Consider the following 72,089-nt stretch of genomic DNA (forward strand, 5'->3'; position numbering starts at 1 on the left):
TGATTAACCATATCATTGAAGTACTCTTTATGTACAGTTACTACTACTCGTATATTGACTCATAAGTCTTTGTATGTGTATTTTTATTAGTGCACAGGCATTTAAGACCATATCGCTGGAGACTGGAACTTGGTACGGCGCTAAACCTGACTATGTACAGAATATTAATAATAATAATAATAAATCTTTATTGTGTTCACAATTTAAGCAAATTGTATACAATCGTCAATATACATGTATTAAAATGAATTAAACTAATTAAAATAAATCAATTCAAATGCAAGTCAATTCAGTCATTAAAACGTTTTCAGGTATGCTGATTACAATTTAGAACAGAACTAAAGGACTAGCCAATTTATTTCAATTAACTTCAAATTTAATCCCAGCGGCTCATCATAAACTCTTCAACAGAGTAGAACACCCTCGACACCAATAGGTTTCTCAATCGAGCTTTGAATTTTTTAGGATCATTTAAATGTTTTATCTCATCAGGGAGCTTATTTATGAACCTTACGCCAACCTCGGATGGTAGACGTTCGAACATGGCGGTTCTGTGCTGTTGAATACGGAAATTGTCCCGGCCTCTAGTCCCGTATTGGTGAACGTCCCTGCCTTGGACCAACTCACACTTGAATCGGCAGTACAGAGCAACCTCAAGGATATAGAGACAGGGCAAAGTCAGTAATTCAAGCTCCCTAAAGGAATTTTTACATGAATCTCTGAATTTCAATTTTGAAATTAGTCGGACCGCTTTCTTTTGAATTCTAAATACTCTTTCAAATTTGTATTTAGAACAGCTGCCCCACAGTCTCAGCCCATCGTTTATAATAATTAGGTAATCACACATTATGGAACGAGTAAATATTCAAGATTACTGTCAAATTCTATCCCTGGGTTTTCGGTACGTGACAGGAGGTCGCCATTATCCCATCTGACGAATATAAAGATTTTCCAGTATGTCACTCATCAAATCCTCATATATTAAAAATTTTAAATTTCGTGTTTTTCAACTGTTACCCTGAAACAAACATTGCTTATTTAAACTCTAAACATTGTTTGGTTATTGTTTATGTAAATTAAAACAAAACATATGTGTTAAGGATTTATAGTAGTAATTAGTATACAGTTAGGTGAAGAAACAAAATGTAATTTGTACAGTAAAATATCCCTCTCGAAAACAATATGTTTAAAAGCTGGCTTAGAGTAAATATTACGGTATAACATTATTATATTTGAAGTATAACATTGTTTCATAGGTTTCATTTGTTTTTAGTAAACGTGTGCATTTGTGATAGAGGTTTAAATATTTTCAAATATTATATTTGGAAACAGTGTATTACTATATATTTTAAGGTTTCTCAAACTGACCAAAGCATGTGCTTCGTATATCAGGCTCTAAACTATTTACAAAATAAACTCAGCCATGTATAATGCTTTACAACGTAATATTTACGCCACCAGCTGGGTAGTAACGGGCTATTGTTCTGTTTCCAAGCGGTTATCGACATTTGTTGTTCTAAGAGATGATTATCAGGTGACAACAATGTCATTGTGATTATAAATCAATCTTCCGCTAGTCCCTGACGTGTCCATAGTAACAGTTATTATGTAATGATTTAGTCTAAGGCCCGCTATTTGTTAATTTAATTACTTTATGTTTATCTAATAAATTTGACAATTGTAAATTGATGTTTCTTTATTAAACAAAGAGAAATATACCTGATGGTAACATTTGAAAACTAAATTGATATTCAATATATTTCATAAACTATGTTTACATATTTAGTTTGTAATACTTCATAAATAATGTGCTACAGGAAAGGGTGTTTGTTTGTAACGTGTAAACAAATGTTAACAAGCCCACATTTGTTCGTTTTCTTGAAAAATGTTTTAAAAATTAAGGGAATTTTTATAAATAAATGTTAATCTATTCATTTTGACAAAGTTAAGAGTGTTTATATGTACGCTTTGTAGAATAATATCGTAAATCTTGAAAAAAATTATATATTTTACTCGTCATATCTGACATTTTTACCTCTCATATGAAAAAAGTAACGTTATAAAATAGTATCATGTGTTGTTTGTAAACAAACAAACATATGTGAGACCAGTGTATTTTCATATCCAGCCTTCATGTTTGTTTTTATGTTGATACGATTAACATTGTTATGGTGTTACAAAGTTCATGGTGTGACAGTGGCATCATTGATACCTTGGAACACCAGACACCATACTTTTCTGATTATTAAAGGTTGTTTTAAGGGTATAAGACTGAAATCGATTGTCCGTGTTATATTCGTTCAGGGACCATATTCGTGCGTGCGCGCGGGTGTGTGTGTGTGTGTGTGTGTGTGTGTGTGTGTGTGTGTGTGTGTGTGTGTTGGAATATTTACGTTGTTACGAATAAACAGAAATATTAAAAAGAATCTTCGTTATTCGATTTATTTTATTTAAAAGCTCCCACTCTACATAACTTTGCACGGTATGTATTAACATAATGTTTAAAATATTTTTTTATTAGACAATTTAATGTGTAATTGTAACATAGCAGTAGAACTATCCGTAATAAATAAGAATGAGTTTTATTAATGTTCATGTCTATCTGGGATTTGGATTGTATTGTAGTAATTTTGCTTTTGCTGATCACTCAAAAGGATGTTTGTTGACATACGAAAGTGAAATGAGCTCTTAAAATTTTCTACAATTTCAGTAAAGACTCAGACACAACATGTGGCATGGCCTAATCCTACCTTGTAAATTAAAAGGATAAAAGATATTCTCTGAAGTAATTCATAGTTTATACGCACATTAATTTAAATAATCTAAATGGGCTTTTACTGCTATTTAACCATCCACTTATATACTAACTTACATCTCCTTTGTCGCGTTAATTGGTCCGATTATGTAGTGAAAACTACCTTCCTTACTATCTTAAATAAGATGAAAAACCACTCCGTTTCGTTCTCAATACCATTGTTTCATTCAACTCAAATTTTGCGTGATAGTTTGGTATTAAACTTTAATTTCTGTTCTAAAAATTAACCCATATAGAGCCTTTATTTTTTTCACTAGTCACTAAAGAGTGCTTGCATTGTAGAATATAGCAAGGTTCCTCCCTCATGTCCCCAGGACTGACAACACGCTCTGATGCCTCGGATGATGCTCTCCAGACCACAAAGCCGGTAACGTCGGAAGGAAGTTTCACAAACGATTGTCATTATTTACAGTGATGTAGAGTTCGATGGCAAGCTGCTTGGTGATCTTGCTAGGGTTTTATTCTCTGCCTTCATTACTTACTTTTGTAGGTACAGTTGATGTATAAATAAAATTAGAACGCACATTTTTAACAGTGCCAATCAGTTTGTTCAAATTCATTGTAGTACATTTTCTTATATTAGCTTACACTTTCCACTAATATAAAAAAATTGAGTTTATTTACGTAATTCAAAACTATCAATGAGCAAAATCTGTAAAGAGTTAATATTAATTTAATTTATTGTTATGTGTTGTACTTTTCCAATAAATAAAGTAAAGTAATTATAAAATACTACCATGTATTGCTGTTATCAAATTATTAAAATACTTTGTATTAAATTATTTGCCTTGTACCATAAACACCTGTATGATTTCAAGGCGACATTATTTTGAATATTTCCAGCATTCAATCAATTTGAGGAACCGTGATGAAATCAACCATTGACAGAGATTATATGTACGCTCTGTTAATATGCCTGACTGGGTTTATCCTGGATTCCATAAATTATCATTAAATGAATCAATCACACCATACAAGTACATTTTTAAGCTTTCATTTGAAATCTGAGGGTTGGTTTTATATAAAACAAAGTATATAACAAATTTTACTTTTATTTATTTATATATTGTAGTTATATATGTATTGTATATATTGTTTATTCTTTGTATTGCATTTTTTTAATTCATTTCTATCCGTCAGCATGATATCTCACAAACGAACTTATCTATAAACATTAAACGCGATGTTTCATGTATTTAGTAAGGCGGAGTTTAACGAATCACTTTATGGGTTCTGGTAGCATGCTAGCAAATATTTTTACATTAATCCTATGGGTAACTGTGATGGCAACATAAAAATAAACAGTACAAATAAATATGTAAACAGTCTGAATAGAATCATATAATATTTTAACAAGTGATATGTTAACACGCGTAAATTATTAGAACTGTAAAAATGAAAAATAATATAGTAAAAGTAAAAATTAATAGTTTTGACAAGATTTTATTTCAGCGCAATCTTGCGGTGTAGTACACATCCTACCTCCCCGAAACTGTTACTATTCAAATTCTGCCATGAAACCTAACTCAATGAAAAAAATTTAAAAGAATTATCTGTTAAATTAATTACCCCGATAAATATCATATTCAGTTTGACTTATAAAATTTCACTTCTATATAAACAAAAACATTCTATTATGACCAACTATGGAATTTGGTTGAAGGCCATTGAAGCCTCTTATTCAGTCTATATCTTTTTAGCCAGGTGATGGTATCAATAAACATTCATAACATATGCAATACAGTTTCATAACATATTAATGATTTCGTTTTAATTATTGATAGGTTTAATAGCAATTGTGCTTAATTGCATTTTGTAGTACACTACTGCACAAAGTTTTGTATGTTTTGCTTAATAAAATCAGAAAACTTCAATCCTTACGGTATTCGTACAATATTTATAGTAACATAGATGGTTTTAGTTCTCTTATTTTCATTTTTGTCGTGCAGACAAGTCATCCACCGAATATTCTAACCAATATCCAAGAGAGACTTCACTTGTGCTCAGGCAACAAATAAAAATATGATCTTAATTCATTAATCCTGGCAAACTGAATCCTGGCAATAAATAAAATTTCGAAATTTTTTCTACGATTCAATATGTTGAAAGTGTATTATCTAAACGAATGCACGGTTAAGGTTCCCCAGAGAGAACCCACCCACACAGCTTCATGCATTCCTGAATACTAGGGGTTTTCAATCAACTTATACCCTGAACTGATTTTAAATTTATCTATAGTATAAACCAAATTTTAACTTGTTTGATAGTTTAATAAATTTACATTTACTTTTCTAGCCAAAACAAAAAAGATTAAAAGATCAATTCTTTTTTCATTAGTAAGTTTAATGTTATGGGAACCTAAATATCAACACCACTTTACATGTATCAAGAGAAACAACTACGAACAAATAAATAATTTTTTTAAGTATCTCAGGTATTACTGGAACTGACATTCATATTGGAAGATATCCATCCCTCCGGAGAGACTTTGGAATGGTTGAAAGTCCATGGGCAACCTGGAGAATGTGTGACAAAACTGCGGCAATCGGCCTTTCGAAGAACAGGACCAGCTCGATACTGATAACGTTATTTTCATACAACCGTATGGATTACTGAGCACATTTATTTCATAAATTCCAATCTTAGGTGAATATAAGTCTATAATTAATTTTACATTTCCATTAGTGACCTTTTTTAGTGAGTCTGTTATTTCGACTTTGTCAGTAATCGTCTTTGGAAATGTATGTAGCAAACTGTAACTTGATCAACTATATAAGTGTTGGTTTATCAAAACTAATATCTTATATTTTGATAATTTTACAAAATATTACATTGACCTTAGGAGTTCTAAAGCTTGCTGAATGAATCCACACGAACCGCCTTCCGGCACCATCTGGCACACTTATTCTCTCTGTAACGTACTCTCGTACTTACTTAGTACAGAAGCAGTATTTGTATGCAGTTTAGCAGAGTTCGTCAGCCAATGTAAACTAATAAAACTTAAAATATGGCGTTCATTCAAATTCTGGTAAAAATTTATCGCGGGAATTTCACCACATATAGATAAATTAATACTTAGATTTTCACTCAGTTTCAATAAACAACATTTATTCTTACTTTTCTTTCGATAACTCTTGATATTTCGAGATGATGGCCATTTATAGTGATAGAGATATACAAAGGAACCGTTAATGGTAAATATATTTAAAATTCCAACTTTTTCAAAGACATTTATATGTTTATAATAGTTTATGTCTTGTATGTCTTGTAAGGTTTCAAGATTATGAAATTTCTAAATTTTTGAAAGTTTTAAAACTAGATTTAAAATATGTATGCGCGCATTATGGAACGTGGTAATCTTGAGTTTACTGTAGTCATGTTGAATTTCTGATCGAGACCTTGGTATTTGATAGAAGTCCGATATAACCCGGACCATTCTAAAATCATTTTCATGTGTGTCACTCACAAAATTCTTAAATATTGAAAAATTTAAAATTCGAGTTTTACTTAAAGTGTCACTCAAACAAAACTGTTGATTACTTATACTATTTTTGTTAGAAAAGTGTACCGTAAGTGGGAAAAATATCCATCAAAATATGAATTATAAATTTGTACATTTAGTCAAACATTAAGGTGTTAATCGTCAGAAACAAGTTATCACATGTGTTAGTTTAATGACATTAATATTGTATAGCTTTTAATATTTAAAATACATCTTGTTCATTAAAAGACTATTCAATTATGAAAGATATACCGGTATAGGTAAAACTGTTGGTAAGATGAGTTTGGAAGGTATATCTTAAAGTTAGCAGCATTGCCATGATATCTTTATCATATAAAGGAGTGGATAGAACTGTATCCAAAAGTGGTTATCATTTCTTGATTGATAAAGTTCTTCTGAATTCTTAGTTGGTTTCCACCAGATACCTTAAAAATGAATTGAGCTATAGACACACTGTTGTATGTCACCTCATTTACATGTAGGGAATATCGTGTTTAATTAATGGCGCATGTTCCTATTGTCCCTTCTTGGGAATTTGATGACAGTAAACGAACTTGGAATTTAGACTTTCCTCGGAATATCTAAGAAATTGATTGAGCTATATATTTGAAATTTCGTATTCTCTATTATAATTTATAATTTCACGGCATACGTGTAGTTAGACCAAATATATGTAGTATACTTCATGTTTACTAAATTTACTGTTATTGTTACTAAAAATAATCTATAAAATAATTATTTTTTTCTTATAAACATGAAGAAAATGTCAGACATGGTTACCAGCGAAACTTGTACGACCATGTAAAATTTGATAAAAATTGGTACTTACATTGGGTACAACTTGAATGGTGACAACTACTTTTTTAACAGTATGAATCAAAGCGGACATTTCCGCTAAAATTATGATCTAGTCCTTGAAACTCTTTATTCAGTACTATTTAAGGAATAAATATCTAAAAATTATTGCGCACTTATGTAACGTTTTAATAATTTAGTAGTAGCCCTACTGTTCAAGCAAATATTAGTCCTTGATTAGTTCCAACCTTACCCTGAATGCAAATAAGGTTCAAGTATAACAGTAATGAAAAGGATCGTTGATTAATTATCAATTTATCTCATCACTTTTTATGGATTGTCTGAACAATGACGTTTATCATGTTATTTCATGCAATGCTCATTTAATAAATCCATAGTGTGTGAGAACGCTATGCTAAATTTTTGTTTAAAACCAGGGAAGATACACTTGAGTCTTAATAATTTAGCTCCCATTATTTATTACTAAAGAAAACACTGAATACAATGGAGTTTGATATGTTGAGACCGTCTCTCTCAAATATTTAAAATAAACAAAACTAGTATTTTATGCTTTTGGCACAAGGGCTATATTTACGATCCTGGAATTATATCAAGAGTGATTTGCTACATTGAAGTACAAATACGTTATTGTATGCAAGTTTTATTAGAAATCTTATTTAAAATATACGTTTTCTTTTTCTATAATACTGAACACATCCTAATAATATTTTTTATTTTATTTTAAATTAAACGTTTGACTAAACACGTGTCTATATATCATAAAATGAGCACAATAAACTTCTTGAGCATTGTGAAAAGACGAATAAATCAACCTTGTTGCGGACAGGGAACCGAATGGTCCGGTATTCCTTTTATTTCTCTCGGTTTAGTGCCCACCTGGCGCGTATCTGTGACTTTGTCTCAGTTTTCACTTTCTAAGAAGTATTATCAATTTAGAGCTTATGCTGGAATTTACAGTAATATATAAAAATCGAATTTGTAAATTAATAATGTCAAGTTTATATATTAATAATTAAAAAGAAATTCAAAAACTTCTATGTTTGCTGGTACGAGTATTTAGTTAATTACTTCCCTTTTATTTAGATTAATTTATTTTCTTGTTATTGAACCAATTTGACATCTATAAAATAAATTTGATAATGTTTGTTTTGTTCTGAAAGAGGTGTAATCAGATTTTGTATTTTTTAAGTTGATTCTCTTGAAACAGGAAACTTAGTAAACTGTTTTTCATAGTAGTAATCTATCCTAATTTAATATTAGTTTCAATTGAAAACATCTTAAAGTTATCGTTCTACGTTATATGAATTGAAAATGAATAAAATTATGTTTTAAATAACATTTAAATTAACAATTTTTTATGAAACATTGTTTTAAAAACTACTTACTATATAAAAATAACGCAATTCCTTTAGTTATACTTCATATGTGATTTTAAAAAACTCATTGTACTATGTCAGTCATTTTTCGATGAGGCATGTTTTGGAATGGTTGATAGTTAAATTATATTTTAAACTTTACATTTCAACTTGACTTTATAGGAAAACTCTTACCGATTACTTTTTGTATTGATTCTCTTTCTTACTATGCTGAGGACGGGCAAAAAATGCTTAAGAGGAGATCGTTCCATCCATTTTTCAATATATGTTAATAAAAAGAATATGCTATAAGCATGCAGCAAACAGGAGCTATAAGTTTATTTATTTTATTTTTCTAATAATAATTTTCATAGGACTACACATCCACATTTCCCAGTAGGTATTACGGTTCTTGTGTCTAGTGCGGTGATGACACCCAGATAACTTCATTTTTACATGCAAGTTGTGTTTTATTGTATGTATATGACAAATATAGCTGTCATACAATCTTATATTATCGGTTACTTAAGGCTACTTGTATTAAAGAGCTGATGAAATTTAGATTGTAACAACTGATTAAATTAACCAGGTTTTGACAAATCCGAGTACACGTTTTATCTAGTCAAGTTAGTAAATATTGTTCAGTATTTAATTATAACAATGAAAGAATTATTTCGTCTCAGAAGTCGTATTCATCGTGAAAGATCCCAAAGTCTCGTAACATGTATAAGAACTGAGTTCTCTGCATGCATGCAACACCGACGGAACACTGATACCTGGATAATTGGCTTCAGGTCTCAAGGCGGGAACATCGGAAGGAAGTGATTGTCATTATTCATAATCGATATAGGATTCTATAGCAAGTTCCTCGCTGTTTATTACTTGGAATTTACTTTCTGAATTTCACATTTTTCGAAACAGATACATTACATTATTGATATTAACATTCATCATACGAACTAGGTAATACACGAAAGGAGTAAAATCTCTTAAAATAATATATAGCTCTGTGTAGATCACATTTGGCAACTAATTTAATTTAAGCAAAGAATTTTCCATTACTCATTAACTACTCCATTAAGGACTCGTATTTTGTTTAATATTTATTAACTTTATAGTGTTTATTTATATGGGTTATAATAAATTTCCAGAACTTTTAACTCGTGTTATAACAAATACATTTCTTTATTATAGCGCATACATACATACATATACAATATAATTTCATTATGCATTACAGTTCCAGTTACTGAAACATAAGCTGTTATAAAAAATATAGTTTTATCTCAGTATTAAAGTACAAGATGAGTTTTAAATACACAAAGTATCAGAAAAGGTGGACTAAGCATATATTAAGAGAACGGTTAGAGCTGTAACAATAAAAACAAAATGTAATTTCCCTAAATAGATTTGTTTAATGTCATCCAATTTAAGAAACAATGTGTGCCTAAACCGGAGGTCCCGTGTTCAAAGGTCAAAATTTTTAAAGGTTAATTAATTAAAAATTTTTCCACACCCCAAAGTAAGTATTTCACAAAAGTTAAAATGGGCACGAGTCTAAAACTTTTAATTGAAGGTTACATCATGTTGCACTTCATTTTAAACGGTTTTGAAAAAGAATTATTTTTCAATTTAACTATTAGTGTATCATAATCGTTTTTGATGAGAATTAAAATATGTTTTATGTTAAAAATTCAAATTTATCCGGTATTATTGCTGTACATTTAATTACACTCACTCTTTATTGACTTGTCAAAGTTTTATTTTACCATATCTCAATTTGCAGCCGTGTCTTGATGCTGTGTGGTTGAAAGCGACTCATTTTATTAGATATATCATTTCAGAGATCCGTATTCGTATCTGAACTTGGGCATACCATTCACTGTAAAAAACGATTCTATCACTGTTAAACTAATTTCCCTCGTATCACTTCCGTGGGTGTTAGTATCAACATATTTTAAATTTAACGGGTGGAAACAAAGGGCCTATTAATAATTTTACAAATAAACAAAGGACAAGTCCAATTGCAAACTTTATTATACAAGTTTTACCGCAATTTATTTCTTACGTAGGCCTACTACAAAAGGTAGATTCCATTTTTGACCTTCATTATACGGATGGAAATTAATATGCGAAGACGGAACAATTTGCAAAACATGGTGTGTAATTATGTTAATAAGTTTTCGATAAATATTTTAAACGAACCCAAGATAACCAAGGTAACCGGGTTCAGAATGCAAAGCGAAAAACAGTTATTTTTAGTAACTATAAATGTAAAAGGTGATTATAACAGCTGGTAGCGGTGGTTCTGTGTTGTTATTCGTTTGAATGTAGATATTTAAAAGAGGAGTGCATTATAATCAACCTGAATATAAATCTGTACTGAAGCGGTAAATAATGGATATTGTATAGCTAGATTAAATTTACACTTCATTGTACTCAATTTACTTATTGGATAGTTACGAAATGCCTGAGTTTATTATAAAAAGTAAAAGTATAAAAAGTATCAGAAATGAGTTTTAAAACAGAAAACATACTGTATCTAACATATTCTAAACTATGAAAGTAATAAGTTTAAATAATTAAAAAATACGATGAAAACGGCAGAATTAACCTATCCTTACTTTTTTACTTTTTTCACTTTTACACAACACTTCACCACTCACTCACTTTTTTGACAAAAACTTATAAATGTTCACATTATATAGTAATTATTCTGAACTGCACTACAGATTGACCTACACTGAGCAAGGGCAGTCACAGGACATCGATAGCCTTTCTAAGGACTTCACCTGGCGCTTATCATACCACTTAAGCAAAAGTGAGTGACTATATTAGATAAGAATGGTAATTGTATGTTTTTGTGTTTTGCATGTTTTATTTAATAATTCATATTAGAACTAGTAACCGTTATTAATATTTATTTATTTATTTATTAATACATACGGCAATCGCCATTTTACAAAAACGTTTACAACATAGTGTTCGAAATATTGATAATACACTTTTCATGCATAGCCACTTACATGCGATATTAGTACTGCTGGACTAGCCATGGCTACAGAACAATGGAATATGGTATACATTTAAAGTTAATAAAGTAGAACATCAAAGACAAGATACAAAAAGAGATAATAATGGTCAACAAGATGATTACATAATAATGTACATGCTAAGTATATGCAACTTGTGCATCAAAGACAAATTGAAAACAAGGTAACAAGATAATAACTACATGCTTCATGCTAAGCGTGTGCTAACTCTAGTGCATGGGTCAAGCAATATACAAGACAAAAATCAACAAAACAACCACATGCTAATACTAATACTATAAGTGCTATAATTACATGTTATAGGTGTGTGCTGACGGTATAAACTATGAAGATTTAACAATGAAATGACAAAACAATATAGAACAAAAATAAACAATATAACAAAATACTAGCAGAGATGAGCAACCAAAGGTAGACTCTTGCTTTCAATGTTCACCATGCTCAGACACCCAAGAGAAGACCCCCCTCCGAAACACCAGCATGGATACGCCAAAGAATTCCAACTGGTGGGCAGCATTTCCCAAACGCTGTTGGAATTGTTTCATTATTTATAACGAAATTCAATTTAATGTTTTTAAGATAACTACCGGCTTACATTTAATACCAATTTTATCAGTTATAAATCTATTTATTATAGTTAAAATACATTTCGAGATAGGTACATGGTTACTAGTCTAATTAATCATTTCTTCAGAAATCTCCAACTGATATTCTTAACAGTCATGTTTTAATTAGAGATAAAGATTTTGTGTAAAATTTCACATCTGTGATAGGCTAATGTTGGATTTGTATCTAACAATCAGGTTTAGGCTCTACAAAGTAAAACCATCAATTTTTAATAAATTATTAAACTTGGAATAAACCTGTGATTTGAAAAATGTTCTAAAGTAGCATATTATTTACTTTGGCAATAAGTCATTTCAGCAGTAATATAACAATACTATGAATAGTTACTAATTTAAATGATATTGCGTACTTAGAACATCTTTGGTAATGTATGTGTATGTATTTATTTGTGGTTCTATTACTCTGCTATTTTAATCAAACTGTATTAGTGGTTAACAAAATCATAGATTCGTAGATCAAACCTTTTGGATTATGTCTAGATACTATGCATCATTAAAATATTGAATTATGGCTTAGCATAATGTGTAATTAAAAATATTGTAGAAGTGAAATATATAGTCTGATTGTAAAAACTTCAACAAGTGGGTCATAAATAAATTACATTTGTTTCATGTTTTAATTCATCTTAATTTATTCTGTTTTATTTTTAATCAGTTTACGTAATATTTTTTCATATTCTTAACGTGAAATATATATATATATATATATATATATATATACTAATTCAACAATGCTTAACTTGTGTATATTTTTCATGGATTCTAATGCAGAATTTATTAAAAATACATTAGCCTTTTTTATATAAAGTGAGATCATGCATTACTGATATAAAGCAGTTTTTTATAATAATAATATGGTAATAAATCCTTATGGAATTTTTTATTTGTTGAAGTACCTTACGCAATTTGTATCACAATTGTAAAATAGATTAAAACATAACATCTGGAAATCTATTAATTTATTTAGTTGAAGTGTTTAATAAATTATTTACTTTCAGCTGATATGTGAGTTCACATTCCAATGTGGGTTCACGGGTAACAAAATTTGCCACTTGAGTCTGAACTGAACTGATGGGAGCGTGTGCAGGATTAAGGAAGCTTGTTATTGTTCAGGTTGTGAGAAGTCTGTCAGGTTATACTGTACGTCACGTGTGAAGTAACCGCTCCATCATGGGACACGTAATAACACGACACTGCAGTCTGCAGTGTAAGGGTGTGACAGACACGCCAGTTCTCATTCGGTGACTAACAACTTTATAATTGGACGGTCGCAATTATCCGCTGCCATCCATCTACCTAAGGTTTAATTAGGTAGATTGAACTGTACCTGTAATATTGTACCAGTGAACACCTCACCCCAACGCACCATCTTGTAGTTATTGATACAACAGGAATGAAGGAGACATTAATCATTTCTATCAAGTAATTATTAGTTTTGTGCAACTTCATGACACAAAATAAAATTATTTCCTAGCACTTTAAATATGTAATAAAAATTATTATCAACTGGTTTATAGTTCATAAATTGTGTTTAAGTGCAAATTTACCATCAATAGATAACTCTACTGTAACCAAAGCGTTACAATTATTTATAATGTATAATCACACAACGTGTTTTATTTTATAAACTTTAAATTGGTTCAGTTTAAAATTAACAGTAATAGTAATATATATATTATATATAAAAATATTATTTCCGATAAATCAATCAAATTGTGCTCAACTAATTCATTTCTGGATATGACTCCCATATTTAAATTTAAAAGCAAACTACTCGATTAATACTCTCTGATATGCTCTCTAAGTTCGTGAACCAATTGTTTACTATTTGTAGTACTAATTTGTTTATTTAATTTTTATGCAGGTTTTTAATGAGATTTTAGAAACTATTAGACCAAATATTATAGTAGTTTGTGTGCTATATTCGGTGACAATTATTTATTCATATTTATTAATTACTGATGAAAACCGGTTATGACTAAACCTTACTGTCAAAATTAGTTCATGAGGCTTTATAAAAAAATAATTTAACTCAGTTATTTACTCAAAAGTTATACCAATTGAAGTAATATGCAAAACGGTTATCATCAAATTCAGAGTTAGGAAAATTGTGGGAATACTGTAGCCCCTGCTACGCTTCATTCGTAATGAAAATTTCCTTTCAAACTTGATAAAGCATTATATTACAGTTATAAACCTGAGATAATTCTTTTTATTCACATGAAGTGCAAAATTTTCAGTTGTTTGTATTATCAATTTGACCCTACCATATTAGAAGTTCATCATTTTTCAACCTAAAGCGTAATATAACGGTTTAGTTCTGACGCATTCTGAAAGTATTTTTAACGTGCAATATTTGATGTTTATAAAATGCATCTATGATTCAGTCTCTAACGATCAGTCGCGGAACAGTCGGCCATTAACATGAGAAAGGAGCAATACTGCAGTCACTCGCTCTGAATAATGCAATGTCACAGTCCCCAATCAGCTGATGAGACTATAAACATTAATGGTTGCCCAACACCATTCTACTGCCATTAGGCTGGAGATTGATTTCTGATTGGCAGGCTCCACTCTGGAACTGTACTGTTTTATTCCTAATGGCTACTGTAATGTACATATGCTTGGGTAGTCCACAATTTGTTCGGTTTGGCTGTTAGTTACATATCAAGTTAGAGATGAATACAAGTTAGTACAAGATTTTACTATTCAAGTTGCTCAGAAGTTTTGCGGAGTGAAGACAAGACTCAAGGGTTTAAAATTTTTATTACGAATTATATGTGTAAAAGTGTATAGCTTTTATAAGTGTAAAATACTACAAACATTAGATTTTGATTCTATATTCCTTTATATATTGAACAATTTAGTTATATAGTGTCATTTGCGTTAGTCTGCGTCTAAATAATTTCATGTTTAATTAGGCTAAAATCTATAATTTTGTAAACATAAATAAATCTTCTTTGTTTAAAGGTTATTTTTGACGATGGAAGGATTGTGAAGGAAACAGGATTTTTCCGGACATTTGCCATCGTTCAGTGAAACAAGAAAACAGTAACACTACGTTTCGAGATCTGCAATCTGATCTCTTCTTCAGGTAAAGAACTAACCTTGTTTCACTGAACGATGGCAAATGTCCGAAATAAATCTTTTTTAAACACATTGTGTTATTTAACCACTATTAACATATTTCTAGTTCCAAAACTTAAAGTCCAGTCATACTAAAATTTGTTACCATTCTCGTACCCGAAATAGAGCAAAACGTTTCGACCAGCAGTGCCAGTCCACAGCCTTTGTATCCCGGAGTCCACTCTTCCCCACCTAAATGCCTAATTCGCCTTTTAGTATATATGATGCAAATAAATTCATTTGAATTTGAATGCATCAGAGTGCTGTGTAGAGCAATCTCTATTCAGTAACCATCATTATATTAACAAATTTTCAAAACAGTGCGAAACTTATGTCGCAAATAATAGCAACTTCCCTCTTGTCAAAGTTAATCTCAAGGCTCTTTTTATTTAGTACTCTCATCATTGAGGAATCCGCAATATTAAAAACATACTCAGTTTTGTAGGATTTCATAATTATTTGCTAACTTTGTCAAGGTCACACTGTTATAAACGGAGCAACGTTGTCTCCCTTTTTACATGGTTACTAATCGCCTTTTTGGTATTAAGTGATTTAACCCTTTTACCATTACGTCTGAAATAGACAAACAAACCAGTATGTATTCACCCGCAACTTATCAGTATAAAAGTGGATATTTCTGTAAAGAAAGTGTATTAAATTAAACCACTTTAGCATATATAACAATGAAGTTATAATTTGGTCTAGTAAGTTGTATGTATTATGGATATGTACATAGAATTTATAATGCTTTCATAGGATTGACCTTCAGTTTTGCTGCCAGCTCCGCCTAAAACACAATTAAAAGAATATTATTATTATATGTCAAACAATAATGTATGTAAAATGGTAATAATTACGTAATAAAATAGACAAACCACGCTAAGGCTATTATATGAAGCCACTTACATTTTGGCTACTTAACAATAACTGAATGTTTAATTAAAAGAACTCATTAAAAGCAACAAATTCAAAATATAAACGGTTATGGTATCCGTACTAATTAGTTGAGTAAATTCTAGAAGTTCTGTCTAAAATATGGTACAAAAGTTTTCTCTTTATTGTACGTTTTATTTTTTGAGTAAGGTATGAAATGTTTAGGGTAATATAGCACAACTGAAATATTTTACTCGTTGTATTTCATCGTTGTTCCTATTATCCTGCGGCGGATTTCTGTAAGATATGGAACAAAAAAATGAAATTTATCCTTTTATAACCAAGGTAGTATGCGACACAATGTTTCAATCTATTTTTCGCTAACCCTCAGTCAATTACAAATCGTATTTCACTATTGCCACACTAACAGTAACTGTGTTCTGGAAGGTATAGAATAGGCAGACCTTAAATATAGCGCAATAGTAGTCTCAAGAGTTATTTATATACGGGTACAAACAGAGAGTACAAATAAAATGCATAACAATTCCATGCTATTTCTCAGGCTATTTAAGTAAGAACGAATATATAACATTAATTCAACAGTCCTTTTTTGGAAAGATGCATAAACACGTTCAGTCAGAATAACAGTACTACTGTACAAACTTGTTAATTGTTAAAGCAACAAACATATAGGAGTACATTTTTCGAACTCTTATGAAGACTATAAATTATTGTCTCTTCCCAATGGAAAGGTTGAGAAAGAATACCAAGCTACGTGTATACTCTTATAATGAATTGATCACTTTCTTGAAGATGAAGATATTTTTAATTGTTTGATTCGATTTTCATCCTTACATATTATAGTAAACATAACTTCAACTTATGTTGTAATTACTTGATTCATTTATAATTTAAGGAAAACAACAGGAGTTTTTGTAAGTACTGTATTCTATGAGTCTTACAAACAATAAGATATGCTGTTTTATATAAAGGCCTATATATTTTTTTTTATATATATATATTTTGTATATGTATACAACATATAAATAACATATATATATATATATATATATATATATATATATATATATATATATATATATTACAAATAGTCCTTGTTTTTTTCGTGGTTTATCATGTATTTGTTTTTGTTTATTTATAAACTTTTAAGAAGTAAACAATGAAATTCACTACAATTTCAAGAGTCTGTGTCGCCGTGTGACACAGCAAGTGTGAGACCCGGATTCTATTCTCAGCAGATCAAATACAATTTATAAATCAAACTTATTAATATTCAATTAGGATATTGCCGTTGAGTACTATAGATACCACTACATGAAATTTATCAGTCGCAGCTCTACTTTAATGTTCATTTTCAGATAAAATCCAAAATTACATTATTTCCTTTTATTATTATAAATATTTATTAGTAAATGTAATAGTTGAAAACGAACCAAATAAATTTACACACACACCCATATATATATATATATATATATATATATATATATATATATATATATTATATATTACGTTATTTTTATCTTCTTTTAACATAATATTTAATGAGTTTGTAATAAATGATAAATATTTTTAAAATATGCTCCAAAATATATTTAGGAGAATACTCACAGAAGCTTTAATTTGACTTTCATGGTAAAGTATACCACCTTCTTTTTTAACTTTCGCTATGTTATTGCGTTCAGGATCCCCTGGCACCAGTACTGGTTTGTCAGGCTCGGCCTGCAACAACATGCTTTGATTTTTACAGTTTATTTAAATAAACTATTTCATCATCAATACTGAATGTCCTTTCGTTTAGCCCCCCATGCTTTTTAATGTTATTAAAACATTTACAATAATACAATATTGTATAGAATATTTTGTTTTAACAATATTCTTTTAACAAATAATATATAAGGAACATTTTTAACTGTTCCTTTTAATTGCAAACCGGGTTTAATTTCAAGAAGTAAAATAGCAAAACTGTTTATTCTAAAATTAATTGATTATTATTAATTCATTCATTTTTAAAGAGCAGGATAGGTATATTTCTGATTTCATGAACTGAGTCTTACTCAAAGTATAAATACTGTTCATTATTCCATGTAAGTTTAATATTATTAAAGCGATTAAAGTTTCACACATTTTAACAGAATCGGTATTTAATGAGATCTTCCTAAACAATCTCTTTAAATAGGATTTGGAAAAATATCTTACATGATCCAATTTTCGAAGAATGTTATTCATGTCTGACATCCGTTGTTCAAAGCCTGGGGCAAAAGATCCAGGATTGATGGCTACGAAGCATTGACCTAAATTTGCAGGTTTTGTAGCATCCATCCACCGTCTTATATTGGGTCCAAAATCGCTGCCTGAAAACATATTACTTCTAGTGTTAAAAACTTCTTAAAGGAAGATGTAGCAGGACAAAATTAATAATTGTACATGAGCAAAAGGAAGAAAGTGGTACTTAGACTCATAATCGATCACAAATAATCATTAAAGCATGCTTTCTTAAAAACATTTTCTTGTAATCAACACTTTTTGATGCATCTTTTTCAGTATATTTAGTTCAATGATATTTTCTAATCAAATCATGTTTTATGGGTTTGGACATATGTATCTTGGGGGATTCATTAGCAAAATGGTTTTTAAAAGCTAAACACGGCGTAATAAGACACCGGCGGTGGATATTCATTTCCGAACATGGCCCATCAGAACACAAAACCATCATCGCATATCAAATTTCCGGGTGAACATGTTACCACTAAACTACAGAGACCTTACTTATTACGGTTCAATTATTTTGCATTTAACCGTTTCTGTTATAAATGTGGTTAATTAACTAAACTAACTTACAATAAGAAGACCAAATACCTGTCGACATTCATTTAGCGTTCATTAAAGGTTGTTTGAACGGCAATATCCTAATTAATTAAAATAAATATTGAATCACACAAACATTTTCAAAAAAAAATCTTTAGGATATGAATCTATGCACCAAGAGGTGCTAAAAATAAATTCAATCAATAGTTTATTTCTGTTTGTTTGTAACCGGTATTTTTGTATTTTTTTGTAGTTTCTATTTCAGAAGCAAGTGGAGATAAAAACGAAGTTTTGACCATTATTTTCCTTGCATTCTCCAACCAAGAGAAAAATTAATATCTTATTTTCATATCACGTTTTCATATCAATATGGTGGGTGTTTGAAGTGTTTAAAGCTTAATAAAGTAAAAACTAATAGTATGAAATTTAAATAATAAAAGTTCCTACATCTAATTTAAACACATTATGACAAGCAATACCGTTAAAGATATAATTTTTTTAACGGTTGTAGTGCACGGTGATTGAAGCATATGAACAATTAATTGATTGAATTTTTTTATAAGACCAACTGCTCAACTTATCATTACCCATAACGTAGCTATGGTAGGAAGGGTTTATTCAATTTGAATGTGGAGTGTAGCTCCAGTTCAACGTCCTTTTATTGCAGCGTCTGGTATCTGACTCTGTCTCAGACTTTACTCCTGGAATCTAGAGTCATGTTCCTCTGAAGAGACCAAAAAAATTCGGCGACGAAGAAACTCACAACGAACCTTTACAATGACTCGACATCAGAGACCTATGAATAGGCGAATTGGCAGACTCATTTTCTCAACAGGTGTACAATTTTGTGTGTGTATGTGTGTGTGTGTGTGTGTGTGTGTGTGTGTGTGTGTGTGTGTGTTTGTTTTACTTTTAAGAACGAATTGTTCTAATAAGTTGATATTTTGTAATAGGTGGATCTTTAAATACTTTAAACAATATATCTTAAAAACTACATTTTAAAAAAGGGCATTGTTATTATATTTTAGGTAGACAATTTAATTAAAAGTCCAACAATATCACGTTTAAGAAAATCAGTTTATAAATCAGAGATAATTTGATTTGTTAAAGCCGACTTATAAACAATATCAACTGGCTTTATGTTACATCACTACTTGTGAGACACCACAATCGGATGTATTAATTTTATCTCTTCTAATCAGCTGATTATAACATTTCAGTGTTAGACGGTGGTAATAATGTCGTTACCAAATGTAGGATTTAGGTTACTTTGATTAAAACGTATTAAATACATCGCTGATCTGTGATTATAATATGTTATATATATATATATATATATATATATATATATATATATATATATATACATATTATAGGATTTAGGGTTCTTTTAAAAACATGTACTGAAATGAAAACCTTTTATTAACTACAACCAATTTTATTTTTATATTAATTTATGAGTTTACATCAGTTTTTATATTGAAAATCGATTATTGAATACGTAACTGAAACTGTTGGAATATTGAGTATATGTAAATACCATGAGAATAAACTAATAATATTTCATTTGTCAAAAATTCTACCTACTTCCTTGGATTGAGCCAGACAGAATATTTGATTATGTTCTATCTCCAAGGATTACCAAATTGGCTGCCTTATTAATATATTAAAATAGCTTAACTATCTGTGCAAAATATCTGGCTTTTATTATTGAAAGATTATCGATTACAAATCAATTACTTATATGTTCTCGTTTGACTGTTCATCAACTAATTAGGTAGTGTGACTGAATATTTTGATCCAGATCATCCTGAGACAAAAATTAGTAAAAAATCCCAATAACAATATAGAACAGTTATCTAAATTTTACCATGCCAGATTTCACGAAAAGTAATAAAAATAACATTAGTTTTAATGTTATTTTTTTGTATTGTAAGGGATTTTGGCGCCATTCTTAAATATGAAAATTATATTCACAACTCCATATTACAGAAATTACTTTATTCCATCGATATAGATTTATCAAAAGTGGAGAAAAGTTATAAACTTCAATTTCAAGTATTTAATAGACTTGTTTCTTGAATTTTTTGCATCTTACTCTAATTTTACCTTTATTCACTAAAAAATTATAAATTTTTCAAAGGGAAGGTAAAGGTTCAAAATGAATAGTCTAAGTCTAATGACCTGCTAAAATTCCACAAAACGTCTCGACCAGCAGTGCCAGTCCATAGCCTTTGTATCCCGAAGTCCTCTCTTCTCCACCTAAAGGCATCAGAGCGCTGGTTTTGAAGGCAAGGTCTGCATCAGTTGTAGACCTCCCATCCGGTCCTTGAGCCCAGCCTACAGGTATTGACTCCTTTTTTCTTCTCTGGACTTCAATCTGTCACGTTTAAAATTACAAATCACAAGTTTTGTCTGCATTAAATTTATAAAACCAATCATTTTTACTTGAATACCACTCGTCATTATTATTGTCACTGTGAACTATCCTTCAAACTCACATAGCACCAACTACGTTAAAGTAGGGCATATTTCATGTTATCCGTACATGGCACCAACTATGTTAAAGTAGGGCATATCTCATGTTATCCGTACATGGCACCAACTATGTTAAAGTAGGGCATATTTCATGTTATCCGTACATGGCACCAACTATGTTAAAGTAGGGCATATCTCATGTTATCTGTACTAAAAATATAAAGGAATGATACTAACAACAACCGTATCATAGCAAACCTTAAGCTTTAATTCATGGGTGTATTCAAAAATGGCTTTAAGTTTATATAAAAAAATACAGAAAAACTAAATTATTCAAACCTAAACTAAGAAAATAAAGTCTAAGACAACTTAAATTTAAAAAAAGGCCGTTAATTCTAAAAACGTAACAGTTTCACTGCGACAGCGTTAAATTAATACTAATAAAAATACATATCCTCACAGTACATCGGAGTAGAACAGGTGACAGCAGAATATTGTCTCTGTACATCGAAGCTAAACTTATCACTGTTAACTAACGACAGTGCATATTTCCACAGAACCCAAGACAAGGAAAATACTCGATTTAGTCTAATACGTATTATCATTATAACAATGACTTACTTTCCCGAGCGCAACTGCAGAAGTGGCCATGTCCAGAACAAAACTGTCTCCATCCTTAGCGGGAGCAGCCAGAGAAATCGGATTCGTACCAAGTGCAGCCTGAAATATACAACTAATAGTATTTTTATCTACTACTATTAAATTAATATGTCAGTAGAGTAAACAAATAGACAATGGATGAAGACATGCTCAAATGTTATCCTTGCTATGGAGATATATTATAAACGTGATGAGATAAAAACTGTTTTTATTTTGTATTTTTATTATTTATGTTATCCATCGGAAACATACAAATATCCTCGTCTACACTGCACATAGAGCGTTAGTGAATGGGGTTTTGAACAACAAATTGACCCACCAGTTCAAGCATCGCTTCTGGGGCCACTTTTTATATTATTCTTTCTGTTTACTGCTCTAACAGTTAAACAGGATTACAGGCCTACTATAATTTTATTTACGAGTATTGGACTGCGAAGTGGCGATGCTACATTATCTTTCTTCCGTTTTTGGCGGGAGGGACAGGAAGAGTTACCTTTACTACATATGTAGAGGCCATAGACCATTTGCTGGACAAGTCAGTTTGGAAACTCTTGTCCAATGGCTATTCGAGATCTCATATCTTTCTTCTTTTCTCCTGCAAGCACTATTTATGTAAAGATAAACGTCTAGATTCTCAAGTTTCCTGCTCCTATTCCACAAGCTCTTAAATATCCACCCCAATATTCTGATTCCCCGATCTCCTCTAGCCATCAAGCTGGCTTCCCGATGACCTTAGCAAACTTAGATCTTTATTTCATAAAAGAGGATTTGAACATATTCAACATTTATAAGCACTTCATAATAAAAACAAAAGCCGCATAAGGTCAACCCCAATTTAATATATGCTTATCGCAAAGTAAATGAAAACTAACGCTATGTTTAAATTCCAAATGAGTCTATTTTTAAATTTAGATTTTGTGAGATGTCATATTTAAATCATTTTGCATGTTTTTGGGAGGTACAAGCCACAAATTTGCCGCGGGCAAACAATTTCTGGGAGGTGCTGCATAACAAATGGGTCATCGAATAGACTGGTTGATCTCTTATATTTGGGGTAGTGTTATAAAGATATATTTTACATAACATAAATACATAATAATATAAAAATAATCAAAACTTTTATTTTTCTCAATTCAATACCCGACTTATTACCGATTTCTACCCACAACGTGTTAGCAACATTCAATACAAATAAAATTATAATATAGTAACTTGACATGAGCATCGTTAATGATTGCTTCCTGAAAAATTCGTGTAAGTATCACTAAAACAACACTTAATTCCATACTGTACCAAAACAATTTTAACTCAAACAATTAAGTTACAAATTATCTTTTACTTACCTTTTTACTCCTGGTAGGGCTCAAGAGAGGGGATGTATTGGTAAAGGACATTCCCTGAAATGGAAAATCAAAATCATTATTCTTGTGACCCATAAAATTATCTAGTTTATTTTAAATTTTATTCGTACTAAAAGTTTTAGTGTTGAAAACAGTTCTGAAAAGACAATCATAACATTCATTTTTTTAGTATTATTTAAAGTTCAGTACAATAATTAGACATTTTAAAGACTGACAAAAACAAATCGTAACAGTGTGTAAATATCCAACAAAATAATTACTCTCATATGAAAGTATCATTTGGCTTGTTTTAATTCAAACCACGACCTCCCTCATCAACATTACCAACTATCATAATATTTTCGAAAACCAAAAAGCTTTTATTTACATTAACAACTAGTTATGCAAAATAAATAGAACGGAAGAGAACTATCATTCTCGAAAGGTGAATTTGTTAACTTGCCATTCCAGGTTTTAGGTCATCAATGAACCTTCATGAATCTTGTTTTTTCAACACAAACCTCAGCTTGGTACAATATATAACAGACTTTATTCATCAGTAACTATAATAATAATTCTATTATAATAATTGCTTAATTTAATATGGATCAATGTGTAAATGTGACACTGTCTTTATCAGAACTTACAATAAAACTTGTTTAAGATTTTTTATTTTTTTTAAATCTTTTTTCTTTTTATAATATGTATACTATGTGGTAGATTATGATAGTTATGTTGTAGTAAGAATGTGTCTTATGTGATTAGTATGTTGTTTTTCCCCGTACAGCATGCGAAACAAAAATAAATACTAACCCAATTACACGATTAACCATGATGAAGATGGTGCAACCATTTTCGGTTACGTTATTTTCCAATTTTATAGTCAGAACCTTTTAATATATTTCCCCCACATTGAACATTTAATTAGTAGCTCTACGACGAATTAGAGGCTTTTAGTAGCATTAGTAGTAGTAATATTTGCAAATTTGAACTAAATGTTTTGCCGGCTTTATAAAACAATTGGCCATAATTAGTGCTTTAAATGCCTTAATAGTGTATTACCAACTTCCACATTATTTTCATTTACCTTATATCTTTGAATGATTCTGGTATTAATATTATTTACATATTTTCAGTTTTTATATGTAAAAATAAATAAAACATTCCAATAAACAAACTGTTAATTTGTATTTTCAATTTAGTTACTCGCTTATTCAAATTATTACAAAACTTATTAGTAACTGTCCCTGACTATCAATGTATTTACTATGGGAAATTCCTCTTATGATTTAAAAAAAGTTTTAATGAATAGCTCATTGCTGGTAGGTTTTGTTGATGTTACAAATACTGTGTACAGCTGTAAGTTAGAATATATTCATGCTCTAACTTACATGAATATCACTCATACTCTCTTACTTTCATGTTATAGTAGTATTTCAGTTACTTTATTACTCAACAAATCACGTTTTACTCTCGTGTTTAACCGTAGTTAATTTTATTTTTTAAGAATATTTATTTATGAATGCTACGTGTTATTATTAATAATACACTAAGTACTTACTACAAGTAGTTAGTAATACACTAACTACTTAAGTTAGTGTAGTTTTTGCTAAACCTCACTGTTATATTTATTGCATATTTCAATATTCTTCAATCTTAAAGTACTTATTCTGGTACCATGGCATGTTTTAAAGAGCAATGTTTTATCTTTGACACTTTAGTTGAGCAATAGTATGTAATAAATATCACTCACATATTTAACCATCTTAGTACTATAATTATATTGTCCATGTTTTTCGGCAAGAAACAAGTTTTCTGGTTGATTTGATACTAATAACTTGAATCTCTTAAAATGTATCAACGCAATAACGTATTCTATAAATACATTGTTTACTTGAGTAACCGTTATAGTTCATTTTGAAGAATCAAGCTTTTGGGCTTTAATTAAAGACCAAATTTTTAAAAATTATATTTTTGTTTGTTTATTAATTATTTTTCTAACACATACATCATAACATTAATGTAAATTTAACAATAAAAAATTTCCAAAATATTCTTGAACGATTGATAAGTATTTCTAAATAAAAACTACTTAAGTTTAATTTTACACATTTTTATTTTATTTATTTATTTCGTTTCACTTGTAAATGATTAAACTGCATCATTGATGTCGGCAGTTACAACTTGTTAGAGAACATCAGCCTACACGGCTCGAGAAATTAGAACACTGCCTAGTATTACAAAATAAGTGTACACCACTTATTACGTAAAAGGCATCACCGAGTTTGCATGCGAAAGACAGTTCAGTTCTATTTTTGAGATGTCCTTCCGATGGACAGGCAATCATGTAGTAAATAAATTTTAAATTCTATCAACAGGCAAAAGTGAAATTGTGTAAGCCTATTAATGATACGCTTCAATGAAGCTCCGCTAAATCTCATGGATGCTCCACTATAGAGTTCGTTCTTTTCTATAAATAAATGAAGATTAAAAAGTCTAGATATTAAATCTTTCTCGATATATTATGCGGAAAGTTAAATTACATGTTTTACTGTTTCATGTGTTGTCACATAATTAATTCGCTTTGATATAAACTTCTTTCTTCTACGATGTATAACTAAAGTATGCCACGTAAACACAGAGAAACATGGAGTGGTCGTACAGAGCATTCATTTCTCACATTAATATCTAGGCTGATAAGAGTTAATACAGCTAATATATCAATTTTTAACCCGTAACAGTGGAGACGTATAGACACAGAGCAACGTTGAGTGGTCGCACATAGTGTTTATTTCTCACTCTACTATCTAGGCTAATACGAGTTAATCTAGCTAATATATCACGTTTTAATATGTACAGTACGTTTAAAAAATGTTGTACAATTACAAATTACAAGTTGTTCAATAATGATAAAACTATGCTGACTACTTGCCGCCCATATTATGTACCGTAAATTAGTTAATTAAATTTTATACAATGTAAATTTCGCAACCTAATCAGCCAGTATAATATAATATTATTTTACATCCAATGTTCCGGAACTAAATTATTGGGCGGAGTAACTACCTAATTGGCACGCGTATGAATTTTTTTTTCTTCTAACCCTTTGTAGCAGCCCAACTACGTAACCGATCAGACCTCGCGCGCTTTGTCCGTAAGTAAAATTTATCTTTTCGTATTATTAAATTAGCCCTTTGATGCCAAACGTATAAAATGAATGTAACTTAAAGTAAAGATGTGAATAGTAAAGTAACTTACCCTTGAAGATCTTTTATTTGCTTGATTGAGATAGATAAAGGTTGTGGCGTCGTCCTTATGGCGACGAGCACGTTGTTATAAATAGTAATTTGTATCATTAAATGGCTAATACCGTCGCGAATTTGTTTTAGGCGAGTTTACGTAGCTGATGTATCTCACGTGTTGTCTGAATAGATGGCTACCACTTCCCAACTCTACTCCTCTTCTAGAAATAACCGTTCTTAGACTACAGGTTCAATGTCTCGTGCCAAGACGCCGACACCTGGGTTGTGAGTCTACCTATTGCGAAGGGAAGTGAAATATTATTGTTTTGTAAAATAAAACGTCGTATGCATAATCCAATAGAACATTGGATATTTTAGGCCCACATAGAAGATATACTTTTTAGTTATTATATTCTAATTGGCAGCAACGTGGCATTACATAACCTTTCCTTTACCATCTAAAAGTGGTGCTTTTAAGTTTTCTTAATTGAACTGAACTTATAAGTAAACTTTGTATTTCTAGTATTTATTACTACGACCTCAGAAGTCACCACCCCCATGTGTTATCGTCATACGGTACACATAATTTATTGCGCGAATCTGCTATTGATGTGCCTCCTCTGCCATCAACTGGGTGAAACTGAGTGAAAACGCCACAATGCCTGCCATTAAAATAGAATATTTGTCTAAAGATGAGTTGGTATTTGAACTGATATCTAGAGGTATTAAATTAAATAGTGACAGTACAGTAAATGAACTCAGAAAGTCCTTAAGACAGTGTTTGAGAAACAATATTTTACCTACTCCAAGTAGCCTATTAAAAATAGACCACAATCAGGAAGTTAAACTTCTCAGTGAAAAAGTGATATTATTAGAACATGGGTGCAGTGAATTGAACAGTGCTAGTTCACCTTTAGAAATCACCAAATTCCAAGAAAAGTGTAAACATTTAATAAACCGTTTATTTTTAGACAACCAGCTAGAACTAAGTTCTGTACATAGTGAAACTTTATCAGCTTTAAAGTGTAGGCTAGTAAATGTTGAACAACAGTTAGCTAAAAACTTGCTACCTACAGTGAACCTAGAACAGCTTAAAGTGTTAGAAGCCAATTTAAATGAATCATTAGAACAAGATGAGGCTATGGAACAGGCATTGAAAGAACAAATAGGCCCTATTTCTGTACAACCACCAACAATATCACAGCCTAATGCCAGTACCCCCACTTTGCCTATAATGCCTATTTATAATGCAAACAATGGTTGTATTAGTCAACCTATGTCTGGTTTAAATATGTTTAATAAGTTAAACAACCCTGTAGAATGTTATTTACAAAATTTTACAGTAACAAATGGCTTAGTAGTACCTGAGCTAATAAACTTTTTGAAAACTTCGTTAAAACTAAAATGTGAAACTAGCCTATCAGAAAATGAAATTTTAGCATTGTTACCATGTTATGCAAAAGGTCCACTTTTAGCCAAAATAATACAGTGTAAGTCTGTCATGCCAAATGTCAACTATCTACACAGGGAATTAATTAGTGCTTTTATCCCTGTAGGCCTAATTGAAAGACTGAGACTAGATTTAGTTTATAGGCCACAAAGGTTTGATGAGCCACTGTATGAATACATCTATGACATCAAAGAGCTCAGTCAAGTTTTATTGTGTAACATAAGTGAACAGGACTTGGTAACTTGTATAAAAAGAGGTATTAAGCCTACAGATAGAAATAAGTTAATTTTTGAAAACAATCCCATTTGTTTTACAGATTTGGAAAATGTGTGTATAGCTAGTAACAATATAACCTTTAATGATAACTTAAGGGACAATTTAAGTAAGACATATGTTAACAACATGTATCCACCACATGTTGAACTTAGAAAAAGTAGGCCTACTGTCAAAAACCCAAAGTTATGTTTCAATTGTAATAGGCCTGGTCACTTAGCAAAAAATTGTTTTAGGAATCCAAAAAACTAGTCGATAGGGGAGTGGTATTACACACAACACCTAAAAATATCCCTCCCCGGTTTCATAAGTTTAAGAATAATAATTTTATAAATAGTAATACAGTAAGAAAAGAAAAACACTATTTTATGAGAGTCTATGGTAAGGTAATTAAAAATTGGAGTAAATTAAACTATAGAAAACCTAATTTAAGACTAAATGTTAGACAGTGTAACAATATGCCTTTAATTGAAGCTATAGTGGGTAAAAATGTAAAAACAAACTGCTTATTAGATACTGGTGCTACAAGAGATATAATTAGTAAAGAATTTTATGATAGCCTATTGTTGAATAAAAATGTTTCTAAATTAATGAAGTCAGATGATAGAATGTTTGCTGCAAATAACACTGAAATAAAATGTTTTGGTTACTGTTATGCTAAGATAAAAATTTCTAAATTTTGTTGGAAAGTAAAATTTATTGTATTGGATAATTTAAAATGGGACATTGTATTGGGAAACCCATTTATATCTAATAGCAAATTAATTTTAGATCTTGATGGAGATTCATGTTATTTTAAATTCAATTGTAATGAGAAAATAACTATTGTCAGACAACAGCCTTTTGAACATGAAGTAAACAGCATTGATGTAAAAATAGGGTGCACTAGAGCTGAGGCTGAGATACAAAACCTTATAGGGGATTTTCCAAATGTTTTTACTCCAAAATTAGGAGAGGCTCTAGATTTGGAAGTGAGATTAGTTCTAAATGACCCCACACCTGTAAATATTAGGCCTTATTTTATGAGCCCTCCTACTGTAAATAAGATGAAAACAATAATACAGGATTGGTTGGACCAAGGAATAATTGAACCCAGTACTTCAGCCTACTCCAGTCCAGCCTTTTTAACCAAAAAGGACAGACTTGTAGTCAATTATACCGAATTAAATAAAAAGTTACAGAAAATTGATTTTCCCATTGGTGATTTAAATAATTATTATCAACATCTTAGTGGAGCCAAATATTTTTCAATAATAGATTTAAGAAAAAGTTTTTTGCAATGTCCATTATCACCTGATAGTCAAGATCTTACCTCATTTAGCACTATATTTGGTAAATATAAATTTAAACGAGTACCCTTTGGTTTACATGTTGGTAGTGCTGTATTGTCCGCCTATCTGGATAAAGTCCTAGACAATATAAAATTTAAATATGTGATAAATTTTTGTGATGATATCTTAGTGTACAGTAAAGACCTTGATTCGCATTTAGTACATGTCAGAGAGATTGTAAATAGACTAAGCAAACATGGCTTAACGGCAAACCTAGAGAAAGCAAAGTTTTGTTTTGAGGAAATCTCCTTTTTGGGGAACTTAATAAAAAATAATACAGTAACTATAGATCCCGAGCGAACAAGGAGTATAAGAGAATTTATGCCGCCTAAGAACGCCAAACAAATTTCACAGTTTTTAGGTATGACCAATTTCTTTTCAAAATTTATAAATAATTATGCTGAATTATGTAATCCTTTAAATCGTTTAAGAAGGAAAAACGCTAAATTTGTTTGGACAAGTGAATGTCAAGATTCGTTTGTAAAGTTAAAAGAAGCTATAATGAATCCTCCTGTACTCCAGTTAGCCGATTTTTCAAAGCAATTTATAGTAATGACAGATGCTAGTGGAATAGCCGCAGGTGGTTGTTTGTTACAGGAAAACGACCAAAATGAATTAATGCCAATAGCCTATTACTCTAGGAAATTTACTGATGCCGAATTAAAATATACTGTTTATGAAAAAGAAGCTTTGAGTGCACTAATTTGCATAGAAAAATGGCACGAATTTTTAGAAGTAAGAACCTTTAAATTAATAACTGATAACCAAGCTTTATCCTATGTCCTCAATCACAAAAGGAAGGTAGGAAGACTTGCCCGGTGGATCGAGAGGATTTTGAATTTGCCATTTGAGGTGGAATTTAAAAGTTCCACCGATAATGCGCTGGCAGACGCCCTTTCACGTATGTTTGAGGGCGAGTCGACGGGAACAGCTGATCCGAGCCCCAGTGACTGCCGGAACGGTCCTGACCAGGATAAAAATAGATTATCGATTTCCTTCTGCCATTCAAACTCCTCCCGAAGGCAAACATGTAAACGAACATCTAATGTAAAGCCTAAAATGCAGATAAATAATAAGTGCAATAACAAGGATAATTTGTGGTTGTTAATTAATGATTTGCCATTAGCATTTAAAGATTTAGAAAAATATCAACTTCAAGATAAAGAAACTCAGAAAATCATTCAATCTGTAAAAAGCAATAATAACAATTTATGTTATTTTATAAAAAACAATTTACTGATGTACAAAAGGAATGTAAAAAGTAAGAGTAAGATATTTTTGCCTGTACAGTTAGTTGATTTAGTATATGAATTCTTCCACAGTTCTTTAATAGGAGGTCATTTAGGCATTGCTAGAACGCAAAGAAAAATTAATCAGTATTTTTATAGACCTGATTTAGACGAAATTATAAAGGCAAAAGTGAAAGGATGTAATGTTTGTAAAATGAGTAAAGTGTGCCAAAGAAAATATGAAGGCGAATTAGTATCTGTGCCATTTAAGAACAATATGGATTGTTTATTCATAGATCTTTTAGGTCCCTTAGTGAGAACTAGAAACAGCAATGTATATTTACTTGTAGTTGTAGATGCCGCCAGTAAATTTCTATGGCTAATCCCTTTGAGGGAATGTAAGAGTGCTGAAATATGTAATAAATTAGACCGCATAATTTTTAACAACTTTTCTGTACCTAAAATAATAGTGTCAGACAATGCCGCATATTTTACATCACTGTATTTTAAGAAGTTCTTATTTAAGAATTTTATTGAACACCGTAGACTAGCGCCTTACAGGGCTAATGGAAATCAATCAGAAAGGCATATTAGAAACATATCTACATTATTACGTAGTTTCTATCACAACTGTCATAGTAATTGGGATAATGACCTAGGCTATATACAATTAAGTTTAAACACCGCCCATAATGAAAGCACAGGTTTTGCTGCCTTTGATTTAATGTTTAATCATTCCTGTAATAATGCTTTATCTAATTTATGGAAGCTAAATGATCTAATTGGTGAGAATTTGTCCAAGGAAACTGTTGTAAACAATTTAAAGAGAGCTGTGGTGAATGTAAAAAGGAGTATAGCACATAACAGTAATAGACAAAAGTACTCAGAGCAAAATGTAAAACATCCCTTTAAGTTGCATTCCTTAGTATGGATTAGAACCCACTATTTAAGCAATAAGGTAGAAAAGTTTTGTGCAAAATTAGCACCAAAATATGTAGGAATTTATAGAATTTTATATTTTTTAAGCCCTGTAACTTGTATTGTACAACACACTGAAAATGTTTTGAATGTAAAAAAGGTTCATATTGTAGATTTAAAATTAAATTAAGACCTGTTCTGTATAAATAAAAAAAAAATTTGTAGCATCCCTAGCTTAAGGAACCACTTGCTGCCAAATTTAAAAGATAAGATAAAATCCAGGAAGTTAACTGTTTGGTGAATTCTTAACGAATGTATCAATGGAAATAAAATATAGAAACAGAATTTGTAAATAGACTTAGTATAAAGAAATGAGACAAAGTTGATCCTGACTTTTTGTAATGAGGGAACCAAATATGAAAAATTGTCTGTGTTTTGTAGGTATGCCGAAATGTTGAATTTTGAATTTTGTAGATATATTTGAAGTGTTAAAGTTCATGTAGATGTAACATGTATAGGATGTTGTATGTAAGTATATTAAGAGTGATGCAGTATTAATACGAAATGTGAGACTTAGCTTCTCGTGAGGGGACGTTTCATTCCAAAGTATTCGATCCATATTGGTAACTTGTCCGCAAGTCTCAGGGTATTTAATGGCACAACACTATACACAAAACACTGGTATGAATGCAAAAAAGAAGTATGAATGTGGCGCCTATATAACAAAACACTACACTACACTTGTTTACGATTTAATCGCCTTAAATGCCCTTATTCTTGCAACGACCCGCAAATTCTAAAACTCTGCAACGTGCACTGCATGAAAATAGTTTTGCCTAAATTGATTTTCTATTGTTAGTCCCTAAGCGAGCAGTCATAGAACTGCATTGGCATGCGATCTAGCGGATTTGATAGGAAACTTTTGAAACCCCGCGCTATCGTATTGTTATGGTTGAATTTGAATTTATGTAATGAATAAAAGGTTGAATTAAGTTTGTTATTTAGAATATGTTTAAAGTAAAGCGACTAATTAGGTTGCGAAATCAAAACAGGGGGGATATTCTGTACCGTAAATTAGTTAATTAAATTTTATACAATGTAAATTTCGCAACCTAATCAGCCAGTATAATATAATATTATTTTACATCCAATGTTCCGGAACTAAATTATTGGGCGGAGTAACTACCTAATTGGCACGCGTATGAATTTTTTTTTCTTCTAACCCTTTGTAGCAGCCCAACTACGTAACCGATCAGACCTCGCGCGCTTTGTCCGTAAGTAAAATTTATCTTTTCGTATTATTAAATTAGCCCTTTGATGCCAAACGTATAAAATGAATGTAACTTAAAGTAAAGATGTGAATAGTAAAGTAACTTACCCTTGAAGATCTTTTATTTGCTTGATTGAGATAGATAAAGGTTGTGGCGTCGTCCTTATGGCGACGAGCACGTTGTTATAAATAGTAATTTGTATCATTAAATGGCTAATACCGTCGCGAATTTGTTTTAGGCGAGTTTACGTAGCTGATGTATCTCACGTGTTGTCTGAATAGATGGCTACCACTTCCCAACTCTACTCCTCTTCTAGAAATAACCGTTCTTAGACTACAGGTTCAATGTCTCGTGCCAAGACGCCGACACCTGGGTTGTGAGTCTACCTATTGCGAAGGGAAGTGAAATATTATTGTTTTGTAAAATAAAACGTCGTATGCATAATCCAATAGAACATTGGATATTTTAGGCCCACATAGAAGATATACTTTTTAGTTATTATATTCTAATTGGCAGCAACGTGGCATTACATAACCTTTCCTTTACCATCTAAAAGTGGTGCTTTTAAGTTTTCTTAATTGAACTGAACTTATAAGTAAACTTTGTATTTCTAGTATTTATTACTACGACCTCAGAAGTCACCACCCCCATGTGTTATCGTCATACGGTACAATTAAACCCTTTAAATTTAAAATTTTTGCTGTATTCCTTTACGTTTAATTTGTGGATATTTATTTTTACTTAGAATATCTGGTAAGCAGCACAAGTCCATATAATTTAAGGCAGCTTATAATGTAGCTTCGTATTACACAAATCAAGATTCCTACAAGATTTGTTTTTAAAATTTTTCCTTATCAGTAGTTTTAGAACACTTTCACTAATAGAAAGCCCTTGGTGTAATTTCATGTCTTAAACTTTAACTTATCATATTGTATGTTACGTTTAATCTAAGAGATTAACTCGTAGATCAATCGTGCAGAAAACCCTTTTGCATGCATATTACAAAATATCACATATTACAGTGTTCAAATTTTATATGATTTATTATAATATGTGCTTAACACTTCGACGAAGTGTAATTTTTAACAGTAATAGTTAAACTGAACTCTTTAAATTTAAAATTGATAATTGCAGATATATTATTCACACATCCTGTTTTTAAACACACTGAAAAAATTAAAATAATCACTTACTAGCATGTTGTGTTTCAATGCTTGCATAGCGTACCAACCAGCGATTCCATAGTGATTTGTTCCTAAAAAGGTAATGGTTCTATTTAGCCACTGTTTCTGTAACGTAATTTATAATTTATAAACTTTCTATACACACACACGCACGCACGCACGCACGCACGCACGTATATTCAATGTTTTTTCAAATCCATTTTATCTGTAAAATGTAGAAATTTAGCAATAACAAAGAGTAATAAATAAGCAAGCCAAAATATATCAATCCTTCCGGTCCTTCCAGCTCAGCCAGAAGAAATGGTTATATTTTATCACAACTGTGATAAGTATTATTGATTAATATTCTCAGGGTATTTTCACATACTTAATGCGTGGAGAACCATTTAAAGTAGGCTATAAAATTATTTGTATAAAAATAAATATTTGTAAATACGAATTTCACAATATTTTGTCTTTTCTTTATGTTTGAAAGATTTAATTACTGTAATGCCAATTAATTTATAGCTAGGCAACTAACTTTTTACATATATTTAGAACCTTTGGTTCGTATACAACCCATCTATAACTCATTTCAGCACAATTTTTCATTGATTGGCCTTTAAAAAATTCTTATGTGATTTACTTCTAATAAATTTTTGAAATTTCATTTAATATGTAAAAAAAAATTTGTTACAAAATATAATTGAAATTACAAAAACCTTTTTTCTATAGTTCCATAATAAATAGAGTTATTAAATAAGGAAGGTGGCGTTAACTTTAGTTTAGTTGTGTCTGTGTTGAACTCAATCCACATACAACCGTCATTTTAAACAAGCTGTATCAAAGTTTCCTTATTATCTTGAATCTTTTCCAATTTACATGAAATCCTTATAACAACTGAAAATACAACAAAATCCAGAATATATATGATTGGACTTTTAAATTGGTTAATCTTTTCATGTGGCATTTTAATTGCGAAGCATTGAATTTCTTTCAAATTATTTAATTCTATATGATTATTTAATTTGCAGCTCAGAATGTTGTCGTTAGAAAAATTCCCGTCTTTCAAATATAATAATAAATTGAACAATAAGAAATATAGAAATATGCTATGCACATTTTTAAACTCGCGTTCTTAGACTCATTTGAACTTGGGTAAATATAGAATAAGATTATAATAAAGAAACTTTTTCAGATGAATCGACCATTCCAAGTATGTATATCTTATAGATACAATTCTATAAACATATGATGTTTGAAACATTCCGTAAGCAACAAGTTATAACCAAGATTTTTACTGGATAATCGAATAATATGATCATCCAAATGATAGTAATCATATGTACTACAAAATTCAAAAAAAGAACAAACAGCATGATATCTCTAAATTAAACTAATGAGTTTCGTCTGGTAAAAAGAAATTTGTCATACCTTTGGCAACAACCCAACCTACGCCGGAATCTTTTGCTTTCTTGACAGCAACGTCCATGCAGAAATTACCGACCACAGGACCTAAAGCGTTGTTCCCATCAACCCAGGCTGTAGCTGCGGACTCCTGGAGGACTTTGGCTACTGCAGATCCATCTGTAGTCTTTGACTGCACATCTCGTACATACATCTCTACAAAATACCGCACAATAGCATCTGTCAGTGTTGCAACCGTATCTGGAGTGTTAAACCATATGCTAAGTTTTAAATATAAAGAATCAATTAAAGCCTTCAAGAGGTAGTACACTTACCGTTGTAATAAACCGTTACAACGAAGTATAACTTACTGTAACACGCCTCATGCGACTTCTATCCTATGCCCGCAATTACCGTTCTGATAAAACGTTACAACGGTTTATGAAAGGTCCCGACAGAACGTAACGAAAGTGTAACGCTATACAAGCGCCTTCTATCCAGTGCCCGCAACAGCAAATGGCACTGTACTGCGTGCATTGCATAACAACTAGGCTTGCATTTTTGACCTTACGACTCCAAAATCTTAGTTCTTCCTTGGATCAAGAAGTCCTTATTTACAAAGTTGCATGTCTCTAGAGCGTATCAAGACTTATCAGATGATCAGATAAGATGGATTTAAAATTAAACAATACAATTTTAAGAGGGCCATGTCTAGTCCTTAATAATGAGCTCGATTACAATCGTAATGTGGTAACATGGTTGGCTGGTCTACATAGGGCATTAACAACACATCAATCTGTTTAGTACACCTTGTTAACTCTTATGTTTATCAAGATATGAGCACACTGCACCACGTCACGTAACAGGCTTCGCTAAGGTAACATAAAAAGTTTCAAATCTTTATAGCTTACTTTATTCTCATAAGATATTTTGTTTGTCAGCTTTTTTTGACGTAAGTCAAGCATTCTGATAAGGTGCAGGCATTCTGGACTGTTATTTAAATTGAAGCGCTGTTTACCACACTCAGTGTATGCCATTCTGAAATCGTATTTAAGCGACAGATATATTCAAATTAAATTTTATGTAATTACCATGGATTTAGCACCTATTGAGACAGGCGTTCCTCAAGGAAGCGTTCTTGGCTCATTTTTTTACTCTTTATTTACAGCGGACATACTAACTTCGATTGGCACAACGATGGCTACGTTTGTTGAAATCACTTCACGCCATAGAGATGCTGCATCTGCTTTTAAAAATCTACAAAATATTCCTGATGGTGTTGCCTTGAGTTTACAATAATTGGTGGGTACGTGTGGATGAAAGTAAATTAACCCATTTTATGTTCTCGTTAAGAAATGAAATCTGTCCACGAGTCAGCTTCAATAATTTTGTAATTCCAGAAGCTGAAAGTATTAAATATCTAGAACTGCACCTCCATAGAAGGCTGATGTGTTTTTTCTGAATAATCAATAAAAACCAAACATATCATGTATATAATTGGTAACATTGTATCAACCGACAAGTAAAAGAAAGCTCTAAACATGAATTTCATCAGTACAGTGTTTTATAATACAGTTTGAGATGTATAGTTGACTTATCAGTAGTCAAAGAAAGATACACGTGACCAGCAAGACAAGTCTCGTTCTTGTTGCCAGATAGCCCCAGCAAGTTGGGATTTAATTTTCCTCTTATAAGGCGTAGAGTGTGAAATTATGCATACATGAGTGAGTTTTCATGTGTATGTACTAAATTAAAATACATAAGACTGGGTTATGGCAATTGGGTAGATTATTAAACTATATAAATAGTAATTTCAGCAAATATAAATTTTAAATTTATTGTACAGGATTATCGTTGTAGGGATGAGTGATTGTTCTCGAGGGATAGATCTTCATTCTACTAGGTAGGGGTCTTAGTATTGGATTTAAAGTATCGAAATTAAAATAATATCATATTAAAAGGGTGGGCTCAACAAAGCTTCAAGATAATGTTCAGTTCAATAATTTTGAAATACTCATTACTTTGTTTGTTTGTCCCGCCAAGTTAGTTTCTCATCTGTGGTAATTAAGTCGATTTAAAGTCATTCTAAATGATTAAACAACAACTTAATCCCACAAACTCAAAATGTTCAATTTTTAAATTTCAGTAAATAATAGTAAGTGTAAGACGTGTGATAAGAATCACACAGGAAGAACAAGGTGGCGGTTATGGGTACAATCCATAAATAAGGCATCTTCCATAACTCTGACATAAAATAATAACATATAATGTGTTTGTTGCTCTCATGGGCTTCCAGTTAAGATGACCGCAAGTTCAGCCATCAGAGCAAATTTCAATGTTTTAAGGTAAAAAAAGCTCAAGGTTTAAATTGTATTTGGCCAGTAAAGTTATACTGATTATGAGAATTAATTTTATTTCTGTACACCTATGAATATTTTTGAAATTAGCAATCTTCAAAACCTATTTTGAAACATACTATGAATGAATACAAATTTTATTCCTGAATAAAAAATAACGGTGGTTAAAACCCACTCTTTTTCTATTCACATCTCTGAATCAGTTTTAGAACCCGACAGAAATGTTTAATATGTATTATATGATAAGGCATAAAAGTTAACAATTACCTCAAAGATTTAGACACATTAATTTACAATTAAGCATCGTGAATTGAACGATGGAATCAATCGAAAGACTGAATGACAGAATCAAACTTGATACAAGAAAAATGATTGTAATGAATGCAATCAAAATGGAATCATTTGTGTATACAGAGAGCAAGCCATGAAACTGTTGCAATGGTCAATCAGAAGTCAGTTAAAAGTTACGACTGCGGGTTTGATGGGATGTGAGACAGATCAGCTTATTGCAGCCTGATGACATGAGGGTGACACTACTAATGTTTTTATCATCACACGTGATTATGCAAGCGTATGCTGTATTTTTTCAGAATAGACATATACTTAATTCGCTGTTACATCATATAAACATACATTCTGTCGTTCTGATTCTGTCGATGTTTACGAATACAAACGAATTAAATCGTAAAATGTTAAATTACTCAAAAAACTTTACCGTTAAATGGCTTGCTAAACGCTAATCTCAAGAATTACTAAAACAATTCAACTACATTTTAATAATTGTTTAAGTCCAAAGAATGTTTATGAAAAATAATTTTAAAGTCTCCAATAATATTTTTTATTTGTGATACGCAATCAAAATTCTACTGAAACTATAGTTTGGCCGCTATCTCAAGAGCCCCAGAGGATTACAAGGCGACTCTTGCACCCAAACGCGCACACACCGTCACACGCGCAGCCCGGCTTCGCCACCGTACGATGGCTTACATGATAGGCCGTAGTCTGTCTTTTATCGTTTTTATGTTAAAGCCTAGTATGTGCGTCATCGGTCATCGAAACAAAAGTGACAGCTGGTAGACCGGCTGCGCGTGTGACGGTGTGTGCGCAATGGGGAGCGAGGGTTGCCAAACCCTCAGGGATCTTGAGGTTCTAGAAATAAAACAATAAATAGCTATTGCTACTTTAAGCCAAGTTTTCCAAAAAGGCTCAAGAAGCAATCTCATCAGGTATGGGAATACAAGTAGAGGTAATGTTCTGTACCAAGTGTATCACGCTCAAGGATGATTCGAATTAAAGCGCTGCCACCGTGGTCTCAAAGAAAGTAAAACTCCGGCCCGAAAGGAAGACTGCTAGATGTTTGGTAGGACTAGTCTCAGTGCAAAACTTTCACTTTGACACCAAATTGTCATATGCGTTCAAAGAAGGATAATGGCTACGCTTAGCTCAGTAGTGACTGATATTAATGCGGGGAACTTTTGACCGTAGACGGACTACAACTCCCTTTAGGAAGGCTCATATAAGATGCCAAAAATGGGGTTTACGTAAGCGAACCATTACGGAGCAGGGAAACTGCAATATTTACCGACTGCATCGTTTGAGCGATCAATTTGCTACTAACACACGGTTAATATCTAAAATAAAGTCCAGGCTAAGTAAACAGGTCCTTAAAGACAAAAACACTTCAAAAATATGAATTACAGTTTTGGGGGAGTAGTTTCCATACATTACTTTATCATTGGAGAGATTGGCTACAAGAATTTTCGTATCTGATAGCGTGTGGTAGATCATCCTTGGTCGTCGCGAGTAAATTACCCTCTATTTCAAAGAAAGAATTCAAGGAACTGTAGAAGGCTAATTTAGACAATAATATGGTTGAGATACAACAAAGCTCTATGAGGTTATACGCGAGTATTTTTTGAACAAAACTCTCGAGACCTTGAAATATCGGAAAGTTCTAACATCAATAACGCCTAAATGTAATAAATAGTACGTCTCGGTTCTTCTTACACCCCTATAATATTCATATGTTTTGGAAAATGACGAGGAAATGGTTAATGTGGAAAACCCTGTGAAGATAAACCAGACCAGATGCTGAGATATGGTCCGAATACCACAAGACTACTAAAAAAAGTGATACATTCTGTTAGTTGGTAGAACTTTAACCTAGGAAGTAAATTTGAACCTATCTAGGTTAAATGGCACCTCTACTGTACGTTGTAATTTTAAACTGTTTAAAAGTACACATTTTTCTTTAATAATAATCATGTAAATATTGTATATTCAATGGATACATATAATTTATTCACTTGTCACTTGGACCCGAGAGAAAAAGTTTGTAAAGTTTAACCCTGCAGGTACTGTACGAACGAGGCCAACGATGCACAGAATATCGCTTAACACATATCTAGTGTTGTGTAACCCTTATGATGTCATCGACAAAATTATCGCAAAGTGCCAATTAGTAAGTGAATTTTTAGAGTCCGTTCTGATTCGCAAAAAGGAAAACATTATTGTCAGAGTGACCCATGATAATATTAGAACAGATGGAAGACTTTGTTTTTCATGTTTGATACACCACGTTCCGAAATCGTCAAACACCATTGAAACTCATGCATCGTTTAATTTACATGTGGGGGTCTTCTGAGGGGATTGTTTACCCAGTCCACCCAAAGCTATTCCGGGATTCTCAATCAATCCTCAAGAGTTTTGTTGCTTGTATTTGGTAGAATGTCCTCGGGGCGTCGATATCACCTGTTGCGGAAGGCTACCATCTTCCCTTTTTTCTTTCTCGCTAACAAAACATATAAACATCGTCCACATATACAAATCTAATGAAGAAAGTTAGTTCCTAAATAAAATGGAATGATGGCAAAAATATTACTAACATACTTATTGCTTATAATTTAGAATAAAATATGGACAGTTTATAATATGGTATGCGAATATGATAAACCATTTATATCATGTGGCTGTTTATAAGCAACAGAATATTTATTCAAAATTCAGTTGAGCATAATATATTAAAATATTAAGGGCTACTTAGTAAGTTTGTAAAGGTACTTTGTTTCCAATACAGTCCAAAGCAATAAACTACAAAACGTAGATCGTATTCAATTATATATTTTAAATGTATGTATTTAAAATAATATGTTGTTAAGCATTGTACAGTAAGTCATTCTTCTAACATAGATATTACTTGCATAATCAAACGCAATTATAATAAGTTAGTTATTTTAGGAATGTTTGAAATTTCAATCGATAATCGGCAATAGCAGTGAATGCTGGCCATTACTGTACACAAATGAATCCTAACCAACAAATAACCTAACTTTAACTTTTAACAAAATAGTTACCAAGTCGGTTGATTCCATGGCTGTAATGTCCTCGATGGTCAGCCTCGACGAGAACCTCCGCGAGTGCCACAGCATGAGGTTTAGATGTACCAACAAGCGTCATACAATCCACACAAAACCTCAGGACTTCTGGTACAGGTATTCTTGCCATTCTAACTCTACATTATATTTCTGTCTCAGCTGATTGTAGCATACAAATAAAGAAGACTTGACTTGAGTATCTGGGTCAAGTCACCGGGCGGAAAGTCACATTATTGCATAACAAGCTGACTTTATTTACAAACAGTGCTACCAACATACACACGTTTTAAACACATTATCAGTTGCCGATAGTTATTTGTATTGATGGACCTATTTCTACGTGAACATTGGATATTTCTGCGGGTTAAATAATTTGAAGTATTAAAGCGATTATGACGTCTCATGTCATGCTTATGGCACGGTGAAAATAAAACATCGTGGATTTTGACAGTACGCGCCTCTTTACCATGAAACTCAGCATAGCCTACGATTTAAAATAAAGCATAAGGCTAAATAAGTGAAGTTTAATAATGAAAATAAGCTCTTTTACTGAACTGCTTCTGATATTCCAGAATGTAATATTGAAAAAATTAATCCCATGGAAATATATGTATTTAGTTTACATATGTATTAAATACAGAATTAGAATTATAATCATAAGGCATCATTCGACTCGTAAGTAACATGTTGTTTTTCAGTATTTTTGACACAGCGGGAGAGACAGCTCCCATAAAACACACACACACACACACACACACACACACACACACACACACACACACACACACACACAAATGTATGACCTCTTAACTTTCCAGTCCAGTACAACTAGACAAAACTAAAATACTGGGCAACTGAGAAGCTACAGAATTTTCCTTTACATTATATAGTTTTTACATGCTGGACCTGTTGTTCTGTAACCACTATAAAAAAGCTTCTTTTGTTGAATTCAGATCTTTCTAGCTATGTGGTAACCGTTCCGGTGGACATGCAAACAATCACCGCCGGAGTATCGTTTTATCGCCATTTTCTAAATAATTAATTTATATTATCACAATGTATTGCCGTAAATGTCATTCTGAAGTCATAACAATTGTTTAGGGAGTATAAATATCCGAATATGAAGAAAATTTTAACTGTTTTAAGTAGGCTCTCTACTTCTTACTGTTACCCCTTCCTTATGGTTCTTCCTTATTTTTAATAACACAAAGTGTAATGTTCGATATTAACATTACATAATACGAGTAAAAATACTGTATACAACTTATATTATACACGTTAATTATTTAGTTGTAAAATTTATGATCTATATGTATAAATGTTACGAACACGTTTTGCTTCGCACCTCATCCCGTGTGTTTTTGTCTTGATAAGATGATGCTTCCGCTCTTTTGATTTTCAATTGATGTAACCCTCTGGGCTGGAGAACAGGCCGTCTTTCATACCATAATCTCTGGACCAAGCGTAAGCTAGCTTCCCAAATTTTACGAACTTCTTGTCGGAAGCCAGGATGGTCTTGGTGTTCCCAGAAAGGCGATCACTAATGAATACCGGCGCTAGTAAAAGTGGAAGTGTTAAGTCTGTAGTCTAATGCGATCTTTACGCGGCGATCAGTTATTCTACTACAATATACCGAGAGACTAACTGGACCACGATGCTGAGATGGTATCTTATGAGTCTGTAAGTCGGGAGCCTGTGACCGATGAAAATTCCTCCTCTGTTGAACACTAATCCAATCACCTTCGCAAACGACTCAACAACGGCCTAAATGTCCTCCCCCTTGTTACCGGCCCACCTCTGACTTCAATATTGGCTGTCTCTTTGTATTTATCACTAAATAACTCTATTTTACTCTGCAGTATTAAAAACACGTAAAATTAATATGTTTGTCCAAGATTTATTATCAAACATTTTACTTTAATTTTCAAGTTTTTAAACGGTTGACTTCTTAATGTTTCTCTCTATAATTATTTATCATAGACGGCGCGAGTTGATGTTTTACGTTTAGCAGAGGGTAGAAGAACAGCACTAGCCAATAGGTTCACCCTCACGGACAATCCAACGTGTCATATGGACCTACCTGCACCCGCAGCCCCTCACTGAATCCCTGCCACTTCCTTTCTCCTGGCGGTGAACTGAACATAGTGTTCAATATATGCAGCATGTGAAATATGATATATGGATTAAATTTATGGTATTTTTTAAGAATAATGAAAAGATATTCCTCCCTATAGATCTTTAGTTCGATAAATTGACTTTCCAAATACAGAATGCCCATTTTTATACCCGGCAGCAGAGTTCACGTTTCTGCATATTGCTGATGGTCTCTTGAATAAATCAATGTCCTCAAAGACCAATTTCACGCGCAGCCGAACATTTAAGCAAGGGTTCACATCAATCGTGGCGTTTTTATTTAACTCAAGATCTTATTGGTGCTCATAAACTCATTTTAATTTTTAATTAAATGTTTTCTGTTTAAATATATTATGAGATGGTAAGTGTCTATTGCGATGTTTCATCAATAGTAAGTTCGATTAAATTTCCAAAATGTGAAGTCTGACTTGATTAAAATCAATTATTGTTACGCAATGCAAACAAGATTTTGCTGGAAGTAAAAGTAGTATCCAATTCTTTTTTTCTAGTAAAACACTGTGTACTACAACCAAGCGAAACTGGTTACAATATACGAATGAATATGTATAAATATAAACGTTTCTTTATATCAATTTCACCCTTTACGATATGTATTACTTCATTCAAATTTTGTGGGATTTTCTTGTAGCCTACGTTTTAGACTAATTATGTTTCATTCACAGTGGAAAAAATGTACGATACCTATTTTCATACATGTGCAGAAAATCCTTTATATCTAGCATACAAACTTTTATGTCAATTTGGACCCGTTTGAAAATTATTAATATACTCGAATTATTAAAGGAACATATCGAATTAATCTCCATTGAAGTCTGTTGAAGAATTGATTCCTACAACATTTTTCATAGCGAGTTAAGCAAAACGCTAATACAATTTTTTTTTCTGAGCGTCAGTAAAGCCTGTTCCTTGAAGGGATCCTCGAATTGGACGACCGTGCCGAGCGTGTATCTACACTTATAGATTGCTCTTATGGGTAACCATGATGACAATGACAAATAGTAGAGTAAACAAAATGAGTACAGTCATCTGAAATTTTAAAATTTGACATAGTAACACAGGTTCCTTTGTCAGATTGGTTATTGATATTTTCACTACCTTCTGTCTGACAATTCTTCAATACTCAGTTACAACATTGCATATGTATAAAGAGAAGATATATTTCGATGATGAATGAAATTATAATATTACAAGAGTAGTATTGATTTTTTGGCTACAACGTGTATTGAGATTTACAGTTGCCGGAAATTGGTTCTTAAAGAACGTTCATAACAAAATCCTCATCGTGTTCTGACTGAAATAACAGTAACTTTACTCCTTGTTTGGAGAACATTGCCTCGTCTTCCAGGAAATTGGTTTCTGGAAAACCAAGGGACTGACATCGACTCCTATATTGGCTACGTATGAGATCAGGTGGAACAGATTTACTCGTATAAGAATGAAATATCAATACAAGTTAAAGTTCAGACGTACAAATTTTGAAGTGATTTTAACTGTTAACAACATGTACAGCAAATGTAAAACAATACGCGTATTTAATAATTTTGCTTTTAATATTACTCATAGAATATAAATAAACCACTCACAATTTTTATTTCAACGCAAAATCTACAAATAATTTAATATTGCGCTTACACGTAATTAAAAAAAACTAATATTATTTTTTTACAATAACTAGTCTACCCTTCCCATGACTAAACACGACCAGTTATATTTTAGCTATGGAAACTGAATAAAATATATCCAAAATAAAGAGGATGATAAAGTTGTGATGTTTTTTTGTAAATACAAAATTTTGGAATATTACTACAAGTGTACATAATGATCAAAAAATACATATGATTAAAAACTCTATACAATGTATTATTCTCACATTCCAGATTGATTTGTGGATTATATCGGTACATTTTTTCCTACGTAACAAAACCAATCCTGTATTACGGCACTCTAGAGGCAGTGAAAAGGGCCGTGCTATGCATTTTAGACGACCTGTGGTATTATACCTTAGTTTCTGTGTTTCACTTTTGTGAGTGTAAACCAAGCAAAACCTTACTTTAATACTTTATTACACTTACATTACATTTGTATGCATCGATGTTCTGAAAGAAAATAATATTGTTTTATCGCATTTGACAACAAATTGTAAAGTTTCTTAAGGGTTGCCGATCAGTAAACATTTCATTTTAATTATGTGCTAAACTGTGCACCGTTGTTTAGTTTCATGTAATACATATTTTCGCAACCCTATTACTCGTTACTGGTTAGCATAAGTTTAATTTGATGCCATTGAAACTAAATTCTTGGCGGATTAAAAACCTAATTGGCATGTAATAATCTTTTCTTTCGAACTTTGTAGGTGAACATCTTGCTGCTAAACAATAACTCGGGCACTTTGCCCGTAAGAAAAATTTATAGTTTCGTATCATAAATTAGCCCTTTCATGTGAGACATCTAATTTGAATGTAATTTAAGATAAAATTGTAAATAGTAAACTAACTTACCTTTCGTGATGTTTTATTTGGAAGATTAACACAGATAATAGTTGGGGTAATATCCTTCTGACGAGACCACGTTGTTATGATTATAAGTTGTCTTGATAAATGGCTAATACCGTCATTATTGTTTTTAAGGCGAGTTTACGAGTGCTCCTTAACAGGAAGTACAACTTCGAGTACTTCCAGTATTCATATTTAGACTTCTAGTCTACTAATCTTCACTTTTTTCCGAATACAGTTGCACGATCCAAGATGCAGTCGCCGCGTGTGTGAGTCGACATCGACGTGAAGGGAAGCGTAATTTTAAAGTTTTAGTAAGTTATTAAGTTCGTAGGATAAACTCCAAAGAACGTTTGAAGCATTAGACCCACCCCTCCTCAAGATATCAATTAAGTTCATTATTAATCTATTTTGGCAGCAACCTGGCAACACATGGTTTTATTTTAACATCTAGCAGTTGTGCTTGTAAGTTTTAATTGCTACAGTTAAACTTATAATTAAACTTTTCGAATCGATTGTTTATTAGTACGATTTCATTTATATCCAACCTTGCGTGTTTTACCCGTTCGGAACAATTTTTTATTTTTCACTTCCTATTAAAATATGAGTTTGTTATTGCATACCACAATTACTAATGTGATGTTATCGTATGGAATACTAATGTAAAGTTATACACATAGTTGGCTAAAGGTATTATAAATCCTATTATATAGTTACTCTATATAATACTATAGTTTGACAAGTACTTTGGCAAATCCAGAAGGAACGGACCATATATCTAATGTAAGACCACTCACTTTTTTGCCAGTGAAATCATTATGTGAGTTTAGAAACTTTGTTTAAACCTTTGTTTGATTTTTCAAGGGAAATAAAGACAAATGATCTACAGAAATGTTTTAAGATGTATTATATAACAGCTCGTTTAGAGTTAACTCAGTAATAGGTTTTGATGACACTCAACCAAACCCATGTAGCTAGACAGACATATGAAGAAAATTGCGAGCCCTACCGTGATAGCGAAATATGTGAAATTCTAAGTCTAATTTTTTTCTGTTTTTAGACATCCTACGGAAAGTTAAGGGTCGATAGACCTCAGTAAAAATCCATTTAGGGACAAAGTGTATGTTTCCTATATATATATATATATATATATATATATATATATATATATATATATATATAAATAAAATTTTTGTCATTTCTTATTTATATCTCAATTAGTTTTCAAAATATCTTACAGAAAACATAAATAAACATTTTCTAGCCTTCCGAGTAATAACCTTCACTATTGCTTAGCCAATAAATTTAATATACAAATAACAAAACTGCTTTGAATGTGCAGGATACTAGTCTAGGATATTTTTATGAAGATGTTGTTCTCGCATGTAATTTTCCCGACCTAAAACACTGTACGTATTTTCATAGTACCACCTAGAGTGATATCTGAGTCTCCAACTACTATCTTGATCAAGCACCGTCAATAACATCATGAACAAGTCGCCACAATATTATTATTCATCAGATTAGCAGATAAAAGTAGATAAACGTATCAATTCCATTAAAAAATTACCGTAACACTGATTTTGGTTTAAAACAGCAGCACGAAAGAGCCTTTTGGCTTTCATTAGTAATGTTAGTAGCCAAATTAGTTTTAAAATGTTTCATTACCTCAACACATACATATTTATCAAGCTGGTTATTCAACACAAATGTTGAAAAAATAATATAAAACTCATCACTAACGAAGCTTAATAGTTTTCAAACATTTCATTTATGCTTACTGTATTACCTGTAACTTTCATAAATATTGCATATTTTTCCAAGTTCTCCAGCTGAACAATACACTTTCAGACATGAATAGTTGAAGTTCTAAAATTCCATTTAAATCAATAATTGCCAGCGACACTTGACTGGCTTATAATTTTCGAACACTAAGCCAATTGAGTTGGATGAAATATTCTTTGTACTAAAATTACTTTCACTACCTTGGCTATTTTGCTCTGGGTAGTATTAATCATGTAGAGTTGAAACCATGTTGCTTTATTCTAAGTCACTTAACTTATCCTTATAAGAGGAAACTCAGGAAAGTTTAAACGATATGTGCCATTTCTAGTAGCTTCCTCATAAGAGTAATGATTTAAATTGACACCTTTAAATTTTTAGGACATACGGAAATATTTACTGGTTGTAAAATAATCATGTTAGTCATTCTTTCTTTTATATTCCTTTGGTGGGTATATTCTGGAGTTACTACTGTCTCTTCTTGAACAATTAATACACTTTGCTGGCATAGTACATTTGTTGGAGTAATAGGCTTCACCACAGGTTCTACATAACGTATTGTAGTTAAAAGGGGTACTTGTTATATGACCATATACAAAACAGAGGTAGCATTGTTTTACAGGTATTGTGAATGTATCTAATTTGATTCGAACATAATTCAATGTCATACATTCAGGTAGCCTATCTGAGTCAAATGTTAGTTTTACTAATTGTGAGGGTGTGAGTTCATTATTAACTCGCCTTTTAATTCTGTGGGCTTCAATTATTCTACTTGAACTTTCAGTATCTGCAAGAACTTCTCCATCAGATACTTCACGTTCTACAATTATTACACCTACAGAATAAATACTTACAGAGGGTACAAACACATTATATTGTGATATATTGGGAGTTACCTAGATTATTTGCTGCCTCATATGTTTTACATTTAACTGATACATTTCTACCAGACCGATTAATGTATTCAATGTCAGACTAATGAATCCGTATTATTTTACCAACACAAAAGGAATTTAATTTACGTTTCTATTTGTCCTGTACAATAATTTCAAAGGGACCTTTTATCGTGTTGATAATGCTTTGTAATAAACAATCATTTTATTGCAGGTGGATTGTGATATTCCTTGTCATTCTAAACACTTTAGTTTATTCTCATTTATTTTATTGTTTGTGTTAGTATGATAATCATGATCTGAAATGGTTTCTACTGCTTTTAGTGTTCCTATGTCATATTCTGTCACAAGGGCATTGCGGGCCAGACCCTCTGACATGTCAGGCCCGGCCTGAACAGGTATATGCTGAAGACTACTTATTGGTTATTTTTATTGTAATAAAACAAAATAAAATGAAACTAAAACTAAATAAAACTTATTTTTGTTACCTTGGAATAGAAACAGAGATCGGACGATTTTTACATCTTACCTTACCCACTTAAACAATTCAGTTGAAAAAAATTGTATTACTAAATTCTATAAAACACTGGAATATGCAACCGCGATATGTGATGCTTCTTCACCTAAGTCCGAACGAAGTGTGGTATACTGCATTCTTGAGATGGAAGGGGAGGATGTCGGCTGTTTCTGTTTTTTGTTGGGTTATTATTAATATCATAGATTATAATTGCATTTAAGATTCAGAATTTTTTTATGTAGACCAAGTTTATATAGAGTGTATAGGTTGTTTGTGGATATTTTTTAATACTGTTTGTTTAAATCAGCCACTTTTTAGATTAACGATTAATGCCACCATATTAATGTATTGTATTTAGTTTCTAGCTAACTTAAATTTAATATTTTGTTATAACTTTATATATATATATATATATATATATATATATATATATATATATATATATATCAATTATTAAACTTCTTGATACAAAGTTCCTTTAATATTTCGGCTTTTTGCCGTTTTCAAAAAGGTATAATACAAAATAACAATACAGCAACAAAATTTACAAAAGTAAATAAATAAAAACTGACATAAATAAATAAACAAGAATTTTTGAACATGTGGTTAACACCAAAGAGAAATAAATAATATCATGAACAGAGAATGAATTTAGAAAAATAATATATAATAAAAAGTGTCAACCCTGTAAAGACAAACGATGTAATACTTGCAAAATTATAAAATCGTCCAATTTTTTCACCAGTAGTAATACAAAGAAAACTTACCCTATTAGAGGAGAAATTAATTGCAAAAGTAAAAATGTAATTTACCAATTAACATGTAAAGATTGTGCAATGGATTATGTTGGATTGACAACAAATCCATTGCACATAAGAATGAATAATCATCGTTGTTCGTCTAAAAAACAGGATGAAAAATTGGTTTCACAACACGCATTAGGCCACCAACAAAATTTTGAACAATGTTATGCACTGACAGGTATTTGCAAAGTACCCGAAGATAGAAACAAAATTGACTTAGAAAATTTAGAACAGGCACATCAGTTAATATTAAAATCAAAAGTACCCTTTGGTCTGAATAAAAGATGAAATGATCAATTGTTTTTATTATATATTATTTTTCTAAATTCATTCTCTGTTCATGATATTATTTATTTCTCTTTGGTGTTAACCACATGTTCAAAAATATTCTTGTTTATTTATTTATGTCAGTTTTTATTTATTTACTTTTGTAAATTTTGTTGCTGTATTGTTATTTTGTATTATACCTTTTTGAAAACGGCAAAAAGCCGAAATATTAAAGGAACTTTGTATCAAGAAGTTTAATAATTGATATAACAGAGCAATTCTGCTTTTATACACTCGAAGTGAATATATATATATATACTAAATGGTATTAATTATTATAGCTAAATAATATCCTGTTGATATGTTTTTTCTTACCAGAGACTAAGTATTGTATGATTTACGGAATTTTCAATTCAATTCAATTCAAAGCAAAACGATCCCCAAAGATTTCAAAGCAGCTAAAAGAGAGTTCCATAAAAGACTAGCAAGCAGTTACACGATTTACTGTAAGGTGGTTTTAAATGGTGATGAATTTAAAACGTGTAGACTTCTTAAACTTTAATAGTGGTCCATTCAAATTCATCTACAAAATATTTTGGAATCCTGGTAATAAAATCGAAAAAAAATTATTCAGGTCTGAAAAAAAGTATAGCTTTTGCTCTTAAATCTCCAATGAGATGTAGAGGATATATATTGCTTCAAATGAATCAAGAAAAAGAGCAATAATTTCGAATTTTCTTCTTTTATTATGTAATTATTTATAAGACTATAGTCATGTCAGTGACGTAAGCGGAACCATAATATAAGCAAGGGAGAAAAAGCTCTTGAAACTTATGTATAAAAGGTTACTGAGACCTTTTTACCGGTACCCAGAACGCAATCAATCCAGTGTTTTCTTGGTAAGAGAGAAAAAACGAGACTGGTAAAATATCGACAGTCGAGTGTCTAGTGATCAAATCTTAAGGCCCAGAATCAATTGTCGTAGCACGTTTCTTTGAACATTAAGCAGTCGTTGTGATGTATCTTGTCTCGTTGTTTGCTTGATAATTATTTCAGCCTCCCTCGTCTGTTACCTTCCATCTCCCTTCAAGTCCATCAAGGGATTTGACCCGTTGAAACCTTACAATACAGTCTGTTTTTAGAAGTATAGAGCTCTAAATCCATGCCCTTTCAAATATTTTACATTTATATTTTTGAAAACAAAGAGTAACCTTGATAGTAAAACTTTATAATTTATCATTTTCTGGAATCGCTGTAATTAAGGGCAGAGTTTATCCAGACAAGAAAACTATTCTGTGTGTATTTTCGGTGGTGTTATTTAATTTAACCACTATTTTCTATTTGTTTACCTTTATAGTGTGAAAGAAAAACGTAAGCTTGATAGTAACACCTCTTATTACATTCAACCTTTTCTACAACTGCTGTTGAGGACAGAGTAAAAAAATGTCCAAACGATAAATTAAATGTTTTTAATAAAAATATACTCATAACTGTAGGCTACATTTAAGCAAATATTAAGTATGCAGTGCTCGATCATTACTGTAATACAGATGTAATTTGACCTTGTTTTTACAAAGTTACTATCTAACTTACTTTTAATAGAGATTTAAAACTGTTATAAAACCCACCTTAATTGGGGTTTTTCATATATTGAAGACCTGCATATATATATATATATATATATATATACATAAGGATATGTCCTCGCTACCTGATTTGCCAAGGATTTATGAAGAATTATAGAGGGATTTATAAACCCCCAGAAACATCCATAAAATATAGAAATGACATTTGGTAGGTATATTCCCTAGAGGCACACCAAAGAATTAGTTCTCTGTGACCTTAGGGCTCCACTTCTCTGGCTTCTAGAGTTGTTGGAATTATTGAATAATAATGATATAATAATAATTGAATAAGAATGAATAATATTGAATAATTTAAAAATAATGTAAATGTAAAACTTTTAAATCTGGGAAGGCAACCTCGAATAAAAAGTTAACTACGCGGCTGCCATGTACCTATTTTACTAGCCGGTCATAAAGGCAAACGAGAAAAAATACAGTACACCGGAGGGAAAGGGACATCGGCTCTATAACCTCAATCTAAGATCGCAATTGCACGTGCATATACAATATCTATATTATTATAATTTTTGTTCTCTACCGTTTATGTACCACATTCATTTTATGTTGATAACAAAATTGATGTAATGTAATGTCTCTCCTTTTAATTGGTTCAATGTGTGCATAGACAGAGTTAATGTTCTTGTTAAAAACTTATTAACCAAAAATGTGACTTATCATTAACGTATTAGCTACTTTAACAGTAGCATAATTGTATGTTTAAGTAATTACAGTCATTTTTATGTCAAAATCTCTTCAATGTTTGTGTGTCAGTGTTTTTATGTACGTGTTTTGGTGTAAATGTTATTGTGTGGCTTAATAGGTGAGTGCTTGATTATTTATGGACAAAATAATGGATAATAGACTAACTCTAGATAGTAAACATCTAATAATTCTGTCAACATATTAATTATCCTATTCTAAGTTACCTACATACATTTTAAAAGAAATTTACTGATCCATAATATAGTATTGTCTTAATTGTTGTCAGTGTATTTACAACTATATTGCATATTTTTATATTATAGTACTAATATTGACAAACTAGTGAGTTTGGCTATATTGTACTTTCCCTTAATAATACCTTATCTTTCCTAAATAAGTACAGTATATCTCATTTAACATCTACATACAATAGCCTACCAGTCATTCGGCTAGATACAAAAATAAGATAAATATATACTTTAACTGGCCCAATCAGCCTTAACATAACAATAAATAGTGTAGATGTCTTTACAAACACACACATTTAGAATAACAAAGAATCTCCAATCAAGTAATTAATACAGTTTAGAGGAACACAAAAATCAGTTGACAATTTTTAAAGTTTGAGACATATTACATTTACAGTTCTTAAAACTGCACATTTACTAACATAATATTGACAATTCTTTTACTAGATAAGATTATTAAGCATTTCATAAACTATATTTTTATATCAATAACAATTGCTAAACTCTGCAACAATCTTATATCGTATATTTTAATCAGTACAACCTAATAATGAAGAAGTAACTACTTGTATACAGATTCATTGAACTTTTTGAGGTATATTTTTAGCTCTTACGAATTTTGACCTAATAAGAGCTATAAATAGGTTTGGAATTTAAATCGTATTTCGTGTAGTGGATGGCCACAGAAGTGGTACACGTGGATACCAAAACTTGGTTTATTGCGGGTAACAAATATAGTTCTAAAAGATGTGTTTATGAGATATAAATGTAAACTTTGTACACGTATCTGGTTTAGTCCACTGAATCTAATCTTAATCCTACTAATACTATAAAATTTGAAAGTGCCTTTGTCTGTTTCTTTGTATTTCACGCATAAGCTACTCAACTGACTGTATTTAAATTTTACATTTTTGGACATTCTTATAATCCCTGGGGTGAATTTAGTTGTGTAATATTAATTTAATGAGCCTGTCAAATGTAATCATCTGTTTTGTGAAAACATTGTTTATTATTTTTAATTTGTTTAAATTTATAGTGAGTGAAATTAACTGAATCATGGAGGACGGAATGGTTTCCCTCAGAGCAGCTTCTGAAACAAATGTTCCAATGACTACTGGAGAGCAGAAGCATCAGTATATTTTAGCATACACAGTAGTGTTGGTAAGAATGGTACATTTGCAGAATTATAGTGAATGGAGTCCATTCGATATAACATGTAGATGAACAATGAAGAAGTTATACGTGTTCGGCGAAGTTTGAGGATGAACGGCAAGTGTTGATAGGTGAAGTGCCTAGGCCTCCCTTCCAATGCCGCAGGGGCGTCTCAGGTTACAGGCAAGTAAATTATCTAAAGATAACCGATAATTTTTCAGTTTTAGATTTCAGCGATTAGGTACCTTGTAAAATGACCTAAAACATAAGGAGGTCAGAGTTTGATTCAAAAGACTCCCATTGAAGCAGACGACAAGAACTATGCTGATGAAATTTCGCTGGACAGTTCCTTTGAACTAATTACCAATTACAGCTCTACATGTTGAAAAATGTTAAAAAAAAAGGCTTTTACTACAAGTATAAAGACTGATATACAAGCCGTCTATGTTATCTTTTGACTGACAGAAGTGGGCTCCTCTGATCTGTGATATATATGTTCAAACTAAACAAAATCATGGAATAAAACATACCAAGAACGATTTAAATTATAATGTTAATAATTATACACTTTTAAATATATTTTCTTGGCAACTAAATATGATCATGGCAACAAGGCAAACTCAACATTGGCGTCGGAAATATTATTCACTCGAACTAGCAGTGGTCACATACGTGCACTAAATTGCGTGCAAAGCAGTGGTTAACGGCTAGCAGTGCAGAGACAACAGGCATTGTAGTCTAACTTTTACTATAACTTTGAAAACTGTTATGAAATCTATCTAATTTGTCTTTTCGACAAAAGTAGACTTTTCAGAGATATATATTTTCTTGATCGGGAGAGAGGCAACATCAGCTTTGGGACAAAAAATACAAAGACCGAAGTAAATTAATACGATTATAAATATAAAATTTTTAACATAATTTCTTCATCGTGGAAAGAAGTTAAATTATACATTAGCGTCGGAAATTATTACTTAAATCGAACAAGAAGTGCTCATAGGTGCAAAACGTAGGAAATTGCGTGCTAAGCGTCGATTACCGGCTAGTAATATTACAAATGTGAAGGTGTCTTTGTTTGTTTTCACGAGTAAACTATTCAACCGATTGTACTGAAATTTTATATGGACATTCTTGCGATGGCTGGAATGAATATAAGCTTATTCTTATTTCGAAAATTCCGCTGGGCTAGCCCCACTAGTCTTCAAAGTGGCAAAAAACATTGTCGAATATTTATTAAGATAGCCTGTCACATTTAATCCACTATTCAGTGTAAACATTGTTTATTTTTTCAATTTTTATATTTATAGTTACACTCTAATCTCAGTAATTTCTAATAATAGTTATTATTTTTAAATCCGTTTTTGATTTCAAAGATTAGGGAAGAACTTATCTACCTTATAAAATGTTCTAACTCCAAAGTCTCCATTTGAACCAGTATACAAGAACTGTGCAAGATGAAAGTTCCCTGGACTGTGCTTTTAAACTAATGTACCAATTCCAGCTCTAAATGTACTAAAATATTAGCAATATTTTCAGTTTATATAGAAACAATTGTGCAGTGTCATTTTAATGTAGTTTTAACTATACATTTTATCAAATACTAAGTATTAGATCTAAATAACAATGTCACTAACTTTTACTCTAAATTTAAATACTGTCATATTACTCATCTCAGTTCTCTTTTAACATAAGTGGACTTTTCTGATCTGTGATGTATGTATTATTAATCACAAAGCAAAACAAAATCAAGTATGGGACAAATCATACTAAGAACAACTAAATTAGAATGGCCATAAAGATAAACTTTTTGGCATATTTTCTTGATCTTAGCAACAAGGCAAACTCAACATTGGCGTCGTAAATATAACGCACTCAAACCAGCAGTAGCTATACACGTGCAATACCTATTAAATTGCGTGAAAAGTAGCGGGTAAGTAGTAGTAGTGCGAATATTAGAAACAATGTAGTCTAACTTGTATTCTACTTTTAAAAACTGTTTGTTATGAAACCTAAATTAGTTTCCTTTTTACAAAACTAGGGTTCTTAGAGCTATATTTTTATGTATATCTAACCAGAAAGAGGTAAAATCAATTATGAAACAAAAATACTAAGATCAGAGTAAACTAGAATCATCAGAAATATACACTGTCTAACATATTTTCTTGGTCGTGGGAAGAAGGCAAACTCAAACAGTGGCGTCAAATTCAATCAAATTCACTCGAACCAGAGGTGTTCTTAAAGGTACAAAACCTGCGAAATTGTGTGAGAAACCGTGGGTAAACTGCTGGTTGTATATAAAATACGAATGTTACCAAAGTAATTAGAAAGTAAGTATCACTACAATGTGTTTTTTATTATGCTGAGCTAAATCTATATATATAAATGAATGTTTGTGTGTTTGTCCTTTATGGAATCGTGAACTATGTGGCCGATCATTATGAAAATTTGTATGCATTTTTCCGCTGAGAAGGTTTATATGCTACGCCCATTGATTTAACATGCTAGTCCACCACCAGACAGCGCGGCGCTGCAAAAGATAAGAGTTTTCAAATCGCCTGCACATTATAAACTGCAATTGCAAGGCAGTTACGTATATTTAACTGCCAAATACTATTTGAAGGCGCTAAGTTATGATGTATATTTGCAAGTTTCTGGTTGAACTTAAAGGTTGAGTGTTAGACCACTTTATAATAAAGGGCATGTACGTGTACAATACACTTTTGATAGATTTTCATGATCGTGACATCAAGGCAAACTCTACATTGACGATGGAAATATAATTTACTTGAACCAGAAATGCTCTTACACGGGCAAAGCTTACGAAAAGCGTGCGAAGCCGCGGGAACAGCTAGTTAGATATAATTTTCCTGTATAAATAATGCTATCTGATAAAATTAAAACACCCCTAATCCTATCCTTACAAGTCATACATATTACAGTAAATTAGGATAAATAATAAAGTTAAGATAGAGTAAATTAAAAGTAACAATCACAGAAACGTAAAGTGTTGATTCCCTCACCACATTGTTCGTAAACAAAGCGAAGTAATTTCCGGTCCTTAAATACACGATAACCAAAGATTTGTATGTAGTTTTGTATATTTACTAACATTTTAGTGTTATAACGTGCTCAGTCAGCCTGTTATGGGCAGAATAAGCCTACTCCTAGTTTAATTATTGATTACTTATTCGAAAAGATGTCAAATACTAATATGATAGAATCAGATGTAAGATAAAGCTCAACACGTCATTTAACATTATAAAAAGGGTCATTATCTTTTACTTCGGTGCAACAATTTACAAGAACATTAATGCCACTTGCCTACAATCAGCCAGAGTGCAGGTGTTGAAATGCCTCTATGCGGCCATTACTTAAACAAACCCCACCCTTCCGAATACTCCATATAACGTGGAACTGTTTACGTAGCATGGTATTTAACACTGAACCGCTCGTATACTAAAGTTTTATATTTTTCTTGATTTGCAAGGAAGTGGCATAAATTATATGTTTAATAACCTTACATTTTATTGTAGCAACACAAAAAGTGTCTGCCTTGTTAAAATTTATATTTGGAGTTAGCAGGTAACATATCTTTACTAGCTTCTTAGCCGTAAAATAGTTATTTCAAAGTCACAAATAAAGTAATATTCTTATAAACAAATTTAAAAAGTAATAAATAAAAACCTAACATTCTAGTTAGAAATAAAGTTATCTCAGTCCAGTTAGAGAGCAGATACAAATAACAGAGAATGGGCTCGTGACAACGAGGGAAGAAGCCACTTACCGAGACGTGGCAGACACATTGTTAGGGACATTTTGTGCCGTTATGTTGGCAACAACTCACTTGACACTCACTCTTAATAGCTGACCGAGACCATTTAGGATTGTTTACTGGAGTTAAGTCTCACATGTGACAACATGTTCTAGATATTCAAAGTTATCAATTAAAAAGGAGAATACACTTTTGTAGGTGCTATGGGCTGCTCTGTTATTGACTTGGTGGCAGTGTCAATAGACTGTTTACACCTCGTCCGTGACTTTCAAGTGGTTTCCCACCCCGGTTCTGACCATTTGCCAATCGAAGTAACTGTTGAAGTGAGTGACCTTGCCGTTGAGGGGAGAGGGGAGAGGGAAAGACCGCTACCATTGTTACCTAAATTGAAATGGACAGATAGCGATAATAGAACATATGTTAATAAAATAAATAGATTATTTATAGATTATGAGTTGAGTAATGACAACCAAGAAAATGTATGTAGGGTAACCGAAAGCATAATTAATGCAGCAAGTTTCAAATTAATACATAATCGGAAGAATTATTTAAAGAACAAACAGCCTTGGTTTGATTATCAATGTTTAAAATTAAGAAAACGTGTATTTCAGTTACTTAATATTTTTCGCAGAACAAACTCTAGCAGCATCAGAATGAAATATTTGGAAGCAAATAAACTTTACAAAATTTTGTGTAGGGACAAAAAAATTGGATATTATAATAAAGTCGTTCAAAATTTAAACCAAGTCAGAGATACAAGGAACTATTGGCGGGCGATCAATCATTTTAAAAGACATTCTAATAAGGATATAGGGAATATTACACCTGAAGAATGGATAAAGCACTTCGAAAATTTATTGAACCCTCCACTACTAGCCAGTGGTGTCAGCTATGCGGAGCCGGCAGTAGCAGATTATTATTTGGACGCGGAATTCTCTGAAATTGAATTAAAAACTGTATTATTTAAAGCGAAGTCTGGTAAAGCCTTCTCTGGCTTTGACAGAGTTCCCTATGAATTTTTCAAAAATGCTCCAAATTCCTTACTAACCACTTTACTAACAATTTATAACAAAATTTATAAAGATGGCATTATACCAGAAAGTTTCAAAAAATCCATAGTTTACCCGTTACATAAAAAAGAAAGCCCAAATGTGGCAACAAACTACCGTGGTCTCTCGTTTATTGATTGTATTGCTAAATTGTTTACTGGTATGTTGAATAACAGGTTATATAATTGGATTGAGGAAAAAAAGATTATTACCGAATTTCAAGCTGGTTTTAGAAAGGGTTATTCCACAATTGACAACATATTTAATTTAACATGTATGATAAGTTTAAGTTTATCGATGGATTCAGGAAAATTGTATTGTTTTTTTGTGGACTTCACCTCTGCGTTCGATTTTATCGACAGAAAATCGTTAATATACAAGTTATCGTGTTTGGGAGTATCGACGCGGATGTTACAATCTATAAAACACCTGAACAATGGCACGTCTGCTAGTGTGTGATGCAGGGAGGGGCTGACTCGTGGTTTTGCCACACAGATGGGCCTCAGACAGGGCTGCATTTTGAGTCCGTTATTATTTTCTCTTTTTATTAACGATTTACCGGATGTTTTGGGAGGAGGATGCAGTTTTGGAGGCAAGCGAGTTAATGTGTTGATGTTCGCGGATGATATTGTACTGATAGCGCCTACAGCCGCGGGCCTCCAGCACATGATCAGCAGATTGGAAACTTATTGCGAAAATTGGAATTTACAGGTAAATTTGAATAAATCAAAAGTTGTTGTTTTTAGGAAAGGGGGTAAACTGGGAGCCAATGACAAATGGTTATACAAAGGTAAAAGGGTGGAGGTGGTGAATCAGTATAAATATTTGGGAATTAGTCTTAATACAACTTTATCCTGGAAATTACATTTCGAAGAAAAATCAAAATCGGCCAAAATTTGCAATCAGTTCAATTTGGGGGGGATTATTCAAAAATAACAAAGTTCCATTGAGTGGTAAGTACGCGTGTTACAATACGATAGTACGGTCTATTTTGTGTTATGGCGCTCAGGTGTGGGGATGCTTTGAAAACGAGAAGGTTGAGTCGGTACAAAAATATTTCATTAAAAAATTATTCTCTCTCCCTACTAATACGCCAAATTATGTTTTATATTTAGAAACAAAATTTGAAAAGTTGCTCTTTTATACATTAAACTATAATCTTGATTATATTTCTAAACTTTTTTCATTACCTCAAGATCGGCTACCTGTAATTCTCGCGAAGGAAATAATCAATAAACGCATCTATTGGTACCGGGAATGGATAAAGTTGGGCCGCAAGTGTGGTATCACTGTAGACCTAAGGATAGAGGAGAGGGAGAGAGTGGCGGATCAGCTGAGGAGCGTGGTGGAGGGGTTGAGAACCGCGTGGCGCGCTGACTGTGTAGGCAGAGCGAGGACCTCTCTGTACCACTCACAGTACCTGACCCTCAATATCGACCTTGGCGACAGGTCGTTCCTCACTGATAACACAGATGTCAGTATTATATCTTGGGCAATAAAGGCCAGAGCCGAACTTGTTGACCTCAATTACAAGCCATGGTTGCAGGAAGGAAACTTTTCTTGTTCATTGTGCAACATGCATGAAAATGAAAACGTGTTTCACTACGTTGCGGTCTGCCCGATTTTATCGCATATTAGGAAATATTATCTCGGAAAATGTACATTATCAAAATATGAATATGACTGCTATTTAAACGGAATGGATTGGCAAAGTTTAGGGAAATACATGAAATTAGCTTGGAAGTATAGGTGGGAGCTCGTCAATGAATTTAATTTTTAGTTTCTTTGAAATTTATTTCCATTTTATTTATTTGTTTTTTTCTTCTTTATACATAACATTATATAACTACGTTGAAAATATACCTGTCGAACAAAGTCTCTAAATTTGCAAACATTCAAATTATTTTTGTTAATTATTTTATTTTTTTGCCACTATTACCATATTTGCGATTTATAAATATGCATGTAAATATAGAAGATCGAAAGTTAATTTTACACAAAGTTTATTTGTTGTACTTCATATGTGTGTGTGTGTGTGTGTGTGTGTGTGTGTGTGTGTGTGTGTGTGTGTGTGTGTGTGTGTGTGTGTATTGATTTTGCATTTTACGCAACAGGAGATAAAAATATAACAACTGAACTAATTATAGCAACAAATTACATTGATGTTAATGTTATTACTTTTTAAGTTTAGATAATACAAATTTTAAAGCTGATTTTTTTTGTTTTTTGAGCTTTTGTTAGATATGTTTGCTTCTAAAGCAGAATAAATGTGGAAAGTGTATATGTATATATTTAAATGTAGCGACCAACCAAACAGACGGTTTAATACCATTGTTTTATAGTGCAAATACTATCAGAGGATTATCATGTTACCTTATTTGTAATCGTTTAAATAAAGCACTTTTTCTTCTTCTTCTTCTTCTTCTTCTTCTATCAATTAAAAAGTCAATATCTTCTTGTAAAAAGTATCTCTCACTGTCAACAATTAGTGTGCCATCAATTGTATGAACATTTACTTAATATTGCATCCCTTTTTAATACTATTAACTAAACCAAATTGAACTCTATCAAAATCCTTTTTGGTCCTAAATGTTGAGTTCAAAAAAATCGTCTGATCTTCAACAAATCCAATAATCTTTATGTCTGTAGTTTTAAAAATACATCAACTTGTGTTTACCATTACTGTTGCTTACTGGCTGTCTTTTTGTAAGATGTAAAATAAAACATTTCTTTTATGTTTTAATATACAGCATTGAAAAATAATTCAAGATAAAAGAGGAAATAAAGTGTCTAATGGTTCTAATTAATGTAGGATACGACATATTTTCAAAAATAATGACATAGAAACAAATTTCCTGTACCATGCAAATACTTCCACAACAGAATAAAACCCTATTATATCCAAATACACTGTGGTACTTGTAGCAGAGGTGCACAAAACACACCCTAATACAGGGAAGAAGCAATGATAATTGGCATCCTATAGCCAGATATCAACTGTTGTAGCTAAAATTAGCAAAAATAAGAGTGTTTTTTTTAATAAAATGGAATCCAAGGAGCAAAGGTATTTTCTCACCTATATGACTGATTACTTCTATAACTTCAAATTGGCTCAGGTAGAACCTCTGCAATTGAATAGTATATAAGTGAGTTCAGCGACAATTTAAGTAACACGTTGAGGGCCACAAGATCATGTTGTAAGGTGTAAGATCACAGGGTAAGACAGTGCGTCAAAATCGTGGATTATTATGTTTTGCTTTAATTTTTTTAAGACTGCTTCTAAATGTGGTTTAATATGGAAAGAAATCATTTCAAGTTATTGGCTTTCCCTGAAGGTTTCTTCTTACCGTTTGAGTGAATCTTCAGTCAACTCTGAATTACGTAATTCTCTCCTCCAAAAAAATGCCAGTGCAGTTTCTTTTCTTTCATTCATCAAATAGATTTAAACTAAACCGAAGGTGAAAATAGGAAAATCATCATGGAAGAGCATCCTCATCTGTAAGTTTTTTCTTAAAAATTATATTTCAATATAGCGGGGCCTTAATGAATTATGACCATATTACTTATAAATTCGATTGGCAAGGTTTGAGAAGGGCATATCAAAGGAAACCCGTCAAACAATTTTGTCCCCTCATTCGATTTGGAATCAAACTGTAACTTTATCTAGGACGCAAAATCTGTTACCTCCAAACCAATCTAGTGTTACAGCGCCCTAGAGGCCTTGATCACATCCCCTTGAATTCTTGAATACATTGCAGGTAGACTGTTACTATTGCGTCCAAGATGCGACAGTACACGGGGGATTTTGGCCTTTTCACTGCATAGGTGAATTTTATGCGCATGGTTCATTTACCAACACGTTACTAATAAACATGAAAAACAATAATTTCAAAGATAAAAAATATAAGTATCGATTTAGTAATTTTTACAAAGAAGAAATGTATATATTTATATTATATTAGATAAAAACAGCCGTGTAAACTGTATCAGAAATGTCCATCACAAAGTAATAATGAAATTTTATTTTATTTTAGGAGAAGAAAATTCTCCATAAATGGAATTTTGTCCATTGAATTTGTTTTATGCAACCATAGTATCTTAAACAGTTTTTATGATACCATTCTAATGATTTAATTTAAATTTACTGTTAGTGTAAACAACATTTAACAACCAACTAATATTACTTAAAACTGAGATTAAGAAATAAGGAATATTCTTCATTATATATTAAACCAATATCATTGGAGTATTGTGTACAATATCATTGTACCATTTAACGATATCACTATTATTGGACGCTAATAACACAGTACACGTACAATATACCGCTGCGATGAAGCATGTTGTTAACAAAGGTGGTCGGCAAGTCCATATAAACGCTTGACAAAAGATAAACGCTCCAATAACACTCCAGTAATATTGACTGTTTTTCTCATTTACATTATTCTCATAGTCTGTTACTCTAAGAATTCCGAGTAGGAATGAAGTGTCCACGACTGTTTCAAATTGCGTATTTTTTAGGTATTAACCCATACAAAAGGATATATTCTAGGAAAATTTATTATGCATGTGGTATAATAAACATCTTGTACGTTTTAATTGTAGGGGCATATGTCCTTTACGATGTGATCAAAGGAACGGGAAGCAGTGTCGTTATTGTGGCTATCATATACAGGTCATTTGTCACTTGCTATTTTGTAGTGATAGGTCTTCTTGGATTCGATTCCGCTGTCGTCTTCTACGAACGAGTCTTGTCCGACATTGATGACTCGAGGACGAGGGCTCACATTAATGTTGACACGTTCTGTACATTCCTATTCCTTGCGGTCTCACCGGAAATAGTAGTCATTACAGGAGATGACATGTTAGAAAATGTGCTTTTCCTGATATCTGCTAGTTTAAACACTACGATTCCCCTAATTACGATCATTTTGTTTTCCCTCTGCTGCGACTCTGTGGAGGACTGTTTCATGAGATTGGAGAAGGACATTCTCCAAACTTCCCCACGTTCTGCATCCTTTACTGTGCGAAGGCTGAGGCGGGACCACGTGGATGTGGTAGATCGTGTGAGAGACGTCAGCAATGTATTCGGCCTCAGGCTACTCCTGTACGTACTGATGTTGCAGCTGATTCTGTTGGAGAAGGCTGATTATTTGGTCAACAATATAGCAGCCAACAACTTCGGACTAGGCTGTGTGGTTGTCATCTGTAGCTCTTTAGGATATCTGACTGCGCTCTGGTATATTTCCTACAGTCCGTGGAAGACTTGCGGGAAGGTAAGTTTGCAGTAGTTTAGTAGCAGCAAAAGACTAATATAATAATTACAGTAACTATGCCCTCGTATTTCCTTCTGACATAGCGTGTATTTTCAATAACTGATAAACAGTAACAATTTACCATCTGGCTGACCAGAAAAGGAATTTATCCATAATGTGTACTTCTTATTTCATCATACTTTATACCAATCCTGACAAATTCTAATGGAATGTTAAATTTGTATCAATCCTCAGTAATACATGAAAAATAGCATCAATCATTGTATAGTATATTCATCCTCAATATTCTCTTAATTTACCCCAGAAATTCTACATACTTTAAGCATACGTACAACAGACCTCTTTTACTTTCCCCCCACCATTCCAACTATATTTACTATTTAGTCTAAATCATGCCAACTCAAAAAAAACTAAAACTGCCATATTTAGTCAATTATTTAGTCGTGCACTGTTATACTCGTTTAATCATCTCCATTCTTTCCCTCAAGTCTTGCTTAACTTCTAGCATTTATCTCCTCTTAACTGATCTCTTCAGTAGTTTGGTAGAGAGGTTCTCTATAACAAAAATAATTGTTTCTTGCGAAGATTTTTATATTGTATAGCAATCATCAGAAATAACATAAAACAATTTTATGGCAGCGTTACAAAATCTGTCGTACATTCCTACATCTACCCTTTCTCATTCATTCGAATTGTGCCACTTCAGCACCTGGTCAGTCTGCCAATTTTACGGTCCCCAATGATACGCTAAGAACTCGTCTGGGTACTTTCTGATTAAACGGAGGCCATCCGTTTAACTATTAAAAAAGTGGGTAAATCAGTTCGATTATGAACAAAAAACCTAAACCTCCATTAAGCAAAATTATAAATACACATTTATATTTTAGTATTCAAAACTCGACGAAAGCGCTATTGCTCGCACCAACAATATAGAAATCCGACCATTGTGACAAATGCCTGCCTACTGTGAGAAAATCATGTATCCCACGAAGTCCAAATTTTTTGGAACAGTCTGGTTGTCAAAATGGTTTATCAACAGTAAAATACAATTTCATGTTATGACCATTCACACATTGGTTCAGCGACGGCAAGCATCCTTTACCCTGTAAAAATTATATCGCTTTTTCCTCACTCTTTGGCAAATTCCAAATCAAAATAACATCACTCATTCTACTATCTAAAACTCACTAGAAAAATAATGTAACTTCGAAAAAAAACATAACATTTAGCTACAGAGTTACGTTATGTATGATAAACCGAGACACGAATCTGATAAGAGCCGGTTAATGACCTTCGATTTAACGTAACTTATTTGACTGACTGAGCAGACAACAATTCCTATATCGTGATAATTGTGTACATATGAATAACAAATGTTTTCCATAGTATTTATTGTGTAATTGCCCACTCAAAGTTGCTAAATCCCGTTTATGATGTTTATGATCGGTGCCTCCGTTTAAACAGAAAGTACCCTCGTCTGTGCTGTAGAATGCCTTTACATTCAACGACGTTTTTAGACGAGTGTCTTGAGCATTGGAGCACTTTTGACTGAATTTGTCAAATTGTTGAACAATTGAACTCCTGACTGTGATGATAAAGTGTTCATGAGTTACCGCTCTGTGTCTTCATGTCCCTTTTTACATAAGAGTGTATGTCACTAACTCGTATTTTGCCTCATTATGACTTGAAAAAACAGACATAAATAATGCCAATATGCAGAGACGGTAGTATCAAAAATCTCAAATTTTTGACCGCTGGTATGAATGACTCTCTCTTGCAGCTTGGCAATGATTCTGACTGCCCTTTTTTGAAAATGGATACTTTTGAAAAGTTTGCATTTGAACAACCCTCCTACTAAGTCAATCCATAGAAGTGGTGTGAGTACATTACACCGTAGTACGCCGTCATCAGTACCTGAGTTAGGCAATACTCGGACATTTCCTCCAAATATAAATGCCTGAAGATAACTGAGAACAAACACCGTCTAAATAAGAAAACCAAAACAACCCTCGTTCCAGGTGTATTCCAAGGATCTTCGTTGAGTAAACTTCTTCGATCTCAGTTTCGTCCAACATGACTGTAGAACGAAAATCTGAGTCTGTTTGTCGCAAAACTGAATGAACGTTGATTTTGTTGGATATGTTTTGAGATTCAGTTATTTGAAATGCTGAATTGTTGAGATTCAATTTGTAACCTCTTCGAGTTCTCTTTTTGAATTCCCCTTTAAACATTGAGTTGTGTCATTAGCATACTGAACGATTTGTCCATGGTTTACTGATGAGCCAACATCGTTGACGTAGATAAAGAGGAATAGAGGGTTCAATATGGAACCCTGAGGAATCCCATAACGCAGTCCTCTCTCCTCAAATCGAACAACTTCCTGTCTGAAATGGCCACAAAATTGTGTTCTACTACAAAGATAAGATTTAAGCAATAAGATTTAAGATTTAATTGAGTGGCACTCCTCGTATCCCGTAATGTTCTAGTTCCTTAATGTGGGTGTAATGGTCAACACAAACTCTTTTGATTATTCTGAGTAAAAAGAGAGATTAATCAAGTGCTCAATGGTCTTCAATAAATGTTTCGAGCAATGTTTTAGAAGCCATGTTGACACACACTTTGAGTTATTAGACTTCTTCAATGAAAAGTCTCTTATCACTATGTCGATTTCCTCCTTGTAACCCGGCCAGAGCTATTGAGACTACTGGAATTACTATCGATAGGAGGAATATTCAGCTCTGGTGCGGACGACGTCCTTGGTCAGTTCCTCACGGATTTGCTAATATATTCATAAAAAATTTGAAAATCTATTTTTTGTTTTTTTTTTCATTGAAGTTGTATTGCTGATGATGGAACATGCGGTTTCTGAAACATATTTAGACATGGCCAATGATTTGTTTCCATCATTGGTCAAGCTTTTACAGCTTTGATGACTTTTCTATAGATTCTTAGAAATTTTGAAAAAGGGTTTAGAATTCATCATCTGATGTATATCTATTGATTTTGGACAGGAATAATAATATTTCTCTCTAAATTAGAATACATCTGATAATCCAAGTGTACTTTTTCTGCCTCTGTTTCTGTTGAATTTTCTTACGTACAGCTCACATTCAAATGAAAATAGAAAATTGTTTCAAAATTACTGAATTTTATTTCAAAAAGATCTTCAATATTTAGAAAGTTAAAAATTATTTTAAGAAAAATTAAGATGCTTGATGTTTGCGGGCCTCGTGTCTGAATTTTTTTTTATGGATTCTTTGATGATTCATGACCACTCATGTTTATCGTGTTGATCGTGGCTCGTGCTTGTGAACATAAATTTAGTCATTTGCGGATCATGGAAACTTTTTTTAAATGTCACTAAAATGTTTTCTTATTAGCAACTTTGTGATTAAGCAAAAAAGGCTGAGCAAAAATTAATTACTTGCGCTTATTTATAATTAATAACATGAGTTATTAAAGTCAAGTCATGATTTTCATACTAAAATGTTGTTAACTAAATTTCCGGTTGGTATTTAAGTATAACAGCTGGATAAATATTGCCTTTGTTTCTCATTAGGGATTGAATATAAATTTAAAAACTATTTCCGTTTAATTTCTTAACTAATCGACAAACCCTACCACAAGAGTGACGACTACTTCAGCGACTGCAATCGACAATGTCGTCACAAATCTGACATATGCCGAAGTTTCGATGGTCAAACACAGTCGTCTCGCATTTCGAGTCCAAGTGATTCACTTCTTAATCCGCTAAGGACAAAACACCATTTTAATGACCAGCTATGATACATGTTTTTCAACCATGAAAGCATCAAGTCAGGGATTATGAAAACTACTGAGGAGAGGCCGAATCCACTTTTACGCGTAGCAGGGGTAAAACTATTCCCGCAGACAATATGTTTTTGCAGCCATCGTCAAATCGTTATACATTGTACATTGTAATCAAGCAATTTAATTTTTCAACATTTCTTTTTTGTGCAAAATGGTTTGTGATGTAAGGGAAAGATATAAATACAAACAAACTCGATATTGTTTAGGATTTTCCAGTTTCAATGAAGGCTTAGTTATCTAATCAAAATAGAAATGAATGTGTTGAGCCTCCTACAAGCCTCGTGGCGCCCTCGGCTTTCCCGTTGAAGATACTTCCCTTACCCTCTTATCTGCCACTTTAAACACTAACGAACTCTTCTTTTAGAGGCTCCCCATGCATTCTCAAAACCACTCTAGCAGTGTCAAAGTGGCTCACTCTGTCAATGGAATTCAGAAGCTTACTCAATTTCGATCGCACTTCAGAAAGGGTTATTGAAGTGAAAACTTCTTTAGGCGCGTTGAGCGTTTTGGTAGAGGGTAAAATCCTCGGTTCGCGTCACCGACATGCTAATGATACTAACCTGCATGAAAAAGTCAGTCTCGCTGTGTTTTTTAACCGTAGACTTGGCCGCGGACTACTAACCTGCATGAAAAATTGCAACGATTCTGCGGAAGAGCTTAAAAGTAAATATGTGAACAGAAATGAAATATAGATACACACAAATATGTGAGAATTGTCTTGGCCCTTAAAAAAAGGTGCCAAACTGTATTATTTTTTAATTTTAGTCCTCTACATGAGTTATTGGCTAGGATACAGTATCATCTGGACGTCAGAAGTTTTGGTAGATGAAAGTTTTATAATTATAAGGAATCCCAGACCTATTCAGATAGTTTATTGTGGAATTCGAGCACTTAAGCAAGCAATATAGACATTTAACAATTTGCGAAAAAGTTAACTTTTTATTTAATGTGACCGTATGAATGCAGTAGTTTTGCAGCACCGTGAACCGTAGACACACCTTCTTTTACAACTAAACTAATCAGATTTTTTTAAGTTGTTTCCTCATTGGGTATTTATTGTACAACTAAATTTGTTACAAATAAGCAAATTTGTTTCCTCTATACTAACTTGGGGTGAATAAAATCGTAAAGTATTACAAACTTTAGACTTTTATGAGTATGTTATGTGTACTTGACTAATGGTTCCGTTTACTAGCCGTAATGAATACCTTCGTGTGTTAAATATATTATAATGAACCCAAAAGCTGTAAGAATTTTACGAAAGAAAATAAAACTGTATCTATCGAAACAACTTAATAACATGATTATATACAGGTGGAAATATTAAGCTTGAATTGAAGACTGATTGGATCTATATTGATTAGTAATCAAAAGCATTGTAATGGACACCAATAAGGTTTAGTTTAGTTGTACCACAAGAAAACGTTCCACTTTGTCCTGCAAATTATCATGGGGTGGACATGGGTTTTTCTTCTGTCGCATTTCTTGGGTGTAAATCCGTATTCAGAATTTCAATCTCGTAAAACGTTTTACTTTTGTGGAGTAGCCAACTTTTGTTACGTGTTTTTGGCTGGTTCGATAATTATTTATAATTTGATTCGGTCGATTTCCGACATCGTAGTTACTACAGTAGTCATGTACAGAACATTCGTAACTCTTAGTTTCATTATTGGTGGCCAACTGAGTTCTGATCTAACTGTGACTTTATATGAGCAATTATTGTACTCGGGAAGTTTGACAACGTCTAAAAGAACGACCAAGAGCAATGTCTGTATTTTTCTTATTTTTGCAGTTTGTCCCGAGATTTTCATAATATCTGGATCAGGTATACTAGACACTATTTTCTACGTATTAACTGCGAGTCTGAATTCCCTAATCCCCCTAGTCACGATGGTTTTTTTCTCCCTCTGCTGCGAGTTCGTGCAAAACTGCTTCAGGGCACTCGAGGAAGACATCATGAAGATCTCCTCTCGCACAGCCTTCTTCACGATACGTAGACTGAGACGGGACCACGTTGATATGGTCGACCGTGTGAGAGACGTCAGTGACATATTCGGTCTCAGGCTTCTCCTGTATGTTCTGATGCTTCAATTGATCCTGCTGGAGAAAGCTGATTTCTTGGTCAATAAGATCTCATCACACAGATGTGGGTCGGATTGTGTCATTGTTATTGTTAGTTTCTTTGGCTATTTGGCCGTACTATGGTTTATCTCTTTCAGCTCTTGGAAGGCGGCCGTTAAGGTAAATTTAACTTTTAACTTAAATCTTTAATAAAATAATATATTTTCTTAAATAATTATAATTCCGTTTCGTTTCAATAATTAGTTTTACTTCGTATTACACATTTTTTGATAGTGATACGATATTAAACTACTTTTGAACACCAATTAGGTTGCCCTGATGTGAGAAGTAATATATGTATTTTATCTACCAGAGTATGATGTAATCGCATTAGAATACCATAAATTTAAAAAAATCTTTTTTATTCGTGGTTTACACTTAAAACCATTGCCTTTCCAGAAAACGTATTAGTGAATAAATAGTGACATTTTGTAGTTATTTTAGTATAATTATTTCATTTCAGAGACTGGTCAAAAGTGATCCTGCATTTTGCTCTTTATTCAGCGTCTATGACTCACAAAGTAGAAGGTCAAAGTCCTCGAAAGATTGGGCTATATACAAACGGCTAAGGAATCTTACGCAGCAGCAAATCAGAAATGCCAAAGTTAGATTTTACCATAGGACTCTGTCTTGGCGGCAATCCACGAGGTCGCTAAGGAACAGGGTCAAGGGCCTAAGTATTGGAAAATCAAATGTCGATGCACTGTTTCATTTGACCTCGATTTAATCGATGACATTTTGTAAATTTACCAATATATGAATCTGCAGCTCGTGATTATGTCGCCGAGCTGAGGGCTGATCCTCGGTATGCGGCCGGCAGTCGGTTCTCGTTTGCACCTGTGAGTGAAGCCAACCTGCCTCGCAACGCGGTCGGGGATGGTAATATACCGCTACGCTTTCTGAATGATACACTGCCAATCACATTGCCTATTATAGTTGTTATCTTCAATTTTTCATTGAATTTTTCTGTTGTTTCCCGATATTTGGAAGCGTGTCATGGTTCGCCCTTTGAAGAAAACATCTAACCCACAAACCCCTTCTGAACTACGCCCAATAAGCGTTCTCTCGTGTCTCTCGAAATGTTTCGAAAGAGTAGTCCACAAACAGTTTTCTTCTTATCTTAATAACTACAATATTCTAACAAAAGTCCAATCTGGATTCAGATCTAATCACAGTAACACTACTGCCTTATTGATGATTACTGATGATATCCGATTGGCAATGGACAGGAGACTAGTGACAATTTTGATATTATCTGATTTCACCCCCTCCTCCTTATCAAATTAAAGAAGTATGGTTTCTCCGATGGTTGTGTTAATTGCGTAGAGTCTTACCTTACTGGACGTCAGCAATATGTGAAGGAGGAGAATAAATTGTCTGACTGGATTCCTGTTATACGGGGGTCCCACAAGGCTCTGTACTTGGGCCTCTCTTAATTTCACTTTATATAAACAACATCACTTCAATTATAACACATTCAAATTTTTATCTTTATCCCGACGATTTTCAAATATACGTTCACTGTTTACAAAAAGAACTAGCTACTTTTGTGTCACTACTCAACTTGGATATTGAGACCATTAACTTTTGGGCAATACAACAAGGACTGAAACTAAATGAAAAGAAAACTTAAGCAATGCCAGTTGGTAGCTCTAGAATGATATGTAACGGACGAGACGGGACTTGGGAATTAGATAATCAGAACACTAGTTGGCCGCAAAAATCTGATTTTAATTTAATCTTTCACATTAATAATTATTACGATACTATTCACATTCCCTAAACTGTACTTTTAAAATATATTAATAATTCATCAGCGAAACAGTAGGTTAAAAAAAATTTTAGATTTTTGAGGGAAGGGCAAACACGGAGCGACGCGTTTACGTTCGAGTACCGGCGATCAACTCACTCCACGCA

At 32.2% G+C, this 72,089-nt stretch overlaps 1 protein-coding gene across 1 annotated transcript; it reads right to left on the reverse strand.

Moving 5' to 3' along the window:
- Positions 1–15,960: 15,960 nt before the first annotated feature.
- On the reverse strand, positions 15,961–41,659 carry LOC124356358 (uncharacterized oxidoreductase YjmC-like). Its single transcript, XM_046807544.1, has 9 exons — positions 41,468–41,659; positions 35,785–35,973; positions 34,381–34,442; positions 23,477–23,530; positions 22,095–22,193; positions 21,180–21,375; positions 18,387–18,541; positions 17,799–17,909; positions 15,961–16,080 (listed from the first exon to the last, which is right to left on the reverse strand). Exons 1-9 carry the CDS (start codon positions 41,616–41,618, stop codon positions 16,033–16,035), a joined length of 1,065 nt encoding a protein of 354 aa, XP_046663500.1. The 5' UTR covers positions 41,619–41,659; the 3' UTR covers positions 15,961–16,032.
- Positions 41,660–72,089: the final 30,430 nt, after the last annotated feature.

The sequence above is a fragment of the Homalodisca vitripennis genome, chromosome 2 (genome assembly GCF_021130785.1).
Source record: "Homalodisca vitripennis isolate AUS2020 chromosome 2, UT_GWSS_2.1, whole genome shotgun sequence".
In the NCBI taxonomy this organism is placed as follows: domain Eukaryota; kingdom Metazoa; phylum Arthropoda; class Insecta; order Hemiptera; family Cicadellidae; genus Homalodisca; species Homalodisca vitripennis.

Coding starts and splice junctions, on each gene's coding strand:
- LOC124356358 (XM_046807544.1), bottom strand. CDS start 41,618: ATGGCAAGAATACCTGTACCAGAAGTCCTGAGGTTTTGTGTGGATTGT. Junction 34,443..35,784: donor AGGTTGGGTTGTTGCCAAAG/GTATGACAAATT, acceptor TTACCTTTTTAG/GAACAAATCACTATGGAATC. Junction 23,531..34,380: donor CATTGAAACACAACATGCTA/GTAAGTGATTAT, acceptor TTTCCATTTCAG/GGAATGTCCTTTACCAATAC.